General features: G+C 46.4%; 1 protein-coding gene across 1 annotated transcript; it reads left to right on the top strand.

Moving 5' to 3' along the window:
* The first annotated feature begins 5,973 nt into the window (after positions 1–5,973).
* Positions 5,974–10,471, top strand: BAMBI (BMP and activin membrane bound inhibitor). Its single transcript, XM_086741578.1, has 3 exons — positions 5,974–6,218; positions 8,992–9,282; positions 9,725–10,471. The coding sequence occupies exons 1-3, from the start codon at positions 6,143–6,145 to the stop codon at positions 10,141–10,143; spliced, it is 786 nt and encodes a 261-aa protein (XP_086597704.1). The 5' UTR covers positions 5,974–6,142; the 3' UTR covers positions 10,144–10,471.
* The last annotated feature ends 50,477 nt before the right edge of the window (positions 10,472–60,948 follow it).

The raw sequence follows: 60,948 nt of genomic DNA, 5'->3' as shown, positions 1-60,948 counted from the left end.
CTGCCTGGCACCTCCGGGCCCCGCCTTTGCCGCGGGCCCGTCGCGGGGCCGCCTGCACGAGCGGGCCCGGCGCCTCCCTGCCGCGTCCGGCTCTGCCGGCAGAGGGCACGCGCGCCCGCCGCGAGCCCGCGGGGCGGGGCTGCCGCCGCCCGCCCGGCCCGTGGGGGTGCAGCCGCGGCGGGGGGGTCAGAGGGGTTCGGGTGCGAGGGGACCTTTAAGGCCCATCCGGTCCAACCCCCCTGCAAGGAGCAGGACCATCTCCAGCCAGATCAGGTTGCTCAGAGCCCCATCCAACCTGGCCTTGAACGTTTCCAGGGATGGGGCATCAACCGCCTCTCTGGGCAACCTGTGCCACTGTTCCACCGCCCTCACTGTGAAAAATTCCTTCAACAAACCCGTCACGGTGCTGGCGGCCTGCTGACCTCCTGCTTCTTTAAAGACCTTTAAGGGGTTGGGGCTGGAAGTGCTGTCCCGCCACGGAACCGGACAACGTTTGTCCCCTGATTCGGGCTCGGCCCGTGACCTGCAGCGCAGAGCGAGGAGGAACACGGCGGGGATGCCCCTGACGCGGGAGGCTCCCGCGGAAAGGAAAAGGAGGACCCCGCCGCCCCAAAGCCAGTCCGATGCGGAGTGACCCCCCCCCGCCCCCCCAACAAACGCATCCGCGCAGGAGACAGCCCCGTCCCGCGGGCACCCGCGCGGGGGGGAGGGCGGGCAGGGCTGGGTGCGGGCCGGCTCCTTCCTCTGTCTCACTTGGTATTGAATGATGTTAAGCAGGGCTGGAGCTGGCGCCTCGGCCTCATTACCTTCAATTACAATAATTGTTGCCTCTCTCCAGTGTTTTGCATTTCTCCCTGGGGGGGAATCTCGCTGCTGCTTCTTTGCCAGCCTTGCTCCAGCTTCCCCCCATCGATTGGGTCGCTCTGGCCCCGGTCCTAGGAGCGGTGCCTCCGGGAGGATAAATGCAAATCGTCCTATTGATTGGGAGGAGTGGGAGTGCGGCTCCTTTGGGAGAGCGGGGGGAGGATTAGTTTTAAATGGAAAAAAGTAAACTGGTGAGCAACGGCAGGAAATGCTTCACTTTCTGGGCTCCTTTACAAGTGTCTCTTTATCGTGTCCCGTGTCTGGAGGGGATGCAGATTGGTGCTACCTGGATGACAGACCACATGCGCATGGAGGGGTGGATGCTGCTAAGCAGCCGCTGGCCTTGTTTCCTATTTATTTTATGCCAGCAGGTATCACTGAGCATCTCCGCAACGCAGCTCTCCTTCTCCAGTTTGCAGGTAACCGAGTTTCACTGGGGACGTGCTAATTGCTGCCGAAAGTGAACAGGGGTGTAGAGTGCAGGCCTCCATTCACCCCTCTGAACTGCCCCAGCCATGGGGGACAAAGCTCCCTGGGAGTTCTTCACCTGCGGGAACCAGCCCGGTGGCCTGGCTGTCACTGGAGTCACTGGGAGAGGCTGGGGAAGGAGCCAGGCTTTGGTTCTGTGTAGTCTTCGCTCCCGAAATGGCTACTTGGTTCAATAAATCCATGGCCAGCCCCAGAAGTGGGAAGCCAAAAAAATTGCAGAGTCAAATTATGTTCCCTGCCCCCTGGGCTTTACGTTAAGCATAGCTTAAGCCTCAATTATTTTTTTAAAGGCAATAATCAGCATAAATAAAGGCAATTCAGTAGAATTAGCTTGTGTGTATCATATCTAAAATGCTGGCAAAATAGCTGGGAAAAGAGAGTTGTATGTTGGCTGGTGTTGAGCAGGTAACAAAACCCATACTACTGTGATTAATACTGCTCCAAAGACGCTTTAAACAGTCTCAATGCTTTTAACTTCGTATCATTTCACATGAGAAATTCCCAGCTGAACCATAATTGCAAGGTGCAAAAGAGAATGGGTATGGTGCATGAACGTTGCTTTTGACACCAGTTTGAAATGGCCGCAGTGTCGCAGTACTGACCTTTCCTTGCTGGTGAAATCAGCACCTTGCGTGGCAGTACCCACAAACACCGGCGTGCACATCCAGCAGCACGCAAATCCTCAGCTCCCCAAGGAATGCGGGCTTCCCCAGGACTGGGCTGCTGTGGTGCCTTGACTATAGAGGTGAACTTGGATGGATTTCCGAACGGCAGTCGTTATCCATTTCTTTGGCCTAATTTTTTTTTTTTTTGATGGGGAAGGAGGTTGGTGGAAGGGTTCAAACAGGCAGAGAATACTGCGTTAACATGGTGGTTGTTAGAGGTAGACTGAAGGGTTACATCCAAACATAGTTGCCAGCATGCCAGGGAAATTTATAGAAGGGTGAGGAATTTGTGATAATGTTCAAAGCTGCCAGATGAAGGACTCACTTCTCATTGCAAACCATTTTTTCTAGGGCTAGTTGCTTACATCAGGGGCACCTGTGAGGATTCGACTCCGTTTAGACAGTTCCGCAGGCACGCTGCTGCTGGTGGCACATACGCAGTAGGCAGGAGCAGCAGCGACAGGTGCTGACGCCAATTCATGTGAAAAAGAGAAAGGGAATATATGAAAGAAGCCATACAAAGGGAGGACGTTGATTTTTTTTTCTTTTCCACCCTCCCAGAGCCAGAGAGGGTCTTTTCTCTTATTCAAAGAAATGTACTCAGAAAGTGCTGCCAGGTCAGCCTCTGTCTCAGCTTGTCTTATTTTCCTCCTTAATCTAGGAAAGACCTAAACCCCTCATGCCAGTCATCCTGTCGTGCCTGTGCTGGGGCTCTCAAGCACATGGAGCTTCTGGAGAACGTGGAGGATGCAGTTTGGGATTTCATCAGAAGGATTTCACCAGCTGACACTGGGAGGGAGGCTCTTGTAGGGCTGCACTGCTCATGTGCTGCTGGTGGAAAACAGTGAGCCTTTTCTTGAATGTGATTGTAGGGGAAAGCAGGCCCTATGCTGAGCAGCTGCTTGCCTGATAGGAGAAGTCCTGGTCTGGACTTGGATGCTTGTCTGAATTAGTCTTTAAGAAGGACTCATCAGTTCTTAAGTCCTCCAGGCAGAAACTGGGCACTTCAGCTAGCGGCTTGCGAAATAAAGTAAAAGAACCAAACCAGCATCTGAGTTGCCTGCAAAGCCCCCTTGGAGGGATCTCTTCTTTTGGTTGGGAATTTCACCTTCTTAAAGATAAAATTTTGCATCTGTGACACAGTTTTGAGCTGACGCAGAGGGGAACGTGCTCCTGTGAGAAGGTTCCCAAAGCAATCCCTTTCCCTGAGGTGCCCAGAGGCTGATTTTGCAAACAGGTCCTTGATTCTTGTTGGTTTCAAAGGGCTTCCCTGTATCTGGTGGGAGGGAGCAGCCCTGTGCTCGCTGGGGCTGCGTAAATCCCTTCAAGTGGAGGCTCCAGGCTGCTCTCCCATGGCTGCTGGAGACGCGTCATGCGGCCTCGGGCTCCTGACGCTTTCCTTGATGGTTCCTTGTAGTCATTATCCCACATTCCTTCTGGTTGCAGAACACGTTGTTATTATTGCTTTGTGCTGGGTCTGTCTCCTGTCCCTTTTATACAGGCCAATCTGGCCCTGTTTGCTCTTGCCTCTAAAACAAAAGCAAATTAGCGCTGCAGAAGCTGAATTACTTTGTTTACGTTATGGTCTGTCAGAGGACCTCACGCAATCCTTGCACAGCTCCCTGAGCAAAGGACCAGGGAGTGAGGAGGCACGGCAAGTCAGTCAAGCCCTCCTGACACCCTGGTTTCATCCATAGGTTCCCAAAATGGTCTTCAAATTAGTTGTTTTGGGGGGAACCAAGGCTGGGGAGCGATCCCTGCTGCCCCTCCGTTACTTGTGGCAGTTCAAGCACACCCGTAGAATACAGAATTAGCAATTTTTTACAGTAAATTGTAGCTCACAATTCAAACTTGACAGCTGTCAATGAAATTTGCTGCTCAAAACTGATCTCAAGCACATTGCCGTCTGGTTAGTCTGTCCGTGCTCCCTCGGCCAGGATGTTTATAATACTCAGGGAGTCTCTCATGTTACTTAGTGCAGTAATGCGGCTCCGCGAATAAAAGCCATTTCCAGTCTGTCGGTATCGCATGCAACAAATGAGATCTGGTAAATGCGCCTGTCACCAGTGGTAGGAACAGAAGAAACAGAATTGCACATGTTGCTGTAATGGTTCTGAGTTATAACGAATGGTATTTTCGTATGTTTGCAAATGAGTGTCTGATAGCTGGTGCCAGAGTGGGAGATATGGCTTGGCTGATCTCGCTGTTTTGGTAATTTCTAAACAGAAACAAGAATTAGAAAATTACTTTGTGGTGGAGTTCAAACGTGTATAACATAAGCGCAAAGGCTGCCGTGCTGTATCTATCTTATACATATGCAAATCGCAAGACTCTAAGTAAAACCATTATAACGTGTGATGGCATCAGCACTAATTAGCTCGAGCTCCAGTCTGTTCCTCGCTGCCAAAGTAAACTGGGGTTATCTCAATCTCAGATTTCATATTTCCTCCTTTCCCTTTCAGGGGAGGAATGTCTCTGTCCCAAGGTATTATGTCCTGAACTGAAAACGACTTTAAAGACTCACAAAACATTTCAAATTAAAATTCTGAAGTATTTTTTTTGCTGTTCACTTATTATCTACACTTCATCCAACAGCTGTTTACCCAAATATTTGAAGCATTTTGCCCATAAATGGGAAACAGTCGGTGTGAAAATGCTGTAGAAATCAAGGCTTATAAAATGTAATGAGAAAAGAAAGGAGAAAACTAAGTTAGCAAAGAAATTTTAACTAGGGGGCACATTGTTTTCAGGGACGACACATGACAGAAAACGGCCCAAGCCAAACACGACTCACAGGAGCTGTGTCAGAGGCCAGTGGTGGAACATCACCTTCGGCTTCCACTCCCAACACCCCTTTTTCGGAAGGAAACCTCGGAAGGTTACAGTTACGGTGGGGTGTCTTTGCCAACGGCTCTGCCCACAGGCCTGCTGCTGCTGCATGGATGTGACAGCAGCGTGGAAGACCCCTGGGAGCCAAGTGGGAGGCACAGAAGCCCCCTGCGCTGCAGGAGCATCCCAGGCCATGAGGCCGGCATGGGCCCGGTGGCTTGGAGCCCACAGCCGCTCCCTGGTTTCCGCCCAGCTGCTGTTAGCCCTGCACTGCCATCAAGCCCAAACCCGGGTTTTTCATAACCTTGGGAAAAAAAAAAAAAAAAAGGAACAACAAATGCGGGGTGCAGTGAAGCTTCTGGCACCCTGGGTGCTGCAACACCTTTGCACCCTCGTACGGCCCCGAGCGCCAGGAGCAGAGAAGCAGGGGAAGGGCTGGCGGCAGCGCCCGGAGCCGGGGCGGCTCTGAGCCCCCCTCCATTTTGGCTCTGCCTTTCATCACGGAGCCAGGGCTTTGCAGCACCGTTCATTCATTAAACGCGGCCCCGCCGAGCTTGCCGCCGGAGCCGTCCCGTTTCCTCGCGAAACTCGGCGCTGCCGCCTCCGTACGCGGATTATTTGGAGGGATCTCCGCCGAGCTCGCCCTCCTGCCCTCGGCGAGCCCCGAAACGAACGCTCCGTGCCGCCCGCGCTCGCTCTCTCTCTCGGCGGAGCCCCGGGACCTGCACTTAGTGCCCACCATTGAATTACGCCGGGATACCGCCCGCCCGGCCGGCCCCGCCGCCGCCGCAGCCGGAGCCGCCGCCGCCCGGGGGCGCCGCGGGCGGGAGCTCCCGTGGCGCCGCGGGGCCAAGCGCGCCGCCGCTGCCGCCGCCGGGGAGGGGGGAGGCGAGGCGGGGGCGGAGGGGGCGGGGCGGACCAGACCTGCCCGCGGCGCGCCCCGCCCGCCTCCGAGCAGAGCAGCCAATGGGACGTGGCAGGGCGTGGCGGGGGGCGTGGCGTACCCGCCCGCGGCTGGCGGTATTTACCGGGCGGGCGGCAGCGCTGCCGTGTCAGTGAGGCAGCTTGTGGCGGGCTGCGGGGTTGTTGTCGCCGCGGCTGCTGCTGCTGCTGCTTCAGGGGGCGCAGCAGAGGGGAAGGCGGAGACCCGCGCCCGTTCCCCCCCTGCCCGTCGCAGCGGTGGCCGCGCAACGGCTCTTGCCCGCGGGCGAGCGGCTCCTCGGCGCATCGGAGGGGCGGGGGGCGGCGTCTGGGCCGTGCCTGCGCTGCGGGCTGTGGCGAGCGGCGGCGGGTAAATGGATCGCCATTCCAGCTACATCTTCATCTGGCTGCAACTGGAGCTCTGCGCCATGGCCGTCCTGCTCACCAGAGGTGAGGCCACGGCGGGGCGACCGGAGGGGTCTGTGGGAAGCCGGTCCCTGGGGAGCCGTTCAGGCGGCGGCGGTGTTAGCGCGGCGCGTCCGGTGCTGCTGCTCCCCTACCCCGGCCAGGCCGGCGGAAGCGGGTCTCGGGAGCCCCTCGCCGAGCCCTTGTTGCGGGCTGCGCCCGTCCCGTCCCACTCGGCCGCCGGTGTCGGTGGGTGCCCGGGCGAGCTTTGCTCTGTCCCCTCTCGCCCGGGGAGCGGCCCTCCCGGGGCAGAGGCGAGCCCCCGGCTGCCGGTAATCGCCGTGCCGCGGAGGGGGAGGCTGGAGGGCGAGTCGTGGCGGTGCGCGGCGGTATTTATTTATTTGGGGAGGCAGGCTGTAATTAACCCCAAATAACAGCCCTTGCAGCGTGAAGGGGGGAGCCCGCTGGCCCCATCAAAGCGGGCAGAACAGGGAGTGACTGAGTGATGTGAAGTCGCAGATACTGAAACTATGTGCCTGATAATGATATAATTAGGGGATCACAGACTGCTGGCTGCCGTGGACTTCAAAAGCTTTAAGAGGAGCCTGCAGTCTCTCCTGTAGCCATCTTGACTAAAAGCAGACATTTTTCTTTAATAGCTACATACAGTAACAAGAAAGAGAAGGGAACAGAAGGGCATTGTTCACTGTTTCAAAACACTAAATACCCTTTCTGGCCTTTTGCGTGGCGCAGGGAGAAACTATGAATTGACAGAAATACTGTTTTAATACAGTAATACAAAGTTCATTCTGTTTCACCGAAAACGTGGCTTTAATTAAAAAGCAGTTGAATTAACCTGATGGCTGGCCTGTCAGATTTTGTTTATAAAATTGTCTTAGGGCAATAAAATGTAGCATTTTGAGCGGGGTTGTATAAACAGTTAAAATGGAAGTGTGTGCATTGTTTCATTTTCCTCCCGTGCTGTGCTGAGCCTCACGAAAGCACTGTCAGCTCTGGTGCTGTTCCTGCTTTGCATCTTATTTTTAACTCTCGCACAGTGAGAAAATTATGAAATTTTTTTTTTCAGAGAGTCTAGAGGGAGGACCTCACAGAGAATGCTTAGAAAATGATTGAGTCTTTTTTCCATAGCGTGCTGGGTGACAATGTGTGTGAATTCACCAGAAATTAGGTTACTTGGCCTGAAAGGCCAAGGGAATTGGACTGGAGACAGTGAGACACTCCATCATTTGGCTTCTATTAAGCTGAGTTATTAAAGAGCAGCGGGAACTTCAAGGCCTGGAGCCCGCAGTAGCATTTTGGGAAAAGTATTAAGGTAGGCTGAAGAAGGGAAGCTAACTTGGTTGCTATTATTATTTTTTTTTTTTTAACATCTGTCAGAATACTTTTTTAGGCACGGGATGGGAGGAAGCAGCGTAAGAAGGGGTGGCAGCAGGGCAGCCTGTATGTTGCCTGGAGTGCAGGCTGTAGAAGGAAGACAGCTGACAGCTCAGTTGACTTTGGAAGCCTCGGTGCTGCTATGATGACAAGCACACCAGGCATATTAGAAGTAGTTTTAAGTTCAGTCTTCTAAGGATGGCTCCAAAATCTGGCTTCCTCCTTGTATTGATGGTGCGTTGAGTTATGTTTGAGTTGCAACTTGCCTAGAAAGAGTAACTCTTCCCTACAGCACAGGACGTGTATAATTCATACCAGAGCAGTTTGGAGAGCACAAAATGAAGAGTTTTATGAAGGGAACTCTTTTTTTTATCGCTTCCTTCAAGAATTTTTGAGGTTTCCTGAGAGATTTTTCATAGAGCCGGTAGAGGATTTTCAGTCTAAGTGTTTCCCCTTTTGACCACATGTTGGACTGCATGCAAAACTGGGGAGGGGCAAGGGGGAGCTTCTAGCCTCGTAATTTCACCCCGTTTAATAGCTTTACATTTGAGTTGAGAGACATTGAGTCTGGCTAACAGATTAATTATAAACTGCACTATTTCAGTTTTAGAATACTGACAAAAAAAGCGCCTTTTTTCATGAATGGCTACTTAAAGAATTTCTCTCTTTCTGGAGAAATTACAAATATTTGCCCAGTTTCACACAGTAAAAAGCTTCCTAACTGGGAGACTTAGATGGTAATGGTTCTAGCTAATAGCTTTATAAGGTGTTAGTTAAACCTTTTAAATTTTGGCACAGTATTGAGAGGTAATAAACAATTCAGCAGTTATGATTTTTATTTGTTTGTCAAACAAATACTTAAACCCAGTATTTTGTTGCCTGCTTATGCCCAATTAGAAGAAGCATTACCTTTATAAAAAGAAAATGCTGTTCCTGTAGTAATGGTTTAAGACATAGATGTGATTTCCTTATAGGACAAAGGTGTGTATTGCTTTTAAAGCTGAGATTTCATTTTAAATGTGGTTTAATGCAATTGCTGACAGCGAGTGGAAGTTGCTATAAAATGGTCTTGTTAGTTATTTACCTTGGGGGGCTGGGGGGGGAGCCACTGTGACCTTCCTCGTGCACCCTCCCCCAGCCTCTGTTTTAGTGAAATGTTCTTGCTTTAATTCAAAGGACTGTAGTACTAGTAATTAAAACAAGTGCCCCAAGGCATTTGCAGGGGTTGAGGTTACAACGAGGTAGGCACTGCATAGTGATGGGAAGGAGATAACCCCTGCCTTCATGGATTTAGAGTCTAGAGGAGTATCCCGAAACTGGCACGGAATTTGGTTGTGCAATTCTTGTGGCTAATAGGAGTACCTAGTGAGGTGTCCTTAAAGGACCAAATTCTTACTGTTCTTGCACAATTTTTATTTTCTAGGTGAAATCAGATGCTACTGTGATGCTGCACACTGTGTTGCAACCGGCTATATGTGCAAATCTGAGCTTAGCGCCTGCTTCTCCAGACTGCTTGATCCTCAGAACACACATTCCCCTCTTACTCATGGCTGCTTGGACTCTATTGCAAGCACAGCTGATATCTGCCAAGCCAAACAAGCACAGAACCACTCTGGCACCACCGCTGTGTCTACATTAGAATGCTGTCATGAAGATATGTGCAATTACAGAGGACTACATGATGTTTTGTCTCCTTCCAGGGGCGATACTTCAGGTAGGGCAAGGAAGCTTCAGTGAAATCTCTTTTCTGGCCATCAGGCTGGTGACAGTCAAAATCTTGTATGTCTGCTATTGATTTTAGTTGTTAATGTAAGTAGAGACACCAGAGGGAGAAGAGGATGGCTGGGTGCAGGGGAGCATCTCAGCTGAGTAGCTTTTTTGTTTATGTTAATACTGGAGGTCTGCCTTGCCAACTTGACATTGCTTCTAAGAAACAATGGCAGTAGCATTCCTAGTTAAATCAGCTGTCAGGGTAAGAAATCCTGTGTTATAAATGGCCTTAAACTCATCTCTTTCTTTGTAGAAGTATTTTCTGTAGATACTGCAGAGTGCGTAGCTGGGGCTTCTTAAACTCATCAGTGTGGCATTTAAGAGAGTTGCTTATATGTAAACCAGTTGTTATACTGAAATAAGCTTCACGTCTTTCCCCTTTGCAGGACAAGGGAGCAGATATCAACATGACAGCAGCAGGAATCTCATCACCAAGGTGCAGGAATTGACCTCTTCAAAAGAGTTATGGTTCAGGGCAGCTGTAATAGCTGTTCCTATAGCTGGTGGGCTAATCTTGGTGCTCCTTATCATGCTGGCCTTGCGGATGCTCAGGAGTGAAAATAAGAGACTGCAGGATCAACGACAGCAAATGCTCTCCCGTTTGCACTATAGTTTTCATGGACATCATTCGAAAAAAGGGCAGGTGGCAAAATTGGACTTGGAATGCATGGTGCCTGTGACTGGTCACGAGAACTGCTGCATGACCTGTGATAAAATGAGACATTCAGACCTCAGCAATGATAAAATTCTTTCGCTAGTCCACTGGGGAATGTACAGCGGACATGGGAAGCTGGAATTTGTATGACCAATTATTTTTTAATCTGAGCTAAACTTACTCTCTGAACTCTTGAAGGCCTTTGGGTTCTGCTGGACAGGAGCACTTTATCTTAAAACAAGAACTCTCATAAATCATCTTTGAGAAACAAAGGACCTCTGCAAACAGAATCTTGGATATTTCTTCTGAAGGATTCCAAAAGTTGTCTTATTTGCACAGAGTAAAATACACTCAAATGTATTGTTTGCTTTAAAGTTGTGAAAGCAAAAAGTAGAAGTTGTAAACACTGTCACCAGGATTATCTGAACTGTAGGGAGCTGAGAACTGGTTATTATAATAAACTGTATGCAAGCTCCTATGTTTCCTGACTTATTGTAAAGATTTTTAAAAATATATATATTTTGTCCGAAACTTGCTTGTGACTTTTTGTTCTAGAAAATAATTTTTGCAGGGGGAGTGGTGGGAAACAAATCAGGGTGGTATGCCTGGTAATGCTGTGCGTAACAATTAGATACTGAAAACAAGAGTCTGTTTTCCTACTTTGTGAGGGAAACGAGGTGGTTCTTCCAGAATGAAGGTGGCAGCTTTATTGTTTAATACTTCAAGTAGCACTGAACCCACATCCTCAGTTCTTGGCTATTGCATTTTGCTCATAACCTAAGTGAATTCTTCTGCAGCTTTGTGTGACAGCTATTTTTCCCTCTCTGTTAATGAAGTGCTTCCTTTTTCTGTACAAAAACACGTCAGAAAGTGGCTTCTAATTCTTTATAGCTGGTTTTCCTCCGTCATCTCAAAAATCTTGTTTTCTGTGATCTCTTTTTTTTTTTTGTACCTTTTTACTCTCAATTTTTTTTGGGGGAGGAAAACCCCAAAACCACACTGCCTATTCTGCTGTGTAATTTTTTTTTTTTTCTGATAAGCCCTGTGGGCACAGTGGAAAACATCTGCCTTGCTCTTCTATAGTGTAACTCAGTATCGCATGCTGCCGCTCTTGTGTGGGACTGAAGAATCAACAGTGCACTTGCTTTAATCTCTGGCTTCTCCTTTCTACTCTTCTTGCATAGGTGGCTTTTTCTTCCCAGCTGGTACTTGTGCACTTAGTTGTTTCTTACTCCTTCAGCTAGCTGGCTTCATTTGATCGTTCCATTTATTCAATGCCTTAGTTGCTTAAAAACAAACAAACCCCTTGGATTATCCAAGGAGCTTATTTTATTTATTTTTCTTGCTTTATAAGGCTTTGCAGTAATTAAAGTAGACTTGCTTAAAAAGCAGATGCCACATCATAGTGAAAGATGGGTCTGAAATGCTGTTGCAGGAGATAAAACAAGAACCTAGTATTCATCTGTGTTTCACACAGCATTAGAAATGCTTCTGCCTCCTTTTTTGTTCTGGCTGTAAAGTTGAGCCCCTAATGTTGCTGCTAGCAAAAATGGGATGGCACAAACAGGGTTACAACAACCTTGCAGCAACACTGATCTTTTGTACTGCTTACTGTGGTAGATGGCTTTGGGATGCGAAGGGCTGTAAGCAAGGGGAAACCTGCCCCTCTAGGTCACAGGCTGGTGTTCTGGAAGTACATGTGAACTATGTGGTGGGCTTGTTGGGGGTAAGTTGGTCACTTTGCTGTGCAAAAGTGATACTTGATACTGCAAACTTACCCATGCAATTAAACACTTGTATCAGCTGAGTGCAGCGAGAGTCTTGGGAATGCCAAGGTCCCACTGTGCCCATGTCTACGATATTGAAGTGTGGTTCAGAGGGATTAGTTTCATCTATGTACAGCAAGTTGTTGATGCTTCTTGCTTCCTCAAAGTGCATGGAGAGGTGCTTGTAATGCAGAGAACAGCATCCTCTGATTTCTACCTTATTCTGCTGCTAAACTTTAAGAACTTAAGTGGCTGCAACTGCTATTGGAATCTGGCCTGTGGTCTTCTGGCTGACCTTTCGAAGTGCTGCTTTCCTATATAAGAGCTCTGCCCTTCCTTTGCACTGATCTGAGTCTAGGGCAGTTCTCTGCTCTGCCAAGTGTTGTTATTTTTGGGAAAGACTGGCTGGGAACTTGGTGCTGAAAGAGACAAACCTGAAATACTGTCTGTCAGGCATAGCCGCACCACTAGTTGCAATGACTAGACAAGTCAGAAGATCTGATTGCTAAACCTTTCAAGTGCTTTCTCCAGAAATCTGAGGGAGCATGTTGTATAGTAATTTAAGCATCCTGTGTCCTTCAGCACTCATTTGCTGCTGATTTGAATACATAAAGGTCTATTTATGCTTGCCATTAAAAGGCTGGTAAGGCCAGGATGCTCTAATTGGCCCCTTGCTGTGGAGATGCTGTAAAGAAGAAAAGAGATTGTTTGCCTTTCCGTGCAGTCCTGGGAGGACAGGGCCACGGAGCTGCTGGGCATGCTCTGGGGACGATGGCGCTTGGGTCAGCAGCTGCTGCTCTGGGCTGTTGGGTGCGTATAGTTTAGGTGTGGTAGTTTCTAGACTGGAAGCCTGGAGGTTTCTAGGCTGTGAGTCTTCTAAGGATGAAACCTGGATTTCCAATTTATTGTAAAGCCGATGTATTCAGGAAATGATGTTATGAGCTCTGGTGTCGTGTCTGGCAGCAGCTATGCAAGTTATGGAACGAGCCCCGAACCCTTTCACTGAAACTACTGACTGCAGAGTCAGAAGGGTGTTGGAGCAAGCGGTAGCCACCTGCATCCCTAGTAAGTGTTTCTGTGGAGGCTGCTTGTATTACCCACAGACCTCAGCAACACCAGCTGTACATTACACTTTTTAGAAAACCTATATTCTTGTGACAGGGAGGGACCTTAGTGATGTTCCATGGGCTTGCTGGGTGCCATACTGGTGTGCAGCAAGGCAGTCCCAGACACCCACTGCGTGTGACCTGGTGAGGTGGGGACCGAACAGTAACAGCTGAAGAGGCTGGAGGCTGAGGAGGTGAGACGGCAAGCGGTGGCTGTCCTTTTAAAATGCATTTGACTCAGAAGCCTGGGTTTGTCACTGTGCTGCGCACTCTCAGATTTCCCCTACAGACAACAAGAAGCACTCCTTTCTTTGAAACCGCCGCAAGCCCTGCAGCCCAAGACAGGCAACCCTCTCTATTTCTAACTGAACAAGTCTCTCGGACCGGAAAAAATTAAATCAAACGACCAAGATGTAATTTAGCTATCCCCCCATGCCTCTCTTTCCCTGATTCTTTCCTCGAAACAATAATGGTTGTGGCTTTTCTTATGTCTCTGCTTCTCCTGGCTTTGAGAGCCGCGGGGTTGGTATGTCTCCTCTTAACTCCTGCTGAACTGATTCTATTAAAACCCCCTTACACCGCAGGGGGCTTGACCTTTTTCTGAAATACCAAATGCGTCTGCTTTGGAAATCACAAACTTCTCCTCCTCTAAAGAGCTTGTAAATCTGGTTTCAATATTGGGTGATTACAGGCTGCGTGGAGAGCTTGAAAGTAAGCAGCCGCTTCTGGTAGCGGAGCGCTGGAGCTGGGCTGCCTGAGCTGAGCTGCCGCTCTCATTTTTCACCCCGGTGTGTGTTCAGCGTAAAGCCCCTGACGCCAGCAGATTCACCCGGGATTAGTGGTGGGGTGACTGGCCAGGCTCCGGTCGCGGGACGCCTTACCTTCTCTTATCAGGAGCCTGGAATCCAGTTTTTGTTGTTGTACAACCACTTGCTCGGTTGTAAATCCAGCAATCTCCTTTGCAAGCGGATGCTGCGCCGGAGGGCAAACACCCAGAAAAGCCTGGGGAAGGCGCAAGCTTTTTCCTTTGGTGGAACGGATGCATCTGCACCTTCCCTTGCTGCGGTCGTGATCGTTAAAACAAGATATAAACAGGAAAATGTATCACCAGGCTGCCCATGTGGGGTGGGATGTGGCTGTTAGCTCCCGATCAGTGGGGTTCCACAGTGAATAAATGAAGGCAAAATTTGGCCTTCTCACTGAAAAGGAGAGCGATAAGAAGATTATCTGCCAAAGGAAAAAGACCTGTGGTCAAAAAAAGACCTCCATAATAAGGCACAAGTTGAGTGAATAAAAGAAGGTGGTCTCCGAAGGAAGCAAAGTTGTCTTTACTTCTCTTTTTCAGATGCTTTCCCACGTGGAGATCAATGGAAGCATGTTTGTTTTGTTCCAGTGGCTGGTCACTTCGCAGGAAAAAACTCTGTTTTGTTTTGGTTCTAGGAGTTACTCGGGGAACTGGTATTTTGGATCTGTCACTGTATTTTATTTCTGGAAAAAAAAAAAGTTGCGGAGAGGTGCTGTAAAATTACGGTTATCTCTTGGGAGGAGCCCCGTGTCTCCGACATTATGAATTCTGGCTCCCTCTAAGTAAACAACCAACCTCGTTTTCTTTGTTTCACCTCTAACCCTCGTCTGCAGCCTTTACAATCCCAGGGGGTGAATCCTGAAGTAAAACAAACTGCAAGGGAAGGAAGCCAGGAGGGAGCCGCGCTGCCTGCAGATTAGCAGAGCCTCCTGCTCTCCGGCCAACCTTGACAAAAGGATTCAATCCTGAGCTGACCTTCAGGGGGAAAAGCAAAACAAAAACCACCTTGACTTGAACTTTTGAGACTGTAGGAGTTTAATGCTCGGTTTGATGTCTCCTAGAGGGAGCAGGGAGTTAGAAATGCCAAACACCTGTCTCAGAAACACAAATTCTAACCAGCTATCGGGAAATCTGATCCCTGAATCAAACGGCTTTGAAAAATTTAGAATTTGCTCATCACTGTTTCCAAATCATCCATTGGTGCTAAAAGGGCCTAGAAAGTGCCTTTTTTTTTTTTTTTTTTTCTTCGCCTCAGTGTGATTCTCTGGGCAAGTTTATAACATCCAGTTAAGCAAATAGTGAGTTCTGTTGAAACATCAATACTTAGGCACAACTTTTCACTGGCTGTTTCTACCTGGAAGCAGGTCCTGCCCCCCAGCCCGGCCCTGTGCCCTTTCCTGTAGGCAGGAGGAGGGTGAACAAGTCAGCCCTGACTTCACAAAAAAAGGCGCGGGTGTGAATTTAGGGTAGGACTTTCTTTTTTTTTAAGAAAGCTTTATTCAAACTGGAATGTTGAAGTATTTTTCTCCTTGCAGTTACCACACTCTATTGTAACACATCAGTGGCTGTGCAACTGGGAACAGCCAGTAAAATGGATGATTTCCCTCACCTTGGCTGTCAGGTGCATTTAAAAAATACCCACTTGAGACAGCTTTTTAAAAACGGAGCAGCCTCTTTAATAGCTTTTCCACATATGAGATTAAACAGCCTTTCAGGATAGTGTCGATGAGTGTTTGCCTTTCTTTTAGTTACATTTCTATTTTTAAAAGAAGGGCAACCAAAAAAAGGTAAAATCCACATCACATTCCGTCACCCGGCAGTGCTGGTGGGGGCAGCCAGCGTGGCTGCCGTGCGCCAGGCTGGTCTCTGCTTTTGGGACGGTTTAACCCTCAGGGTCTGCGGGTTGCAGAGGTGAATCCCGCTCCTGTCACTGGGGAGGGAAATATTGGTGCAGTAAATCTCCTCCTGGCCCTTGGCTGTGACAGCGGGGAGGGAGGAAGGGTGCGGGCTCGGGGTCCTGCCCAGGCTGGGCGGTGGGGATGCTTGTATTTGTGTGCAAATCAGGGCTTGTGTCAAGCAGGTTGCTTTGAAATGCTCAATTTGTTTAGTTCTGGCTGTGAAGTAGCTATTTCATCAGTGGAAGAAGATTTATTAACCAATTTTTTATGGCTATCAACAATGGCTTAGCTCCAGCGGGGTCCCCGGCGTTTTTATGAAGTGCAGTGAGTTCCAGAAGCAGAGGTGTTTTATATTGTTCTGGTATTTTAACCCAGTGAACTAAGGCCTCTATCCTGCAAACACTTGAGGATGTGCATAACTCACTCGGGTCCCGGGGCGGGGGGGGGCGCGGGTGGGCGTTTTGTCACTTGGTTTTGCTGAGCTCCGCACCTGGCACCCGCAGCTGCAGTAGTCCCGTTGCTGGGGAGGAGTCCCAGCTGCAGTTTTCTGTGATGGATTTCAAACCGGGGGGGTGATGCATTGCCACCCTCCCACCCCTCCAGCCCTGCACTGTCTCCCGAGGGTGCTCGTGGTGCAAGCGAGAGCAGTGTAAAGCAGCAAGGGCAGAAGCAGGGATGCTTCTGCAGCAATCTTGCTGCTGGTGGGATTGCTCTTTTCCGCTTCTCTCTGCAAAAAGTTTCCATCACCTGCATCTTTTTATTATTTTGCACATAAGAAATCACAACATAATTGCTAAGCCTGCAAAAGAGCAGCTCTGAAAAGCTACTGAGGTCCCAAAGCTACGCGTTCAGCCATAGTATGCCACCTTCGCGCGCATGCATGATGACGAAGATTTTAATTGCACGGACGCATGCAGCGGTTTTCCCACAAAAGCCCCCTCCTCAAATCTCTCTCCCTGGGCCCCCAGCCTGGCTGGTTGCAATCTCTCCTCAGCTCCTCATCTAGCAGCGGAGCTCCTCTCTAGATCCCTCCCTCCCCGGTTGCCTTTCCCCGACCTCTCCCTCGAGGCCAGAGGCGCAGGGGCCCTGCCCGCGCTGGAGCAAACTCTCCCTGGCAACAGGTACCATTCCCAGCCTCTCGAGCTGTTATCAGTCTACAATAACCTTTCCCTTATTTGATTTTTGGTTTTTTTTTTCCCCTAGGGGGACTATGAGGGACAGCCATGACTGTATTTCTTCCAACCCAATTCCACTCACCTGCTCGCCAACGGGAAGGCAGACAGGAACGTGGTTCCCCCCGTGACGGGCTCACGGGTGGGCGAGCAGAGTCGACTTCTGCCACCTTCACTGATGAGCAGCCCTACCTCGGGATGGGACAGGTCCAAACACTGGGGACGTCCTCTTCGTAACTAAAGTGTGTGAAACTGACTCCCTTGGAACAGATTTTTCATGTAGCTTTTTTATCAGAAGCTGACAACACATTTTTCTGCATTAACGTATGACAGAAATAATCTTTTTTTTTTTTTTTTTAAGAAATGCACCAAATTCGGGACTTGCTCAGACTTTTTTTTTTATTTATTGTAATGCCAATTAAACTTGCCATAAGTTTTTGCTCTTAAAAGCACCCTGTACCAAAGCATTACTTTTCTAATTGTGTTTATAGGAGAGCGTTAAAACTGCTTTACAGCACCTTTTTGCTGCAGGATGGATTGGTTGTGGGGCTCTGGAATCTCTGTCTCCATTATACGCGCTGTTATCTGCGTCTCAGTGACTGCTGTGCTTTACTGACTGCGAGACAGTTTTGTCTGTAGAAAGGTTGTCACCCTTTGCCTCTTTGAAACGAACTTCGTCCCCTTCTATCTACTGGTGGTAATCAACGCTCCTGTCTTTCTCCTGCAAGAGAGAGGGACCCCCCTCGGCCCCGGGGACTTCAGCGGTCCCGAGTGGCTCCGACCCGTTCCTCAGTCCCTCCCTTGCTGTCCCCACCGAGTGAGGAGAAATGCTGCTGGTTCTGCTGGCATCTCGCAGCTTCCAGGAGGGCTGCCTCCAGGAGGCATTTTATGGCAAGCGCCTTATCGTAGATTATGGCTGAACATACACAAACACTCCCGGTGACCAGTGTAATCCACTCTTTACTGGCATAATTTGACTTTATTTTCTATTTACACAGGGAGGCTTGGGTGGAGTGTTATGTACACGGTATCAGAAAAACAGCCTGCTCCACCTTGGGGCTGCATGCGCGCTGGAGCCAGCGTGCCCGCCACCCCGAGGGCTTCGGGAGCTCTTTGTACTGGCAGAGCGTCTCCTCACATGCGGCAGGATTTCAACTTTCTCCTATCAGCGTCTTAGCAAGCAGATTATAATCACCCAGTAATCTTCAATACATGGCCAAACACTCCGTGACATTTCCTGGTTTTAAATGGCGATCGATGAGCCTGATGTAACAGCGCCAAGCAGGTGCCCGGTGAACGCGGCTAATCTCTTCTGGAAACAGAGGAGCTCTTCTGATACTGCGCCGCATCTACACATTAATATTTGATTGTTCATGAGCAATTTGCAAATTTGTAACGAGTAACGAAATACCCCGGGAACTGTTTGCTTGCAAATAGTTTCCAGACTATTTCATGACATATGACAAATCTGTAAGTAGTTGCCAGTATTGGGATTCTTGAGTTGTCTGCTCTTGAGGAAAGTGCTGCTGCAGGACGGATGGCCTGGTGTCTGTCTGCTTAAGCACAGCTGGGGATGCTTTCAGTGGCTTTTTGTCCCAGCACCATTTGATAGAAATATTCAACAGCAAGATTACAGGGATCTGCTACCTACATGATTCAGTGAATATGTATCAGAAATACAACATACAGCTATAGTTTCCAGTTTTTATTTAAGTATCTTATCCCACTGATTTCCTCCAGAACCAGCCATTTTCCTCCTTTGACTAAAAGTTGAACACCTGGACTTACAGATACTAAACCCATTTTTTCTTCTTCTTCTTTTTTTTTTTTTTTTTTTTTTTTCCCCAACAGCTTTCTAAAAAGCTGATATGGTTTAATAGCAGTAAATGAAGAGTAGTTGCCATGAAACACTAAGTTTCAGAACAGGACAGTGAAGTCACAGAATCACAGAATCATAGAATGGTTTGGGTTGGAAGGGACCCTTAAAGGCCATCTAGTCCAACCCCCCTGCAAGAAGCAGGGACATCTCCAACTGGATCAGGTTGCTCAGAGCCTCATCCAGCCTGGCCTTGAATGTTTCCAGGGATGGGGCATCCACCACCTCTCTGGGCAACCTGTTCCAGTGCTTCACCACCCTCATTGCAAAAAAAAATTTTTCCCAATATCTAATCTGAATCTACCTCCCTCTGTTTTAAAACTATTACCCCTCATTACTTCACAACAGGCCCTGCTGAAGAGTTTCTCCCCATCTTTCCTGTAGGCCCCCTTGAGGTACTGGAAGGCCACTATAAGGTCTCCCCAGAGCCTTCTCTTCTCCAGGCTGAACAGCCCCAATTCTCTCAGCCTGTCCTCATAGGAGAGGTGCTCCAGCCCACATGATCTTCGTGGCCCTCCTCTGGGCTCGCTCCAACAGGTCCATGTCCTTCTTATGTTGGGGGCTCCAGAGCTGGATGCAGTACTCCAGGTGGGATCTCACCAGAGCAGAGTCCTACCAGAGAAAGTCTCTGGGAGTTTTTGTCTGGGCCAAAGTGGAAGAATTCAGCACAAACCAGCGCGGGCTGGTTTCTCACAGCAAGATTTCAGTCAGCTCCCTGAAATGGCCAGCTTGCAGGCAGAGCACAGAGGTGAGCTTAAACTTGGAATTAAATGTCTAACGGCAGGCTGCAGAGCCTGGCAGCCTGTGCTCAGAGCCAGGCTGGGTCCGGTTGCCTTGCCAGGGCACCGTCACTGCCGTTACTGCCACTAAACAATCCCCTGGTTCTTGTGTAAGCGAAAGCTTGACCAAAGATCTCAGGAAGGTGTCCTACCTGCTGAACTTTGGTTTATATATATTCTAAAGTTCATAAAAATATAAGTTTATAAAACTTATAAATAAATAAACTGAGTCTTCTGGCTGAGGCCGGAATTACATAATTAATTTATGTATTGGTGCTATATAATTTATTTTATAATTGTGTAATGGTTTTATAAAACTAATAACACATTCAATAGAACTTGCGTTATCTGGATGCCCTGTCCAGTGGGCTGTACACTCCTTTGCTCTTCTCCTTGGTTCCTCTGGCCAATCTACATGTTCTCCAGATAGGGAGAAGATTTCATGTCTTGAAGACTTCATGTCATGAGGACTTTTCAGGCCCATTCTAGACACAAGCTGCAGGTTCCCACTAAATATACCTATGCGTGGTGATACCTGCATATGTACAAGTGTGTGCAAGGGACTATAGATATGTGTGCACGTAAAAGTGCTTCCCAGGGAAGGCTGTGTGACAGCAGCTGGTTCTCCTAACCAGCCTTTGAGATGCTTGATGTTCCTTCCAGAAGAACTGTTTCCAAGGACACTGTCTTTCTGGGTCACATCCTTAAAGATGCTATCCTTACAGCTGATCTTTCCAAAGCCGATGGGTCTTCCTCAGGGCATTAGGAAGAAATCTGCTTTCTGTTGTGGCAATGCTTGCTGCCCAGAGCGGACCAACCCTCTTCTGTAGGCAGGTTACAGAAACTTTTCCCCAGCATCTGCACCAAATCAGAAATGAGTCCTTGGAGTTTCCTTCTTTCTTTTCCCACTAGTCAAGAAATGTTCACACTATTTCTTAAAAATAAGAGCAAAAACCTTATAATGCTGCTCTAAAACTATGTGTGTGGGGGAAAATCCCTGCTTGGCCGAAGGAGGAAACAGTAGAGACATAGCAACAATTACTGCTAAGCCTGTTTATGTTTGTTCTCCCCAAAACATGAAGAATGGGAGTAAATACAATTAGTCACTAGCCACTGGTAGAGGAGTGGAGTGAATGCTGATGAGTCATGGCTGCACTCAGCTCTGTCCCTGGAAAGGTCAATGCCAGTGCCCGGTGCAGGGCCCAGACCGCAGTGGCTCCTGCACCCCCTCTCCTTGGGGACAGTGGCCCCAGGATTGGGGTGCTGCAGAGGACCAGGCAGTGGTGGCGGTGGTCCTACCACCCTTCCTGCCCTGGCTGTGCTATGGGATGCTCACCTGTATGAAGAGATGGGATTGCTCCTCCATGGGATCTCTCTGCTCCCTCTGGGTGATGCTGTGCTGGTGTTTCTGTTCGTGCTTCAGCTGTGTGGAGGATCGGGCTGCTTCCTCACTCCTGTCTGAAAAACTAGCTGTAGATGGCACGGGGTCTACAGAGGCAATCATGCACTCAGGAGGAAGGGATCTGAAGGAATCTTTCCAGTCTGCTGTGTATAAAGTGAGTTTTTAAGAACCTGACCCAGTTGGTGACTGGGATGACTCCCAAGAAGATCTGTCTCACCTGAGACTTCCCTGCCCAGTGAGTGCGCAAAGTTATCCCGCGAGCACCTTTTGAAACCTCTCTCTGATTTCTCTTCTTTGCCCCCTCAAGGCAAACAGATGGAAGTTTAATCCTCTCCCCTTAGTGTCTCTGGATTGCAAAGCCTTTGTCAAAACGGAGCCTGAGATCTTAAAACCTAATGCTTTTTTCCTTGATATTGAGATAATTGCTATGGGCCGGATGCAAGGGGAATAAAGAAGCCAGCCTAGGCAAATGGGAAATGGCAGCAAGTGAGAACTAGATAATGGAAAAAATAATTCAAAATTATTTTCTTCACGTCTCCATATACCAATTTGTTGCTAGGACAAATGGAAACAAGCTTAATGGGCTCCTCTCTAATCTGAAGGTTTGAGACTAGGTGAATTGAATTTCTGCCAAATTAGGGAAGAGTCTGGGTATTTCCTATACAACAAGGTGAGAGAAAAATGAAACAAAAGAAATAAAGAGCCTTTCCCTAGTCCAAGTTTCTAATAGGTTAGGAAGTAATCCAGGTGGAGGTGACAAAAACTGGGGTGGCTCTTACAGCTTACTTCTTACTGAAAAGCAGTCCAGGTGTGAGGCACACAGAGCCAGGTACAGAGGGGAAGCAAAGCTTGATTGCGTTGGGTTGGATTGTCCTTGGCTAGGAGATGCTGTAGCTGACCTGGCTGGATGCTAGTGAAGGCCCTTTCTGCAGGGCATGCTGAAGGACCTGATGTCCCTTCCAGAAACACGCCGAGGGTGCTGAGGTCAGTAACAGGAAGACTCTTGTGACATTTTTAATTGGCAGCAAGAGATCACACACTTGCAGAAAATGTCATGTGTGAAACCACTTCTTGAGAGCAGTGCCTGTGCAGAGGGAGAGCAACGGGAAGGCCCTTTTGTCTCTGGTCCCCAGACAGGAACTGCATGTCACCTGCCCTTTGGTTGGTGATAGAAACCTGCCCCTGCAAGAACCTCAGGACTTGGCTGACTGTCTCCATCAAGAAACTGTGAGAGAATTGGGAGCTGCTAGTTCAAGTGTTTGGTGATATTAGCTGGGAGGGTATTTTTCTTGTGCGGAAAATGTATCATTGTCCCTTTTAAATTTGAGGTACAGTGTAGAGTACTGTGGTGTGTCACAGGAACAGCTTATGCACAGCTCCCAGGTACATCAGTCCAAACAGCATAAAGGCAGAGATCAAACATAACTTTTCCTGTATTGACAAAATGCACATTGCAGTTTCAGTCAACCATAGCACAAAAAAAAATTAGAAGGCAAACTACAAAACCGATCAATCATGCTAATTACAGTTCTCAATGAGGGAGACAATAGCAAAGCAAGAGAAAGTAAATACTTATTAGCTCTAAGGAGCATCCTGTTATCTGTATGAAAAATAAACACATTTATCTAGTCATCACCTTAATGGCTGAGGCTATGAGGAGGCGGTGTGCTCCCTTCACCCAAATGTTGGCATAGTTTATCACATCTAGTGGAAAACAGAAGTAGCTCCACTGATGCTAATGAACACAAAACTGGTCTGAATGGCCAACTGGACCTTAATATTCGCCTCAGCTGGTGCCAGGACACCAGCCTGTTACCTTACAGCTATGGCAGGTGTTAAGTATTAGCAATATGCTATGCATTATATATGTAATACGATACATTATGCAACCCCCCTCCCTCCCGGCCATCTAGAACCCTTTTGAAGATCTCATTAGCCCTAATGCAAAGTCAATGGGCACTTAGTTTAAAGGCAGGTGGGATGTGCTGAGGGCCTCTGGAGCCAAGATGGCACAGGATTTAAGTCTCTTCTTCGAGATCCACATGACAGTTTTGCTGAAAGCTGTTGTGGTTTCGTGTCTGGAGGTGCTAAAATTCCCAGTGGTTACAGGGTGGGTGGCAAGTGCTCAACATCTCTGGACGTCAGGCCAGGCCTGCCCTCACTGGCCACCTCTCTTCAACCATCTCCGAACAATTCCCCAATTTATTGCCACTGAAGGCTTCAGCCCTGTCTCAGAGGCTCTCCGTTAATGATGTAATGAACTGATACAACGCTAAGTCAAAGGATTCAGAGCTAGTGTGCAGTAAACATAAACATATGTTTAGTGTTGGGTTATAAACTACTGTAGCCAAAGTGGGCAAGTGTTATAAACTTCAAACACGAAACAGATGCAAGTTAATTAGAGGCATGAAAGTGATGACAATAGAAGTGAGCTGTAGCAAGGAAATGAAATGTTAGTTTAGGCAGAAGCTGCTGCAGCTCTGCCTTACGCTGAAAATGCCTTTGGTCTCTGCTGAAGATGGGAAGGCATAGACATATTTTATCGGGACAGCCAGGCGCGTTGCCCATGTGCCAAAATGTAAGTCACTGCTACAAGTGAATGCTCGAAGGAAGCGCAATCTGGCAGGCTTTTGAAAGCTGGGAATTAGCTTGTCACGAGGTCAGCTGTGGCTGAAGCTAGACTACAGCACTTGTGAAGGTCCCGTGCCCTGTGTCAGTGCATACAGTGCCCAGCATGGCCATGGGAGAGCTGATGTCCCACCAATGTGGGCATCCCATGGGAGAGGGAGACTGGGCTGCTCGGGCAGCGCGGTGGGGTTGCAGCCCTCCTGCCCCTCAAGAGCTCAAGTCTGCCCTTTCCCTCCAACTTCCCAGCCCTTGTTTCCAGCCAGGAGAGATATTGAGACCCTGGTCAGGGACTGTTAGGTGCCCAGCTGGTGGCATGAGCCCCGGTAAGGAGGCAGAGGTGCTTTACCAAGACCAGGCAATCCCTGTGACTACAGGGCTGTCCCTGATCCCAGGGGATGCAGTCTGTCCCTGCCTTGCTCTTGGCTTTTCTCCTCCCTGTCGCTGTAGACAACAGATTTAGTGACTCTCTTCTTGCCAATAACTCTTCTCCCTAGATGCTTATACTCTGCCCATCTGTCTAACATCTGAGTAGTCCTAAAAGCAGTGATTTGGAGCGGTCAGTGCTGTTGTGTTAGGGTCCTGTGAGCTGGCATCCTTCAAGGCCATGCAGATTTCCACAGTTTGCATGGAGATTGTGCAAGAAGAGGAGTGTCTGGTGTTGGAGGGAAAAAAATATCCTGAATAAATGCCTTAATACCAGGAGCTCTGAGGTAGCTACAGAAGCTGTGGGTATGTTTGTTCCCTTAGTCTCAGATGAGCAAGCGTGAGTGTGCCTCTTAGCCCTGTGAAAGGCTGTGCTCCGGCACAGACAGACTGTCTTTGTCCTCCCGGAGTGCTGCTCGGATGTTCTGCCCTCCAACATTTTCTACACCTCTGCCTCAGACAGACTTGGGAGCCAAAAGGGCTACCCACAAATGAGATGGTTTAAAATAGCTCCCCTGACAAAAAGGGCATTGCTGTGCAGCCTTTCCTCCTTTCCTGCAGCCCTTACCTTTACGTTGGCACTGGCGCTGCTGGACGGCAGAGCCTCCGCACCCACAGCTCCTGGGGCCTGCTTGGACCTCAGCTGCTGGGGCACTGCACCCCCTGGCCCCGCCTGCTTAGCCCACCAGCATCGCCATGGACCTCCTGTGCCTTGTCCTGCCATCACGCAGCCCACAGAGCAGAGAAACCCACCCTGGCATTTGCCAACCCTGCCCAGTCCAGCCCCATGCCCCAGGGAACCCTTCTGCAAGCCAAGGCCTCGGAGAGGTGCTTGAGGGATTTGCAGCAGTAAAAGTTCTTCTCAAAATGAGGATTTCAGGTTGGGGCCTGAAACTGTAGCAGTTTGGAAAGCACCCAGTGGCTGTGCTGTCAGGGAGTGCTCGCAAGCAGTAAAATAAAACTAATTATCGTTTCACCAAGGGGCACTGCGATGCTGTGGTATTAGCTCCCTGCACGCAGACAGCGATGGGCAGGGGCTTGCCAGCAGTACTTGTACCGCCAGGAGACAAACAGGTCACGGCATCACCGCGCGGCCATCCCGACGGTAGGCAGCTGCATGGCAATGGAGGTGAAATTACAGGCACGTTTACTTGTTCCGTACCAAATTACACGTAACTGGGGCAGGAATTACACCCAAGTGTTGTCCAGCCCTCCCTTCACTGGGGAAAAAAATCTGTGATTGAGAACAAACAGATCACAGCAGAGCAAGGCAGGAACAAGAAAGGGGCTTCCCACCATTTCTGGAAACTGAAATTAAAACAGAAAAAAAAGGAGTAGCCCAGGGAAGGTTGTAATTACTCTACGATCAGCTATTCTTCTAACGAAATCACACTTCGGCACAGTGCTCATAGGAGAGTCTTGGCTGGTGGGTGCAGATTAAAGTGGAGAAGCTCAGATGTTGTTGAGATTTTTATTTGGGGAATGCTTTTCCCCTTTAATTATTTAAAAAAAAAAAAAAGATAACCAGATTGCTGAAAATGACTGCATCTGGGGGGAAGGATGGGGAGGTGTGCTGGCAGGGTTCCTGCCCATGTCGGGGCTGGGTACCAGGGTTCTCGTGCTGCCCTTGCAAGAGGCGAGCAGGGATGTGCCGCAGTGCCAGGGTTAGCTCCACAGCACAGACATGGGCTGGCCGGGGTGACAACCTTCTCCCTCGCTGTGGGAGGACACGCCATGGGTGAGTGGGGACAGAGAGCAGAAGCTCATCTCAAAACTCAGACTTGCAAGAGTTTCTGACACCCTAGGTGTAGAAGGATGTAACCAACCACGCTGTAGGTTGGTTACATCCTTCAAGTCTTAGGGAAAAAATAAGTTTTGTTAGAACTTCCAGGTCTGTGTGAGTTAAGTAAAAGACCACAGTGATGTCACCTGTGATGAAGCACTGCCATGCAGGTAACTGTTCAATGGGGCTCCTTCCGCAAGGAAAGGTTTCTCACACGGGCAAGGGAAAGGACTGGAAATACTCTGCCACAACAGTGCAAGGTCATATTTCATTTCCATAGTGTTTTCTCTCCCCAGGAGGCAGCTGGCAACCAAAGCAAAGCTCCAGTCTCTGAAGAATTCCCTTATTAAAGATTACCCAGCTCCCTTGCTGCTCCAAGATGTCTCTTAGGAGCTGCTCAATTCACTCAGAAGGTATTTTCCTTTTTGTATATGAGTTTGGTTTTATTTTGAGTTGCTGATTTTTTTTTTTTAATTTAAAAATATCTTTCCCCTTCCTATCATTCCTCCAGGTCGGAATAGTTGTTCTTTGACATAAAAAGGGATTTTTGGGATATTGAATTAAACCTTCCTGACTTTGACAAAAAGCGACCGCAGAGCCGAGATAATTAACGGAGGTGATCTGGTGACTTAGCTCCCTAGTTCAGTCTCAGCAGCAGTGCCTGTGACAGAGCTTTGATGACTGTGACTGGACACCCCGCAAAGTAAGAAAGTTTAGTCACCTTTTAGGACCTTTTTATATCAACCATACATTATTATTTGTTCTTAATTTTTTTCTTGAGTGCGGTTCCACCTGAGGAGAACTATTAGGCCATTTTCTATTAAAATGGTGAAATTTCTTCTTGGTCATAACTGAAGCATGCAGCCCTTCAAACGTCCCTGAGAACAGGAGCTGGTGGCCCTGACTCTTCAGTAAACATTCCTGTGCTGCCCTGTCCCTTGGGGGTGGTTTATGGTACCTGCATTATTTTCCCTACACTCTGAGAGAGAAAGATGTGTGAACAACAGCTTTGTATCTTCCCTTGTTCAGTACAGGGGAACAGCACTGGAACCTGGACTGACAGTCTGAGAAGGCCAACATGAACAGAAACCCAGGTACTGCTTGTATTCTCCTGGGCATTCTTCATCTGATACTCAGGCGCTTCAATATACACGGGTTCTGGCTTTCCTGGATTTCTCTTTTATTTTCACGGGAGAAGCATGAGAGGCCAGGTGCTGCCCATCTCTCCCAGTACTGGTATTGGCTCAAGGCAGGCCACGGAGGTGGTTCTCCATAAGTTATGTAGACAAGCTGTGGAGCTCCGTGCTGCAGGGGCAGTAATGATTACATGTGCTCATTAGATACACCGGTGGAAGAGAAATCCCTTGGAATAAAGGGATACTGCCTCCAGCTCAGGAAATGCATGAGTGGCAGATTTCTGGGGACTGGGAGACTGTCCTGGAGCAGAAGCTCTGCGTTTTCTAGTCCTTCCTGCATCTCGTCCTGGTGGTGGCCATGTTAGCTGGACGTCTACTCTAACCCTACAGAGTCCATCTCTCCTCCACAGCCCTTGCTGAGGGTCTCTGCTGCTCGTTTAACCCTTAGGAGAGGACAGGTTTGATCATACACTGCTTTTGTACGTAACCAAACCAAGAGCAGGTTGAGCAGAGCTCTGCTCCTGCTCCAGTTCAGCTTGCCTGTTTTCTGCCTTTTCTGCCTGAGAATGTGGGCCTGAGGCCAGAGCTCACCCAGCTAAACAGGCTGGGCTTAAACTTGACATGACACAACAAAAAAAGCCCAAAGGACTTCAAAACCAGATTAAAAATCAAATTGCCAGGTGGGGCGGAAGGGTGCTCTAGCACAAGCTGCACTGCCCCAGCTTGGTCCTTGCCCAGAGGTGTCTGGCAGTGGCTGAAGCTCTTCCACTGAGCAAAGAGCCAGTCTGTCCCTGCAGAGAGCCATGGACAGGATGAGCGAGCAACACCTGTGAGGCAGCCAAGGGGTGAGACACCTCAGGGCTACCTTGGCTTCATCCTCCAGTGTGGATAAAACTGTCCTGGTTTCACAGCACTCAGTGCAGGGTCAAAATCTGGTGCCTTCCTGGGGTGGCAGGATGGACTCTGACTTGGCTAGCCCAGCTGCTCTTGGACAAATGCAACGGAAGAAGCCGTTTTATCTCCAGCTCATCCTGGAGTGTCTGTGCCAGTGAAACCCTCTGCTGTGCAGCCTTTCCCTCCACGGGCATCCCTGGAGCCCTTACCACCTCTTGCCAGTTACTCGGAGGCAGCCCAGAGCACTCAGGGGTCTTACCCACTCCAGTCAGGTTTATATGTGCAGGGACCAGACTCAGCAATGGGATTAGGTGACGTAATGGTTAGTTTTTAGTCACCTGATCAGAGTAAAAAGGGCTTAGAAAAAGTCCCTATTGTATGAATTGCCGCTGAAGGAAGTCCTGCATTTTATGTCCTGCACCTTCCCAGCAGGCTGGCCTTTGGTACACATCCCTGCATAATGTTTGCCGCCAAGAGCTCTCTGTTTCTGCAGAGAAAGAGCAAAATGGATTTGGGTGGCATCATCTCTTGCTTGCCAGTGGGGTTTCAATGCTTGCCTGGAGGGAGTTGCCTCCAGGACTCAGATTATCATACAGATTTGTGTTCCCCTCCCATCCTTTCTCCCCTTCGAGTGACAACAAGAGTTTCAGCTGTATCCTGGCTTTTGTCACTTGGCTCTTTGCCCTTCAGGCATCACACCTTTCCACAGCTACTTCCAGCTTGTCGTCAAATGGATGACAGTCACTTCTGAGCCAGACGGGACTCACTCAGCGAACACAGAGAGGCCCCGCAGCCCAGTACCACTTCTACTCAGGGGCAGACCTGCCCCAGCTATGGCCTAACATGAATGCCAAGAGCTGAATTTGGGTCTGCTGGCCAAGGCTTTGATGTAATGTTACCGTGCAATAAAGCTTCTTTGATATAAACCAAGTGAAAGTACCCTGGCTGGCTGGGTAGAACAGGACATAGTCTCTGCATAAGCTGTGTTAAGCTTCGACTTAGTCTAACAACTGTTAATGTCTCTCCTAAGCCTTCCTGCTGAACGTTTGCATCATTTCAGGAGAACATTAGAGATTATTTAACTGAAATAGCTTTGAGAAATTTGAAAGCTTCAAAGATCAGCTGACTTTTACAGGGAAAAGAGAGTATTTAAAACCAAAGCAAGGGTTACTCTGAAGGTTCATTCTTTATTTGAAGACAGCTTAGGAGTGATTTAACAGGGGTAACTTCAGAAAGAAATATCCTGAAGTCCTCTAGGAGACATATTCTTGCAAGATTGCCAGCTAGTTTGTAACTGAGATTCCTCCTGCTCCTTGGAGGTAGTTACTGCAGCTGGGTTGGAAAGGCTTCGGTATTAAAACAGCAGTCAAGGAGCTACCGAATGCAGGCTCAAATCCTCAAGGAGATTCTCAAAGCCTGGGCTGATGAGAGCAGAATAAATCTTGGACTGGATTGCCTGTCCCTGCCTTCATGTCTCGCACTAAGGGGGACATGATGCAAAACAGGGTAGGCTGGCGTGAGTAGGTCATGCGTTTCTTCTGAGAAATGAGCTTCACTTTTTCTGGGAGGATGCCTGGAAGAGCCACTGACAGCGAAAGCCAGAGGTAAGGAATTCAGCACCAAGTTGTGTAATATCCAGTAGCAACATAAAAAAAAAAAAAAGGAAAAAAGAAAATTCTTTCTTTCCCCAACAGCCATGAATTCATTTGAGCAAATATAACAGCCATGAGCGAAGAGGACCCCGCGCCTTGCGTGCACCAGGTACCTGGCTATGCACTGTGGGCAGCCCTGTGGTGAGTGGATAAATAAAGCACTGTTTCATCAGCTGTCACCTCCTAGGTGGTTCTACAATTCTCAACATATTTTGTCTTGCACATGAAAGAAAGAATGATCTCTTGGGGATGTGTACAGTCCCATCACTGGGCGACCGAACGGTTCACCAGGATCTTGAACTTCTTTTTCCATGTAGACCTGTCGCAAGGAGAGAATTGCTATTATCCCTCCTTGGAGGAGGGGAATTTGGGGATGACGCAGTGATGCCGGGAGCTGAGCTGCAGGGTTTGGGGATCCTGGGTGTAGCTGGATAGGCGCAGTGACACTGTTTTGGTAAATGTGTTTCCACATTAGAGCTGGCACCCATGAGTTGTTGCATTTCATGTTGGGATTTGAATTCAGAACAGTCCAAACACAAAGAGATATGAGTCATAACACTTTTTTTCCCCCAACCTTGCTGCAGTACTGGTACATGTGTAATTCAATAATACCTGCTTAGAGAAATCAGAAAGGAATTAGCACTCGTGGCCTTTATCCCCACTTCGATATTGCTTGGGTGCATTAATTAGACAGAGTGTGTTTGGTTTCTCTGGCATAGAAAGCACGAGAGGGTATTTTTACAGGTAACTAGCAGATATATTTTACCAACCATATTCTGAAGGAAACAGTTAAAAGTATCAATTTCCTTTTTTTTTTTTTTTTTTTTAAGTTTAGAGAGACAGCTGGGAAATAATCGTTAGGGAGGAAAGATTAAATACCATCAATCTGGAGATATATGAACCTACAGTTTGTCTGGATATGGGCACGGTCTTTTTGAAGCCCATTTGAAGTTTTGTTCTTGGGAGCATTGGTGAGTTCTGACATTTCCAGCTCTCCCTGGGCCAAAAATGGCATCAAGCTGTGGCAGCAGGGCATGCGCTCTGCCAAGGAGTCCTTTTGCTAGGGATCTTTGCGTTTTATAAACATTGTCCCTCAAACAACAAGAAACAGGAGCAGAAGGTGAAGCATTAAATGTTTTTGACAGAAGCAGTGTGGTGACCATTCAGGAGTTTGGAAGATGCCTGTCTGTGCTCATCCCACTGTGGACAAGGGGAAGCAGGAAGGATTTACGGCTTCGTGTGTCCTTAGAGCCTGTTTCAGGGTCCTCACTCTTACTTACCATCTCTGGCCCAAAGAAAAGGCACTTTCCAGGTTTGAAAGTGTTTGCTTCTTTTTTGGCAAAGCCCTGCAGACCCTGGCCGCCTGAAGCCGGACCAGCAGGGAACACCAGCAGCAGGGCTCTGGTGGTGTTAAGAGACTTCCTTGAATTTTTAGCTGTTAAATAGCTCATTCCCTAACTTTTACTGTGGGATTGGGAAGCAAGATGTAAAAAAATACGTGTGCTTGAACAACCACTCATTTTCAAAAGCTAGAGTGGTCATGATGACTTGAACTTGTCTCGTTGGCCAGTGGATCCAAGGGCAATCCTTGTAGATTAGGAGGGTTTTTTGTCTCTCCTAGGCTTCTCGAAAATGTGGTAGTGCAGTGCCTGTCAGGATAGCTGCCATTTTTATTCTTCTGTTATAAGGTTTGGTGACATCTTGCAGTGTTAGGTCTGGTTTGGGACCTTCCAGCTGGAGTGAGAGTCTGGTCCTTCCCTTGAACTGCAATCAGAGCTGGTGGGGAGCATTTGGACAGAAAAGCTTTTTTATTCCTTGTATCAGAAGCTTTTGGATGACAGCGTGCCAATTTTGACTAAAAATTCTACTCAGGGAAGCATCTCAGATACAGCCTGGCTGGATTCTCCATTCTGCAGAAAAGTCGCTGATGGGGTGGGTCTGACTCCTGCCTGGTGGGATGGGGCTGTGGCCCTGGTCCTTCGTGCTGGGGTCGCTGAAGGTGCCTCTCTACAGCTCTGCTGTGGAAGCTGTTCCTTCCTTAATAAGCAATAAACGTCTCACAGAGAAGGAAACTTACCCATATCACGTCTCAGGGTTTACCATGACTCTGGTGAAACGTCTCAGTTACAGGAGCCTTCATTTTGCTGTGCTGACTTCTATGAACACTTTTTTACAGGCGCATGTAGAGGTGGATTTTTTTTTTCATTTAAAAAAAATTTCCCAAGGTCTCAACTATGCTCTGATGCTGCATGAGAACATTTTTGAGCTCTTAAAATTGTTTACTGAACAGGAAAGCCATTTCTTACCCCATTCCAACTCCGCCTGGAGCTCTGTGGAGGCATTGCCCATGCCTCCTGGAACGGCTTCACCTTCTGGAAACAGCGCCTGCGAAACCCTCTTTGTCTTTTTTTCTTTTTTTTTCTTTTTTTTTAACCTTTAGCCTTGTCATCCTGCTTTGCGAGCTGCAAGAATGATGTTTCCTATAATTTTAAAAGAGACTGTTCATTGAAAGATATAAAAGCGTAAACAAAAAGTTCATGTTTGTTGGCACAGTTTTTAAATGCAGACATCTGGGTTAGAGATGTGAGAAAATTGTAAAGAATTTGGGAAGGTTCAAAGGCTCATGTTATTAAAGTTTTAATAATCTCCTTTTCTGCCTAGCCCCAGCCCCCTGCTAGTCTTTGAATCTTGAAGGAAAATGCCGTCTGAACAAGATTATAGTTAATTAGGGTAGGATCTTCTCTTTGAAAGCCTGTAGGAAGCTGTCCTGCCTTTTTATTTTTCAGACTAGAATGAGTGGTGTGTAGGAGGAGATACATGGCAAAAAGCACTTGAGTGCAATGTTTTAATTTAAAGACTCCAGGGGCTCTGTTAAGTTTCTATAACACAGACGATGGTATTTTCACAATCACTTTGTTATGTAATCCCTGGAGAAATAATTCACCTGAGGTGAAATTCACACCTCGTAGAGGGGCCAGGGAGGGCTGCAAATAAACACGTGTGCCTACAGACGTGCAAACCTATAGATACATGCGCCTATAGACACACGTGTACAAAGCCCATGGTGCAGCTCCTCTGGGAAGGCTGGGGCGAGCTGATGGGACCAGATGAGTCCTGATCACCATGGACCAGGTGACAAGGAGGAGAGGGAGAGGACAAAATCTTTGCTTTGGTGGCCGTGCATGGATTGCCCCAGGTCTGGCTCCCTCAGGGTGAAGAACCTCAGCTCGGGTGGTGCAGTGGGCAGGGGGGTTTGGTGGCTCTGGCCTCGCAGTGCTGGGGTGCTGTGCGCTTCTTGTGGCATGAAGCAATCTGTTGCTCCATCTTACTCCTGAAGTTTTACACGTCCTGACTGGTGTCTCACCAGTGATGCCAGCAGAGAGCCCACGGCACCTGCTTGTGGCTGATGTGCTTTCATAGCAACTGCAGGGCAGCATGCAAATGTGGCAGATCTGCACCCGTCACCTCATGGTGCTGGATCTGCACCCATCTTCTCATGGTGATGGATGGCCCATCCCTGCAAACATTCAAGGCCAGGTTGGACGGGGCTCTTAGCAACCTGATCTGGTTGAAGATGTCCCTGCTTCTTGCAGGGGGGTTGGACTAGATGACCTTTAAAGGTCCCTTCCAACCAAACCATCCTACGATTCTATGATTCTATCATCTTTGCTATTCCCTGCACCGCCAGCTTTTGCTGCTTCACTGGCTCCTTCATCTGCAACAAGTTGTTGAGTCCTAGGAGCACAAAAATAGCAGGCTGGACCCTTCGTGGTTTCACTCAGCTGGGAAGAGCTATAGGCAAGAGCATACAGACAACCTGATACTGGCCCTGCATCTGTGAGGGCTCTGCTGGTCGACGTTCCTGGTTAACCCAAACCAAGCCCAACGCCGAACGTGGTTCTTCACGGCCTCAGCCTCTGCCAGCGCCAAGTGGCAGGAGGGCTGGGGCTGACGATCTGTTTTATAAAAGGAAATATATCTTTTTTTTTTCTGAGCCTGTTATTAAAAAAATAAAGCCAGTTATATATTCTGGTCTATTTTGTTTTTAGTGCCTGCAAGATATCCTGAGGGAGCTGGTTTTTTTAGAAAAATAGGGCGTTAAGAACCGTAATTTCCTAACATAACAGTTCTATATTTATTTCACTTTCTTTTTCTTTACACTCCTTGGCTTATAATAGCACTGCTTTTCCCGTCTCCTCCTGTCTCTCTAGTCTGCTAACAACCCAATTAGTGAGTGCCCAGAGCATGAAGCATTCCTGGCTATGCTGCCGTTCCAGCCAGTCATTAACTAGGTGGAGAAGGTCTAACAAACACTGGGAAAAAAAGTGAATTTGTTTTTTAGAAGTTCGTTGAGTTTTACAGCATTGAAATAGAAAAGGTAGTAAAAGAGGGGAAGGGGGGAGTAAACACATTGCCAAAATACTAAGTCAATTAGCTTAGCTGAAGGGCCAGGATTTTCTGATGAAGCTCAGAGTCTGGAATTGCTCTCACCAGTAAAACACTTCCAGAAGGTCCAAAGAGCAGCTACTCTGCTTTTCATTTATTTATTTATTTATTTTTCACAAAGGATTTCGGTATTCAGGCCTAAAACCCTGATCTTAGCAAAGATATTATTTTATCTTTCTTGGTATCGCTGTATCTTGGATGCTTTATATTCCATGATTAGGAATCTGCTCCATGCCTGATTTGCTCCAAAATGCTTTAGTGACTCTGAAAACAAAGTTAGTCAGCCTAAAGAGCCTGAAATCAAAGGCTTAGGAGTCTCACAACCAGCATCCCTGGTCAGTCTTTTGAGCCTTTATTTGGGAGCCCAAATACAGTTCTTGGATGTGAGGCCACCAGCAGCACTCAAACTCTGCAGCCCAGACACACCATTTAGCAGGAAACAGTGTCAGATGACTGGCAACAAAGTGACAGGAGATACCAGTCCGTGGCTCTGAACACCAGTGGGCAACACTGTCCCTGGAGACACAGGAGCATGGAGTACCACTGACGGCATGGTGACTAATCCATGCAGCACCTAGCTCACTGGACACGGGGACAAGGGAGGCTGTTTTTAGGATTCTGTATTGTGGAAACACCAGTCAAGCAGGTCAGGACCCCATTGCACTGGACCTTTACAGGCTCAGCAGCAGAAGTGGACTATCATCCAGTTTTCACCTCATTATCACACAGGCAAGCTCTTACTGAGAGATGCTAAGGGGAAACTTCCTAAGAAATTCAGGGTTGGAGCCAGTCATTACTTAACACACAGTACCACAAAGAGTCCAGATTTGCTAAATTCATGCTTTTCAAATGAGAAGTTGGATCACCCTCCCTAAGCATAAACCCTCCCACCCCTGAGGTATATTCCCACCTGAACCTCCCAAAGCAGCAAAACCCTCGAGTGTGCTGCCTTCAGCTATCCAGCCTCTGAATGAGCGGATGGCATGGAGCCCAGAAGTAGAAAGACCTGTTTGCACTGATTATCCTGGGTGTCATTAGCCGGATTCTTTACAAACAACTCCCTCCTTTGAAGGGCAGACATCCCCTTGCCTATGGAGATTGGCTGCAAGCACTGGCTGCCAGATTTATCCTTCCTTTACAATGACCTCTCCGGTAGTGCCACCTCTTTGAGCTGACTGCTCCCAGAAAAGAAAGCTGAATTTTCTGCTGGTGTGTTGCCCTATCCCATTGTCCTTTGCGCACTACATCTTTCTTTTTCCCACGGGTTTTGATGAGATGATCTGTGAAATGAAACTGGAAAAAATCCATTGTTGGAAGGATTCTGTGACCCAAAGGTGCTAAGAGCCTTCTAAGTGAACGCCTGGAGCCAGGAGAAGTAGCTATTGGGAGAGTCTTTAGCTGAAATTTGTATTTTGAAATTCTGATATGAAGAAGCTGAAGAAATGCAATGGTGTGAAGTGCATTTGTCAGGCAGCCCCCTTTTGAAAAGTGCTAGTACACACTACTGTTCAGAGATATAGAGATGGGTGTTGTATTCTGCAGCCTTCAGCTTTGCCCTTGGCATGGGATTATCCCCTGGAAGGATATAGCATACTATTAAATTCCTCTTTGTAAAGGTAATGAGGAATACTGTCTCTTGAAGTCTTGCTAAAGAGGCTATAGATTATATGGATATCTTTTTTTTTTCCCTCCCTTATTACCCCTTGGTTTATGTGATAAATGAAACTCTTACAGAAGAAAATCCAAAGTTAGCAGACAAGATGAAGAGCGGCAAGTACACATACGCACATCATCCTTGCTAATTTAGAGCAGAATCTAGAGTTATTTCCAAATGCTGGGTAACTCACCTGAGTTTTTGCTTCTCTGCCTAACTTCTGCACTATAAGGAGCTGACAAGTGTACCTTTTTTCTCCCACAGCAGACTCTACATTGGCCAGTGGGTAAAAGATTACCCTGTTATCCCTGTGACATAGAGCAACACTGGTGTCAAAATTTGTGCAGTAGCACTCACTTGGGTCACAGCTGCACAAGTTTCTGCATTAGTTCAAGTGTGCTGTGTGTGTCTCTGGGACTAATACGATTGCAGTTATAAAAAATGTGCTCTGCACTACTGAAGTTTCTTCCCTACAGCTTGGAAATGTAAACAGGCTCTGTTGGTTTAAGCACATTAGTGAGTAGCACATTTTATCTAACTAAAATGGAACAAAGCCTTAGGCATAACTTTGCAAAATAGGTACACCATCTCAGTGCTTATCAATATTATTCTATTAAATTAAGGAATGTGCTGTTGCCCTGTATCCCACAGAGATAACTTAAGACAGGATTAGGTTCTTTCTTTGTAATATTTGGAACAGAAGTAGAGAAAAACTGTATATGGTAAAGAATTTTTGAAAGAGTAATCTTTTTTTTTTTGGGGAGGGAGGGTAAATACATGTTACTTTTTAATGGTACCTTATACGTAAAAATAATGAAATACGGGCCAAAGAACACATGCAAATTTTGTGCGTTTCATAGCAGTTATTTCATTAATATGATTCTCCTACCTGCTTTGGTTGTATGACAGGGACCTTAGACCAGTAACTTGCTAACTTGTAAGTGAGAAACATAATAAAACAAAGGAAATTTACCTTCATCAAATGCAAGAAAGGCAGATCGAAAAGACAGAAAATGTTATTACAGCAATCATAAAAAATTGCTAGATGATGAAACTTTGCAGAAGAAATGTATGCAACAGAGTTCCTTAATTCAATAATAAAGACTTTTCAACATTATTTGTCATAGGAAATGAAAATGGGGATGCTGAGGTGTGTTTGAGACCTAGCCTACAGTTTGAAGGCAGACTATGTTGAAGAAAGGAAATAATTAACCATGAAAGGCACCAAGTGGTTTAATAATTGTTATTCCAAGAAGGAAAGTACCGGTACAAATGGAACCGGAAGGGAAAGTTGGATAAATGTAACTGGGGTATATGATGTGTGATGAGCTGAGGGGACTACACACAGGAAGGATTAATTGATTTCCTAGGTAAAAGAGAGGTAATGTCAGCAAAAGATTGAAGTAAACCATCACTAAACAGGAATCTGGGACGAAATGTTCCCCTTACTGCATGTTTTGAATGTATAGTGTTTGTTCATCTCAGCCAGCTTTGCCCAGCTGACAAGTTGGTGAGGATGGGCCCATCCTGCCCTGGCCCCAGGCAGCTGCCCAAGCTGTCTGGAGTGGAGGTCTTGGTCCACGACACCTCTGCAGTAGGCTAAAGCTCGGTGGCTGGAGTGTGCCCCTTTACAACTTAAGTTTACAACTGCTGTAACACACAGTCAGGAAAAAGGTAATTGAATTCCCTGAATATATAACGTACCTCTGAGAAAGCAATTGTGGGTGAAAAAAAAGAACATGGGAACAGTCACTTCACAAAGCGTTACGAGGAGTGCGGTTTCTAAACCTGAGTAGAGGATGAAAGAATAACAGGTAGGCTTTCACCTTTTCTGCCCTTAAATGAGATGAAAAAAAGAGGACAAGAGAAAAAGGTGACTACAGTGAATTTGTAGAGAAGGTCATCTGAGAGTCCTCCTTAGTTCAGTCCCACTCTGCTTCTTTACATTAGACCACTGGCACTCAGTCAAACTAAAGGGCAAGAACCATAAAACAAATGAGGGAAACACTTCAGTACTAAACTCACACTCAGCCTTACGGAGCTCTTTGCTCTAAGGAACAGTTGAGGAGCTGAGCTAGCAGGGCACATAGGAGGACTAGGTTTTCCAGGGGATACTCAGACTATCCAGGATGGAAATGTTTGGATCTGTTGGTCTTTCTAAGCTTTATTTGTTTCTACCTACAACATCTGGACAGTCAAGGTGGAAATGAATAAGGAATATGATCAGTGATGCATGAGAGGTGAAGGGATTGACTTCGTATTGCCCGGTCTCCTGCCACTTCCCTCCGGTTACCCCTACCCATGTTCACCTGGAGGGCACGTACTCCAGATCCTACTGGAACAGGATTTGGCACTACCTGGGCTTTCTCCAGCAACAAAATTAATCTTCTCCTCTGAGTAAAACGAAGACAAAAAATGAACTAGAAGTACTAAGGTCTGTAAGTGAAGAGCTACTTTATTTAAACCATCTCCTTCCAAGGCTGTGTCTGTTTCTTCAAACCAGATTGTATAACCAGTAGGGATGAAACACTGGAACAGGTTGCCCAGGGAGGCGGTAGACACACCGTCCCTGGAAACATCCAAGGTCAGGTTGGATCGGTCTCTGAGCAACCTGATGTGGTTGAAGATGTCCCTGCTCCTTGCAGAGGTGTTGGACTAGATGACCTTTAAAAGTCCCTTCCAACTCAAACCATTCTATGATTCTGTGATGGAGGAACTTCAGAGTCTTTGGATGCAATGTGGAGCTGCTTCCTTGCAAAGAGCATTAGTTCTTTAATTCTTTTAGTCTCTGCTTATCTGCATTTTTGCTATTTCACATCAGCTTTGAATCAATTCCAAGACTCAGCTGAAACTGTCATATCTGCCTAGTCCTCAGTACAAGCAACTGCTATTTTAAGGAAGGAAAGGATTTTGTTCAAAAGGGAAGCAAAATCAGGCATAGACTGCAATAGATTTACATAAATTTCTAACCAAATTTAAAAATTCAATTTTATTACCTGTAAACTGGCTGGGAAAACCAGAATTCTTTCTGAGATTGCTGGTAATTAGCTAGCCTTTTTAGGGAGATTTTTCTGCTTCTGAATCTGGTTAACAGGGCAGTGCAAAGCCACATGAAAACTTAGAAAAGACCACGAAGCAGATGGAACTTTTCCAAACCTCTGGAAAATTTCCTATTCTATTGAATTTTCAGTTCAATTTTTCTAAATGTCTTATTTTATCTGAAGAATGTCTTATCATGGTCCTGCGCCTTCCAATAGGTCCTGAGACTGTGTGACAGATGGGCTAAATGCCAGGTCTTCAGAAAAGACTCCAGGATCCTGGCTTTGTGTAACTGAAGGGTGCATGAAGTCCTCCATTGTCTTGAGCCAGTATAGCTGAGCAATTGCCCTTCATCCCGTGTCTCACCTCATGCGAACCCAGGCAGCCTCAAGAGCCTAAGCTCACCAGCTGAGACAGGTCAGGGGTAAAGATTTACCAAAAAAGCAAAGGGACTTAGTGATAGAGCTGCGTGTCAGGGGATTTTCTTTAGCATCATTTGTGGATTGTTTTCGGAAAGTGGTTCCTATTTCAACAGGCTTCTCCTTTCCTCTGCTTTGGCTCCCTCCACTTTCCCTGTTTTACTTTTTGCTGCTCCTTTTTGTTGTTGTTAGTAAGGAACGGGTCTCTTGGCTTCAAGTTTAGGATTGGTTTAATGGTACGTTGATCAGGGCTTAGCTGCACAAACGAGTCTGCATTCTGTTGACTTCAGCAGCGTTACTCTGATTTGAACAGCTGAGGACCTCCCTCTAATTCCATTGAACAAAATCTAACACATGCAAAGTTTTTTTTTTTTTTATTTAAAAAAAACCAAAATCCCTTGTTGGCAAAGTGCATCTGTTCTAACCAGCACTGGAAAAATGCAGTTATTGTGGACTTGGTCTCATAGTAACAGCAACAATAAGGCTGTGGTAAGAGCTTTGGATTCACTCGTGAAGTTGGGAACACAAGAAGCACATCCTGTGCTCAAAGGAATGTTCTGCCTCCATCAGCACCCAGGTCCAGTAGCATCACTGGTGAGGACTTGTTGCCTTCAGTAAAGGTGGCCGGCAGAGCTATGGGGTATGAATGTGTATGGCCAGCCTGGGCGAGGGTGAGGAGATAGACGTAGCACTGAACAATGGGACTGGCAGCGGTGGCTGCTCCTCGCAGAAGCTCTCACAATGCAGCCCCACCGCCCCAGCGCTGCGCATTGTTCTCCTTTGGTTGGGACCTCTATTCAATTAATGAGCAAGAATCTTTTCCCCCCGCTCAGTTGCCAGCTTGGCACTATCACATTGGTCCTCGGGTAACCACAGTGGTTTGACACAATGCAGCTCTGGTTGCGAGCTGTGCTGCACATTTATGTGGGCTTGCTTGGAAAGGGCTCGGGGACATCTGGTCTGAATCTCCCTTGCATTCACAGCCACATCCCCTGTCACTTCCCAAGGGACTATAAATAGCTCCTCGGGTTGATACTGCATGCAAGGATGGACCTTGGGGACTGGCTCATCCCCTCCCTCGTGTGGCTGGTGGGGAGGGCAGTGAGCGTGCTCCTCCAACAAGGTGTGGGTGATGGAGGGCAGCCAGGTGAACGCCTTGTTCCTCACTGTGGAGCTTTGCTAGATGTCTCTTCTTCCTCTCCATCCTGGTGGCAGGAAAAACCAGCCTGTGATGTCTTGTGCAGACACGCAATGTCGGACTTGGGGACCACTGCTGCTGCATCAGGACCCTCATTGGTGTCTGTGGAAGCTAATGCTTCTCCACGCAGGTTTTAGCATGGGAGACACTCTGGGGGACTTAGATAGGACCAATACAGGGCTTGCCTTTCTTGAAGCAATCCATCACACTTTTAATTGTCTCTCAGTCTGTGACACATTGTCACATTTGTTAAAGAAAACCTAGAAGAGGATGTGTTAACTCTTCTCCCCCTAGTCTTTGTGGTTTTGTTGGAAGGCTGAGGGAAAGTTATGTCATAGAAACATGTTGTCTAACATTTGTATAAGGATGCGTGGCTTCTGTTGCGATGTTGTCAGCCCTGTGGCTGGAGGATCTTAGATTTCCTGGATGTGAAACGGCATCTGAACATTATGAAACTTGGCTTGTCTTCCCTTCCCTTTTCCTCCTGCTGTGTCTCCCACAGATCACAGTAAAAGCTGATGAGAAAGAGTCAGCATGAACCGGGAGCCTTTCTAACAAAAGAGAGAGAGACCACTTGAGCCAGATGGAGGTGGAGCTCTGGTGCCAACAAAACCTGTGCCAGCGAGGAGAAACACGTTGGATGCTGGGGAGAGGGAGGACAGGAGCCAGCAAGAAGGCAGGAGAGAGAGCAGAGCACTGCCTCTGATTTTGTGGTTCCCACCCCAGAGCGGGGAGCTGGCATACCTGACAATAGGACTGAACAAGAACAAGAAGGGGTACTGAAAATCATCAGATTTGTTGTCCTTTCTCCCTTCCAAAGGTGGTTTCAGCCCCCTTGAGACTTTATCCTGAGTGCCAACTGCTCAAAACCATTGCTTTGCTCTGTCACGTAGACTACTCATGAGGTCTCATATGGATATTGTTCTTTTGATGTTAGGGCACTTCTATCTGCTTTGCTTGTTTCTGCTTTCCTCTTCCACAGTTTACATTGTGAGGTGCAGGTCCAAAATCCACTGGTTCTGAGGGAGACTTCCCAGCCTAGCAAGGTTTTTGGTCAGGGTCACGGAGCATGAGAAGTCATCCCTACAGAGCGCTGGAGGCTGCAGCTGCAGGGATTCCCTCGTCCCCCTTTTCCCCAACACTTTCTCTGCGGCTTGGGAACAAGGAAACATTTGGTAAACTTAGACGAAATATTCAGAAATTTCTGTGCAGAGAGATGGAGGCTCAGGGTTTTATAGTGAATAAAGTGCAATTCATCTGAGCTCCAGTTCTGGCTAAGCAGAAACTGTGCTGTTGTGAAGAGTGTGGTCAGGCGAGGTCAGATTAATGTCATTCAAAAGCAGCATGGGGATGCTATACCCTCAGTGTCTGGCATGTGGATAAATGGTGTCACCACTTTAATCTTCATAATAAGTACACGTTTGTTCTCAAAAAAGATCAGTGGCTGGCTGGTGGCATGGCAACAGCCCATGACACTGCCATACAGGAGACTTGGTTTTGGGGGAGGTGAAGGGGAATGTGGCCTCTAGGAAATTAAAAATTATAACTACAGCCTACTTAGCAAATGTCTGACTACGCCCTTGTAACTGCACCACACTGCATCACAGGGGAAGAGTTCTTATTTAAATGTCAAATAGCAATTTCTTTTTTCCCTGATGGGTTTTATAGGTGAATGAAAAAAGTCTGGCAGCTAGAGAATTTTTTGTTGTTGTTGAGTCCTTTTTGTTGTTGTTGTTGAAACCATTTTGTTTTAATGGGAATATACTGCTTTCAGTGAAGCTTCTGAAAAAGCAGAAGATGTTTCAGCTCCAGACTGGATTTATGTACATAGTGTCTTGCCATAGAAGAAGTCTGAAAAGAGAGGACGCTTCCAGGATGTGGTGGAAGAAGGGCAAGGAGCTGCACCTGGGTTTTCCTCAGGCTCTGTGGCTGCTCTGAGACGTTGGTGTTCCTCTGTGCATGTATGCCTGGTTGACCAGGCAGTGTACTTCAGTCTCCTCCTCTGCCACTGACCAAAATGACAAAAGTTTTGTTTTTCCGAGGAACTGCAACACTGCTGAGACTTAAAACATGGCACCAGGCAGGAGAAGAGCTTCCTGTCCAGCTCGCCACGTGGTCTGTGGCTGTGGCTTTCCAGGCAGCGTGATTATACAGTCCTTACTGTTTTCCATGTATCTTCATATATGGAACAGTTGAGCATTACTTGGAAGCCCAGAGTCAGTTTGCAAGCTTTGCAGGGGACAATCTACAAATTTCAGCCTAGAAGAGGCTTACAGCTACTTTAAATTATGATATGGGAATAACTAATGGTTATGACCTCTAGAAATGTAAGGAGAGGCTCAGTTTAGCTGATGAGTAGATTATGCAGCTGTATCTACATATAAATGACACAAGACAAAGCTGGAATTAATGTGTGAGCCATTAGGTACAGCTTCCCCCACTCCTGTTTATCTTTGTCTGGTTTTAGACTTACCATTGAGAGATTCATAAAAAATGTGTGCTATGCTTCCTGAAGAAGATAAGCTTCCCTAGGCCCCCTCTCTGTTTAATTGCTCTTTGAAATTGGACTAGCTGAAGAAAGCCTTGTTAGGCACAACTAAAGCTTTTGCAGACCTCCTGGTTAAGACCTGTTTTCCAGTATCTCTACTTGCAATGATCTGTGTTCTTGGGTAAAAAAGTGGCACTGTCTGGGGACAAGGGTGCAAACTCAGAAGTGGGCAGAATGGATATGGATCTGTTTACCTTCCCTTGTCTCAGCAATCTCTGAGGGACCTACGAGGGTTTGTAAACGCTGACTTGTTTTGTGCACATATGAAAATGAGAGGGAGGCAATGAGAGTTTAAATGGTGGAGAAGGGCAAGGCTGTAATATATCATGACACAGCGTGTATCATCTTTATAGTCCTGTGGATATCTGCCACAAAAAAAAACCTTTACAAGTTCCTTCTTAAAATCTTTCTTTTTTTTCTCCTCTGGAAGGCTGCTCCAGCACTCTGCTCTGTTGGATGAATGGATAAGCTTATTATGCCTCTCTTAATTTACTCATGGAGAATGTTGTCCTTTGGTTTAAATATTTCTCCCCTAGTTCTTGTCTATGCCAATTATCTACTTTTCAGTCTCTGTATTGCTAGATGGTACAAGCGCTTCTCATTTCCTCTTGTAAGATGCTCTCCAGTTTTCCCCTCAGCCTAGTAACCTTCCTCTTCAGCATACATTAATCCAGCACAAAACCTGGGCATACAGGGGCAGGTCCATCCCAGAAGACTAAACAGAGCCAGGGATCAGACAAAAGGTGCCTGCACACCATTTACTGTCCGCATGGTTTTTGCCTGTATTCATTAGCACTCTTCCAGGCAATACTTGGGCTTGGTTTTGGAGCTAGGAAAGGTGAGGGACCATTCCTAAAAGGCAATTTGGGCTGATTCTTTTAAGAAGGTGTGAGGATTTAGAGGTTTACACATGCTCTGTGCCATGCTGCTTGGCCTCCGAGCCAGAGAGCAGTTCCTAGCGTATTTTTTTTTAGCCTTGGTGACCAAAACTGGGCAAGGACTTCTTGATGAGATCTTTCTGGTGCCTGACATTTATTGATTTCAGTAATACTTTCCTTCCTGTAGGGGAAATACTTTACTTCATTCTAGGCGACATTTACCTTTTCCAGTGGTCAGACCACATTGCTGGCTTGTTGTCACGTACATGGCTGGCACAAGCTCCTACTCATGATTTCTTAAGTGCACACAATTTAATCTTAAACAGTAAAATTTCCCTCCATGTCTATTGTTTTTGAAGACTATTTGACTCTTCTTAGGTAAAATTCTGCTGCTTCTCAGTATGGACAAACACCCCCAACCTCAGTCATCAGAAAGTTTCATTAGACACTCCTTTGTGCCAAAATTGTTAAAGAAATAAATAGGATTAATACTGACTCTTGCAAAACTCTGCTAGTGATTTTCTTCCTTTCACTCAACCCATTGTCACCTCCCCTTTAGCCAATTCCTTAACTACTTTGCAATTCTTATCTTAATCCCCACTTTCTCTACTTGAACTAATAGTTTCCATCTGGCAGGATATCAAATGCTTTATTCTAGTCCAGATAAATGACATCTTCCCATACTTCCTTTGTCTGTAAAATCAGATAAGAGTATTCTGGGAGACAGGCAGAAGCTGCCTTTGTTAGGGTTATGTTGCATTTTATTCCAGTTTTAGTTTGTTTTTACGTTTTTAATTGTTCCTTCCCTCTAAATTCTTCTAAATCAGGGATTTACTCCATGGAGCCTGGAAGACATTTATAGCACATATAACTTTTTTTTTTGTAGCCTGCAAAGGGACAGCTTTTCAATCCAGGTTGTCTTGAAGAAGAGGCAATGAAAATCAGCTGCCCAAGTCCCACCCCAGCACTGCTAAGGCCATGGTACTGGTTACCATAGACCTGAAACAGTGTGTTGCTTCTTTTGAGCCTCCAAACTCATTGCAGAATGAATTTTGTTATGTGTTTCCAGCTTGACAGCTCTTCCCAGGGGCACGAGGGGCCTGTTGTCATGTGGGTGAAAATCAAGAACTGGTGATATGAAGCCCAGAATACCATCCGCTAATCACTTCTGCACCTCATTGTGCTTTCTAAGTCAGGTAGCGCAAATCAGACTGTTATACTTGTATTTTCCCTCGGAAGTAGACCTTTGCTAATGCAAGGAGTAGGAGATGTGGAGGCACACATATGGGCCAACAAACTACCAACACAGCCTGACGCTGGTGTGTTTGTAGAGCCTGTGCTGACTTTTCTGCTGTCACATCTTTCAGTTGGCCAGTATAAATAAACATGAATTGGCTTCTAAATTACTCCCTCGCATCAAGTTCAGTGCAATGATAAAGCACAGTAAGTACACGGGTTTGGTGCTGGCTGGGATATATCTGTGTGCACTACCATCCTACCTTCAGGTGCGATGCACTTATCTCCTTTTGGCACACGGGACGTAAAAATCATTGTGGTCCTAAATACGTGATCTAACAAATGTCACTGCAAATTAAAGCAACCACAGTGGAAAAGATACAAACCTATTCCATGATTATTACATGCCTCTAACAGCTATCTCCAGCAGCGAAGAGAAGATTCCCTGTGGGTAGATAAAGTTTACACTCAGGAGTTAAGCGCAGTCATTAAAACTCTGTAAGTACACTTATTAATTTTCAGCTTCTGAGCTGAGGTGATATGCACTGCCAGTAACAACTAAACTAATGCTACTTCAGTTACCGCTCCGTGTTCTCTCCTCCAAACAGATTGGGGTACAAAACACGTGCTAAGCCAGCATCACTTGTACTATTTATTTTCCTTTTTGCTGTTGGGCTTCTTTGCGTTTTTAATTATGGAAGTAGGACTCCTTCCAGCCAAGGGTCTGCACATGTGAGGAGAGAGTGGGGATGCCTGCAGGCCCCTTCTGCTCGATCTCCAAATACAACAAAGGAAAACGAGTTTGCTGGTGTTACAAAGCGATGTTCCTATGTGACATTTCTAAACAGGTCTCCTCCTCCTCTGAGACCTTCTAGGGGCTCTCAGACTGAAAAGGGACTGCAGACCTGAGCTCAAGAGTAAGGCTTTGTTCACAGTGCTCTCAGCTTCTTTTCTGAGCGCTTATTTATTTATACAATCTCCCTTATCTTTTCTTGTGTGCCTTGCCATTTCCTTAAGCTCACATCTCTGCTTCTTGACCTATTCAACTTCTTTCTTTCATGACGTCAGTGCATTTTCATATTCTCCTTCATCCTCTCCCAGAGTAAAGCCCAACTTTTCTCCCGCACACTTCCTGGGTGATTTCTGTGCGTGTGTCGTCTTTTGGTTTCAAGAAGAAAAGAAGATCTGTGACGTGGGTGGGTGGTTTCGACAGTTCATGCTGCTGCTCCGGGGAGTGGGGCTGGGACACCCCACTGAAGGATGTGTGCCCCAAAAGAGTGGCCTGCTCTGGCCAGCCCCAGGCCACCCCTCTACTGCTGCCGCGAGGGTTATGTTGCACTGCGTGGCTGTGTGTGGTGTTGTGTGTGTGTATGACTGTGTTTGTCACGCCTAAGTCTCACATACGGGGCAGGAGATGCTCTGAGCCAGCCCCTCACCTTGCAGCACCTGCATCTCCTGTGTCCGTGGAGCATCAGTGCTCTGCTCCAGGCTGGGACAGCAGACCCGGAGGGATGCTGTTGCCCCGCCCTGCGTCTGCAGTGTCTGAAAGCGCTGCGGCCCGTGTCTGTTGGGCAACCACAGGTGCACGAGTACCTCTTACACGAACGACCGTGAGAGTCTGGTTGCCCACTCCCAGGCACTCAGGCTGATGCATGGAAGCTGCTGATGCTTTCAAGCGAGGGTTTGTTCTATGAGTTCACAAGGCATTCAGGGGAGCAAGGACAATCGCTGGGCATTTTATATACCTGGTTTATTGTTACTGAAATCTGAAAGACCTATACACATCCTGATTTTTGTCATTTAAATCCACCTAGACAGGCAGCGGGATTTTGACTTCTTGCCTCATACCATGCTTTGTAGTTTGAGGCAAATTCTTGACTGTCCTTCCAGATGGCATGCAACTCCCATCCCCCAAATGAAGTACAGCACAATTAATATTTTAGTACTTAATTTTTCTCTTAGCAATTTAGATCTGCCATACAAACTGCTTGCTTTGATCACTTGGAAAAAATACTGATAAAATAAATTAAAGGAAAAGTCTTGACTTAAGTTTAAAAACAACTTCCTTCTCATTAGGCTTTCCACAGGAACCATGTATCATATTTATTTAAGCGTCGAAGAAAATATTTAGCCTATCCACAAAGGTTAAGTAATCAGCTGATAAGATTTGTAGCTGAAGTATGTTTAAATGTACTCATTAAACATAGTATGTGTTAGGTAATTTTTCAAAAGCTCTGCCTCTACATGTAAACCATTAGGAAGTGGAAAGGAAAAAGTAAAAAAGAACCAAAGTATTCCTTGTGAACAAATACAGTTGTGCATTGTATAGACTGCAGCTAGTGAGAGTCAAAAAGTCAGAATAACAAGACCCAGAAGAAGGCTATAATGATACAATTTATTCTTCAGCAGTAACCAAGAGAACTAACCCCAGCATTTTGCTCTAAAAAAAGGACTACATATTTTAGCTCACCTTGTAATTTATGTCTGTAATAATTGGAGAGGGAAGGTTGAATGTAACTTATAAAAGGCTCAAAGCCTATGGAAACAAACTTTTCTTGGTGAACTGAATTTACTTTCCAGCTCTTGCAGAGAGTATTTTTTTTTATGATTGGTTTTACTGGTACAGAGAATGACTCCATACCAGGTCTGGGTAAAAGTAAAAAGTTAGTTTTGTTCAATAAATAAAAAGATGAATTTTAAAAAAGCAGTCTATTTGTAGTTTGTTTTCTATAATCTTTTTTTTTTCTCCTGATTTGAAGTTCCATTTTAAGCAGAAACCAAAAAAATGTCAATCACTTTAGCTGAAAGAATCAGATAAAAAAAGATGTCTTTCTGCTTAGACAAACCTTTTCCTTTGAAGACTCCCAGCCTGGTCTTTGCGATGACGTGAATGACATCTCTGGGCAAACAAGTGAGAGAGTGAAAAGACGCCTTTTTTAGACAGACTGCAAACTTGAGACTTGAGCTCATGAGAGGCCCCAGATGTCATCTGGGGGAATCTGTAGCAAAGATTAGGTTCTGCTGCTTTTATTCACAAATTGTCTTGTTCTTTGGATAATCCCACTCATTCCTTTGGTGCTATGCCTGATAGTGGGCAGCAACTTGCAGTGGGACCGGTCAAGGATTAGGCTGCTGCTCAGTTGATGTGTGAAAGGATTTGGTGATAGAGAACTGCAGTAAGAATTAAGGGATCAGCACTGTATAAGAGAAACAAGTCCTTGATCTGCTATTTGTGCTCCAGTTCAGGAGTTATTATAGAGTTGCCCGTTTCTCTATTTTGGGGTAGATTTGAGAGAGGAACAGCCAAGCAGGGCTTTCTCTTTTGGAAGTACTTATGCCAGAGCCTTTTTTCCTTTTTCCTCCTTTTCTTGGTCATGCAAACAGCTGTATTTAGTGTGTCACCAAAACCCAGATGCCCTTGATCACACTGCGGTGCACTTCTGGTCTTACGGTGAGAATATGCATGTGCAACAGGTCATGTGTGTGAGGTCTTCTGCCAGATACGCTATGTCTAGCCACATGATGGGACATGGAAGAAAATTCCTCTCTCTCACCTGTATAGAGTGCTGGGAGTTTTTGCTGTTGTTTTATGGATGCGTGTCTGTTACAGGCTCAGAGGTTTTTGGAAGAAAGGATGATACAGAGTGGGCTGTGGGCTTGGTGCAGTGTAAATGGACAATCCCAGGCTACAGGTAGCACATGGGCACCACTGGGGCAAGGCTCTACCTATAATATCAATAAGGAATCAGTTCATCTGTCCTGACACATTTATAACTCCATTCAGAGTGGGATGCGACATGTAGCCAGCGTGGGGTGATCATTGCTGGACATCTGCAATGCCCCCTGTCTGTTTTGCTCACTGCAGAAGGGAGGAGGTGGTCAGGGATCACCTTTGTCCATGAGCCCAGCAAGATATCATCATCTAGCGAAGCACAGTTCAATGACCTCTTTTATTGCATGGCTGTAGAGGTGCATTTTTTTTTAACAGCAAGAACGTTTCTTCAACTCCTGGGTTTTGCTTGCTTTTGAAAATCATTATCTGTCGGCCTTGGTGACCTTTTTTCAACATTGCAGCCGTGTTGTGACGTGACTCAGAAAACCATTTAGAAAAACTGGAGGGACAAGTGCTGCCTGTGCCCGTGCTCCGGCACAGCTGGTCCTCATGGCTTTCATCACGGCTTGTAGGCACTGTGAGGAGAAAAAGAGTTAATAGGGAGGTTTCATAATATTTTACAGCACAACAATCAATCACGATAAACCGATGGTCGCGTGAACCGCTTCCTCACCCAGCCTTTAATGACCTTCAGCCCCAGCCTGAATCACAGGTCATAAATGCTTAAGTACCCTGGAAGCTCTTGGACATGTGGAGGGCTCTCTAGATACTCAAGGCAGAATAACGGGGAAATATATACGCACAATATGCACACATACATGTAAATAAATAACATTTTAAATACCAAGCATAGATCACAGGTTTGCAAAACTGTGGTTAAAACAGGGTTGGTTGCTGTGAAAGGGGCTATGCTTTTCCAATACGAATCTGATTGCCATGTGTTGCCTGAGGAAATGTGTTCAGCTCAATAGCTGAATGACTGGGACTTGGCTCTGCACAAAATTTTGTTTTTTCCTCAGAAGATTACATTTTTTTTTAAACCATAATCTGTACACTTTTCAGTGCAGCCAAGTTATTAGGTTTTCAGGGGTTCAGATTTTTGTCAAAAGCTCAAATATCTCAGTAGAAAGCAGAAACATGGCAAAAAAGTCTAGTTTTGTTAAAGACAATTTTTCACCCATAAAAAGGCTAGGCAAAAATCTCCACATAACCTCAAATTGCATATAAACTGTGATATGGTGTAAGACATTTAAATGTTAATTCACTGACACCATTCCACTGATTGCTGTGTTCCATGGACGCCTACCACAGAGAAGGAAAACTATTTAGGATTATTTTCTGTCCAAGCTCTTTGGACAGACCCAGTGAGACACTTGAACACGTGCTTAACATCTTGGCACAGGAGCTGTGCCGTTGACTTTAGTGGTGTAGCTCATGTGCTTAGGCTTAAGTGTGTGCTGGAAAACAGAGATTAGAGTGACTGGGTTCAGAACTGCAGCCATGAAAAAGCCCTGTATTTACAGTCAAATCTTAAGTGGAGCACACGGGATAAAACAATACTACTAGGAAGAGGTTTTTTTTAAATTTATTTTATTTTATTTTATTTTTCACCTGGCTTGTGAGGTGACACTGCTGCCATCACTGACCTGCATGACAAAGGCAATCTCCTAAATTTACAAATTCCACTGTGCATTTCAGAGAAAGCAAAGTGTTAAACCAGAAATTAGAGTGAAGATCCCTCCTCCCTTTCCCCCACTTTCTCCTCTGTTCCTTTTGACATCTGAGAGGAGCAACCGCAACTGCATACCATTTATAGATTTGCCAGATTAAAACCAGTTTTCTCTATAGGTCACATCATGTAGAAGACACAAGGTTTTTGTCAAGAGACCCACTACTGGCAGAAACTGTTTTGCTGCTATTGCTAGTAAGAAATTAGTAACTAGATCCATGTCCTGTTTTATGCCAGCTTTATAATTATACTATTTCAGTGGTAAGCCAGACATTTGGTCCAAGGGTAATTTAGAAATTCTAGATCTCTATTCAGTATGCTTTTTATGTTCATCTTTACTGCAGCTATGTCTTCCTGCAACATATAATCTTCCTGCATTTTCCTCCCTTACTATGGTTTCTGTGACCCACTGTCATAATACAACAAATGCATTTTATTCAGCACAGCTCTGAGAAACCATAGGAAACAATTACTGGCTTTAAACAGCATTATTTTCTTGTTCGTTATGTTTCTGTCCTCAGATAATTATGCATCGCTGTCACCGTGTTGTGCGGCTGGCGGGGCAGGATTTGGCCCTTCAGTTCAGAAATGCTTTCGCTTTCCTGTCATTTCTATCATTTCAAGAGCTCTGTGGAGCCTAATTGACTTTCTTGAGTGCAGTTTTTTATAACCTCCTAGACTGTGGTTGGCTGGGTTACCCTTTTGGTGTGGTAATGGTCTCTGCAGTCTTTACTCGAGCCGTGATTACACAAAGTATATGTTTGTCTTTTTGAGCTCATATATGCTGTGAATGTCCTGAGCTAACGGTATCTCCGAGATGTGGTTTTTGGAGCACTGGTGTGTCCATTATGCAGTGTTGGCTTTCTACAATAAAACATACAGCCAAAAATAAAACTTGCCTATTTCCTTCTGTGCAAGCTTTCCCCTCTCTGCTCTTTATCATCTTCTTCTTGTTCCTTTGCCTATTCTGCATGATTTTTTGTTTGGTTTTAATGTTCTTTAAGCCTCTGGAAAATAAAATCTGAAAAATCTTAATTTCATCTAAGGGCCTCCCAGAACTTCTCGGTTTCAGCTGAAGCATTTCTCCCATTGCCTCTAATAAACTGAAGATCCATTCACGCGGACTGGATTTCTTTGCAGCCTATCTGGAAGCCCCAACTCCCTCCAGGTCCGATGCATCACCACAGCCAAACACCAAAACCACTTTCCCATGCTGAATAATGATTTTGTTGATGGGACTCCCAAATAACTACCTTGCGCTTTCTCATTTTTGGCCATCTTTCTGTTCCTGTTGGGCATGTATAGTCCTGGTGGACTCTGTACAGCACTGTACATTCAGTCATGCATGTACAGATTCCAAGGCAATAAGGAAGAGAAAATATGAAGTCAAGTGAGGTGAATTGTGCCCCCTACCCCTTGCAGAGAGCCAGAGCTTGGGCGCGCAGCTCCCCGCACCGCTGCTCACCGCTGGGCAGGCAGTGTCTCCTCTGCAGACAGATGTTTCCTATTTCAGGAGTCTCAACATTGCGGCTTTGTCAATCGTCTTTTCACCTCCAGATTTAGTTTTAGTTCCAGATAAAACATAATAAACCATTTTCATAAGTTACTTTGCGCCACTGATGGGATGTCTCCCTGTGTGGGGCTGTGTGTGCCCACGCGTGTGCATCGGTGTGTAACTGTGGGGTTTGTATCAGCGATGTGCTTGGCACATGGGCATGGAATAAATCTTGAAGTAATTTTCACCACAGAAATTGGTGAATGAAATACTTCCTTCTGTCTGCGGCTAACCGTATATGCCAAGCATATTTGACAAACCGTTCTTGAAATTCACCTCTGAGTAAACATGGCAGCTTTTCTCTCTGCCTCTTCTTCCTCTGCCATGGAAACAGTCCAGGATTTCCATGCCTCACAACATGGGGACACACAAAGCAGAGCCACCTGGGAATAAAATCTTTAGCAATTTTCTGCTGCACTCCTTCCATCACAGCCCCCAGCCACTCCAGCTTACCGCTTTCTTTCTTCTTTCAAGAAAAGGAGTTAATAGGTACTTGTCCCTTCTGCAAATTAATCTGTTTGCTGAGACACAGCAGCTTTTCCCTGTCTTTCATATTCATCTGAGCTACCTGAAAAGTCACAAGGCGAATCATCTCCCCACAAGGTGGGCTCTATGGAGAGCTGAGCATCAGCCCGTGGACTGCACTCGGCTTGGAAGGAGATGCACTGAGACAGTCAGGAGAGGTCTCCTTTGCAGATCTCCTGCGGAGCCCGGCGCAGGAAGCCCTGTGTTTACTAGAAATGTTTGCTCGGAAGAGATTACGACCCTAGCTCCAGGGAAGCTTTTTCAAATAACCTGGGATGCTGTTTCAGGCTGAACATTTGGGGTGTTGCCCATCACCAGGTTATTGCTTCTGTTTATACATTTTATTCTTCTGGCTCCTAGCCAATAGACAATAAAGCCTACCGTGCACTATCTGCTGCCTACAGGTTTCCATTTGCAGCATTCTCCTTTTGTTCCTCAGGACCTGGGGTCAGCGTTTTGGCATGTATCCCTTCCCGAGAGGTGGGCTGATGGAGGGGAACCAAACCACCACTTTTTCAGCTCTACCTTTCTCAGTTTACATGCTCTGCCTTCATATCAACCTCAAATTATTTATTCAGGCCTCATCTTAGATTCTCAACAACTGATTTATTTTTCCAGAATAACTCCAATGCTTTAGATAATAGCAAGACCTGGTGCACAGAAAAGTTCTTTGTCTTTCAGTCAGGATGGTTTGAGAATGGACAGTTGGTTTTACTTTTGCTTATAGATGTCTACACAGAGCTGTTAACGTGAGGGGTGTTCTGGCAGAGAAAAGTGGTGCAAGTAGGAGGGGAATCCATCTCTCTGATTCCATGGCATTTTAGGATAAGTTTGGTTTCCCACTGGAAAAAAAACATTATATGAGTGCTCCATATGCATTGAGTCAATGGGAAGGCAGGAATGAGTAAAGATCTCACTCCTCCGTTACAGCCTGAAATTCTTTCCTCACAGAGGAATTTCTGTCAGAGACATAAGTAAAGAATATTTATCTGAATATTTGTTTATTTTTAGTGCCATTTAAGCTGTTATCATTTGGACTAGTTTTATCCCCTCCAGGGTTGGAGCTCTGTTCTAGCATCAGCAAAAAATAATAGATTGTAAAATACAAAAGCTGTGTTGTGTGTGTTGGCTGGAAAGTTGGGGATACAGTGTGTTCCAATGAAACATTTAACTTAGAAATTTTTTTGCCACTTCTAGGGAATTCGATGAGGCTGAGCCATTAACTGATATCCATACTCAGATGAGGTATAACAAGGAGGTTGATGCTTTCAATACGCAATTTCTTGTTAGTCTTTTTTTTTGGTGTATGTTATTTCTTATAATTCTATTTTTTACTGAACTTCTCCACCCATCGTGAAAGGCAAGGAGAGTTAAGATTCTGATTTGACCTGAGCAGCTCTTCTCTGCCTTCTCAACTCATGACTGTTCAAACTAAATCTGCGATCTCTGGCACAGGACCTCAAAGGCTGGCCGGGGTCTGAGGAGCTGCAGGAACTACTGTCAAGTGTTTGCCCGACCTCTGTGATTTTACTCCTCCCCTTCTCATAAGGAAGTGTACCCTGAGATCAAAGACCCTGCAGCATTTTTATGGGAAGTCAGCTGGAGGCATAGAGGCTGATTGGGAATACCGAGAAAACTCCAGATGCTTTGTGGAGAACCAGTCAGCTGCCTCCACAAAAAAGTGTCTGTCTGTGCTGATGAATCCTTCTCCCCCTCTTTGACTTTTTCCAGGATCTCTGCTTAATATAGGGCTGTGTTTCAACAAGACCATGATAAGGCTTCTCCAGTAGTCTCACAAGGCTGTGATATGGAAAGAGCCAAATGAGGAGGGATAAGAAAGCACATCACCGTCATGAGACACAGCTGTGTCGCTGTGTCCTCCTTGTTTACCGCCTCTGTGATGCTTGCAGAAGGGACTGGTGGTGCCTCATCTTTCCTTGGCAAGGGCAGCCCACTGCCCTGGTAGGAGGATGCCTTGCTACTGCCACCTCCACCGCCGACTGTGGTCAAGCTGATAGCAGCGTCCTATGGAAGTGACAGTGTGGCTTGGAGGCTGGCATCTCCTTGGGGCTGCACCCAGCCCCACTCCTTCCTTATCTGCTTCCCTCTGCATCGGGGAGGTGTGGAAACAGCTGTCTCCATCCAACGCATATTTTAACTGAGATAGTGAGAAAAATAAAAAGGGTTGGGAAATGCTAAGGTGGGCTCAGTCAAGGGGAGGGAAAGATAAAGCAGACCATGGGCTGTCCTGGTATGGTTTGGTTACTGAGCTGTGATAGGCCTCACTTCAGGGACTGTTTCAGCATCTGCTTCGGGAGAAGTGCAGCAGTCACAGACGGAGCCGTAAATCGGGGCTGCTCCTAGCACAGCTACTGCACACGGTATTCCTCCCGTAATCCTCCCAGGTGTCCTTCAGACCCCAGGAAACTCAATGAAAGATTTTATGACTATGACTCCCTGTTATTTCAGTATACAGGAAAAAAAATTCCCAGCTCCAAACCAAACTTACATCTAAGATGGCTGGCTTTATAAGTACCACCATATGGCTGAACTGCATTTTGCTTCACCATTTTTGTAGTTGGGAATGAGCAGGGGTTTTTTTTTGCTTTTTTTTTTTTTCTTTTTTTTCTTTATGAAGGTTGCAGGAATGAACTGCAGTGTAAATTGCCTTCTTGACCACTCAGGGGACCAGCAGAAAGTTGATTGCTTCACAGAGGTTGTTTTCCTGCAGAGGTAGAGCGGAGCTGCAGCTAGTAAATTCGAGGATACCCTAAGGATGGTCCTTTAAGACAGGTAGGGATGTACCATGGTGGACTCTCACACAAGTTTCACTGTATTCTTGCAGCTGGATAAAAACTGTAATGAAAATGCATACACAACCTGAACGGTGAGAAATTTTCAGTGGGAACAAGCAAATACAGCCTTTTGAGGTGCCACCACAGGGACCTGCTGCCCTCGGACTGCGGCTAGGCTGGGGCTGCAGAGCGGCAAGTGATGGCCTTGTGGTGAAATGTGTGGTTTGGGCCCTGAAGTCTGAAGTATGATAAGTAGAGACACCGCTGGGAAACAGGCCAGAGAAGATGTCTGCACTAGGACACTTCTGCTCAGATGGACTTCAGGGGCTCATTGCAGAGAGTATTGAGGGGGGCTGCCGGTCCTTATGGTCGGTGCTGCTGATCAGTGTGTGCGGCCATGGTGTTGCCTGTGGCCTTAAACTCTTGCTGCTCTGGCACATCTTCTGTTCGTCACCTCCCTGAGCCTCTCTCCTGTCCCCTCGCTACCCTGATGACCCTTTGTTTAGATCAGCTATCAGCTGCCATTTTGGAAAGAAAAGCAGCTCCCAGAGCTTTCGTACTGATAATGCAGTGTGGGCTGCGATGAAGTAATTTCCTCCTGTATTTTTTTTTTTTATTTTTTGGCTGAATTATTTTTAATGCTTTGTACACTCAATAACTTCTACATGGCTTTTCGAGTCCATCCTTTTAACCCGTCCTTCCCATCCTAGCTCTCCATCTTCATTTACTACAATGCATTTAAATGCATTGACTTAACCCACACACTCCTGGCAAGAGGATTCTGCATAGCCTTCCCTTTCTGCTCTAAAGCATGGCGAGAAATACTGTTGGTCCTGCTCTTTGTGGAAATCATGTCCTGCTACCCAGCACTCAGCGTCAGAAATTAAACCAAATATTTCACCCCAGTCATAACGGGTTATTTATTGACCACTGAGAAAGGGTTATTTTCTGGGACTCCAGATAAGGCTGGGGCCAGGAAACAGCTTGCAGTTGTCTCTTCAAATTCATCTCCTCTTTACCATACTGTTTCGTTATTTCCTGCCTCGTTATCTTCAGAGCAGAGGCTGTCAGGAAGCGGCAGGCTGGCGAGGGCAGCTCACCCTCCCTGAAATGGTCTTTTCCCACATCCTCACGATCTTGCCGAGGACAGCAAGCCGGGCTCCGGCTGCCCCCGTGTCCCCTCTCTGGCAGCACACGAAGAAAGTTGTCCTTGTCTCCCTACTCAGCTGAGAGGGCTCCAAGAGCTTTCTAATCGGCTCACTGTCAGCCTGTTTCCTCTCATCATTTAAAATGAGCCAGTCCTAGGTTGCGGCTGCCAAAGCTTTTGCTTGGATTCAAAACACGGAAGGGTTTGAGAAGCAGGTTGTAACTGTCAGGGCAGATTACTAAGGAGGCAGCAGCCCGGGGAAGATGGGTCTTTTCCTCTCATCAAAAATACTCTGAATGGATAAGAAATCATCATCCCAGCCAACAAGCTTTACTTGAAATTGTTCTCTTTGCAAACTGGCTCCTTATTTTGTTGCCCACTGTCAGATGTGTACCTTTGTAAGTGAGATGACCCAAATGTCTGTGTAAACAGGAGAAATTCCTGCCGGAGGTGTGCGGCATTTGGCTTTTGGTTTTCTTCATGCATTTGCAGGAGACTGCAGGTTTCTCCTGATTATGCTTTTAGAAACCTCAGTGATGTACCAGTGCTGAATACACACACTTCATTAACCTGCGTCTGCTGCTCCAAACACAAGTGTTGGCAGGGCTGAATGATGCTAACATACATCCTGGCTATGAAGAGGTTGTTCCAGCCTTTTTTCACAGGTCCCCAGCATGCCTTTGAGGATTATGAAAGCCAGGCAAAAATTTTTGAAAAAGGCTGTTGGGAGGCACTTCTTTTGGTGTCAGCCTGATTTCTCAGAGAGGTTGTACCTCTCTTCTCCAAAGCAGGTCTCCAAAGCTGTGTTTTGTGCACAGCAAATAATAATGGCGACAGGCGAACTGACCAACTGCATTTGAAAACCCTATCATAAGTTATTAACCATTAATGCAAGCACGTACCCATTACATTCAGCAAATTTGTCATCTGTGACAGACTTCTTTCTAACTTAGGCATGTTCCTGAGTGGATACCAAGTTGTGGTATTCAACAGTGAGCTTTATTCTACCTCCTCTTGTCTCTTCATCTACACACGCAGTGAAGGTGGCCTGCATTAGCACAGAGCAAGGGCAGGCAACATGGTGCAGCCCTTTGAAAAACCTCTGTAGAAAGTTAGTGCCAAGAGTGGATGTGCAGCGGTTGGCATACATCAGCCTTTCTCAGACATTTGAGAAGTTGTAGCTGTGCCTGGATACCAGGATGAGTCTGAAGGACAAGCTGGAGTCAAATGTGGTCTAAACCTCTAAAAAGTTAAAAAAGCTGCATCCATCCAATGCTGGACGTACAAAGACATGGTGCCTAACTTGCCCTGCAGTTCCTTACACACCCTTGGTGTAGGAAGGAGAAAATGTGAAGGAGGATGGAGTGCACCAGAGGGACCTCTGGGGGAAGTGGAATACAAGGGTGGTGGAGGTCATTGTGGCACAGGGTTGGGATTTGAGGTGGGGTGATGTGGGATAAGGTCTCCTGGATGTGGGCTGCATGGACTGGTAGGGGAAGGAGGGCAAGACCTGGGTTCATGGGTAGATGGGAATGGCATGTTTATATATTTTGGAGCTACTTAGGATCTCCCTCCAAGTCTTGCTTGGAACTCTACACCCTCTAAATCAAACCCTACCGCTTAGTGCATGCTTTTAGGGAAATGTTGTGGTGTTAGAGCCCTAAAATAAAACCCAAAGGCCCCAAAGCTCATACCTGTACAGAGTGCACAGCAAAGCACGGAAACGAGGAGAGGGGCCCCTTGTATCATTCGCTTTCAGTATTTGTTAGAAAAGATGCGTTCTTGAGAAAAGGGCTTGTTGTTGTGGGCAATGACATTATTCCCAACACATTCCGTTCATACCATAATCGTGTGGAACAAAATTCCTTTCTGCTGGTGTGTCATTGACATTTAGCATCAGTTACTGAGTGTATTTGATCTTTTATATTCTGAATTTCATTAATATCAAAGTGGATATGCCAGTCTTCTTGAAAGTGTTGGACAGCTTCAAACACAGCCGTTGAGCTATATGCTGCAACCTGGGGTTTACACAAGAAAATTCTGCATCTGAAAATACACCCTGACATAAACCTGTCTGGTTTTTATGGCACTCTCCTTTTGCCCTACTTTGATTGTCTGAAAAATATAGTATCTATAGTAACCTGAATTTTAAAGTGATGATATGAACATTAATAGGACAAATTATGATGCAATATTTATGCTTCATTAGTTTCTTTAAAGTCCTTCTTTCACATTACAAAATTTCATTTAGGAAAACCGGTTCTGCTTTTTGATGTGGGTTAACTCCCCTCCACCTATGATTACTGAGTTTACCATGTAAAAAGAAGCAACTGTTCTTTCTAACTCCAGACTACCTACAGGATCAGCAAATTGGTTTAATTTTTTTTTCTGGTGCTAGAAATATATAAGCTTTAATCATGAATCAGATACACACCCTCTGAAATATGTTAACTCATCAAAGCAAAGGGCCCACTAGCCTTTAAAGAGAAGCCTTTATTATACATGCTACATAATACCTGATATTTATATTATATATTTTGGTTTTAGTTATATAGTTTGATGTGTATATACATGTGTTTGATGTGTGTATATGTATATACATTGGTTTTGATCCAGGTGTAATGCTGACCTACAGGAGGTCGGGCTGGGCCACCTGACGTTCCCTTTTAGCCTTCTCTAGAAGCAAGGAGAAGTAATGTGTGTGCTTTGCTTATAACAATTCTTCATGGATTTTGTATTTTCTTGATCTCAGTAATGGCTTCAGGTTTAGCTTTGGGATCATTTTTGACAGTCACTATTCCACAGAGTGAAGAAAATATTCTTTGCTGTACTTACCCTTTCCTACATTACAAAGGAAACATACAGAGAGTGGAAGCAAGGACAGGTAACCTGGGAGGACTACAGAGACGTCTGAGCATCCAGGGATGAAGCTAGTAAAGCCACAGCAAAAATGAATCTGGCCAAAATTAATCTGACTGAATTGAATCTGGCCAGGGTCATCAAAAACAACAAGAAGGGCTTCTGTAAAGGACATAGGTGACAAAAGGAAGCCTAGGGAAAATGCGGGCCCATTGCTGAATAAGACTGGGGACTTGGTTGCACAGGTGTCCTGGTTTCAGCAGGGATGGAGTTAATTTTCTTCTCAGTAGCTGGTGTGTTTTGGATTTTGTGTGTGAAGAATGTTGATAAAAACATTCTGATGATACGAGTTGTTGTTAATGAGACCAAGGACACTGTCTGGCTTTCCAAGTCTCGTTAACGTGCAGATGCGGGAAGCTGGGCAAAAGACAGACAGAATAATTGATCCAAACTGGCCAAAGAGAGTATTCCATGCCATAAACGTCATGCTCAGTATATAAGTGGGGGTTGCCCATGGGAGGGGGCATCATTTTCAGTTATTCCTTTTCTTGTCGGGTATCCGTTTGGGCACCCTTGGCATTCTTTTCTTCTCTCTTGCTTGCTGGCATCGTTCCCTCTACCTTGCTAGCTTGCTCTTCCCCCTTTTTTGCTTGCTGCTCGGTGTTGTTCCTGTGATCGCTGCTCAGGACGGGCTGCGTCGGTCATTCGGACATCGGGTGGTGAGAAATTGTACATTGTTCATTTTGTATATTTTGTAGATATTAATATCCTTATATCCTGTTAGCTTTGTAGTTTTTAGTATTTTTAGTAAACTGTTTTTATCTCAACCCACGAGTTTTCCTTTCTTCCCAATTTCTCTCCCCTGTCCCACTAGGTAGGGGGAGGGTGAATAAGAAACTGTGTGGTGATCCGGGCTAAACCACCACAACAGGACATGGAAAAGGCTGAAGTACTGAATGCCTTCTTTGCCTCTGTCCTCACTAGCAAGACTGGTCTTCAAGAATTCTAGGTCACAGAGACCGGGGGAAAGGCTGGAATAAGAAAGATCTATGGAAGATCTTGGCGGAAGAGGATCAGGTCAGAGAATACTTAAGCAAACTGGACATACATAAGTCCATGGGCCCTGATGAGATGCTATGAGTTGGACTGAAAATTGGCTGAATGGCCGGACCTAACGGTGGTGATCAGTGGCATGAGGTCTAGTTGGAGGCCAGTAACTAGCGGTGTACCTCAGGAGTCAATAGTGGATCTGGTCCTGTTTAACGGGTTCATTAATGATGATGGAGCAGAGTGCACCCTCAGCAAGTTTGCTGATGACACAAAACTGGGAGGAGTGGCTGATATGCCAGAGAGTTGTGCTGCCATCCAGAGGGACCTCAATAGGCTGGAGAAATGTGCTGACAGGACCCTCATGAAATTCAGCAAGGGGAAGTGTCAAGTCCTTCACCTGAGGAGAAACAAGCCCAGGCGCCAGTACATACTGGAAGCCATCCAGCTGGAAACCAGCTTGGCAAAAAAGAGCCTGGGGATCCTGGTGCTCACCAAGTTGAAAATGAGCCAGCAATGTGCCCTTGCAGCAAAGAAGGCCAGTGGTGTCCTGGACTGCTTTAGACAAAGCATTGCCAGCAGGTTATGGAAGGTGATCCTTCCTCTCTACCCATCACTGGTGAAGTGACACCTGGAGTGCTGTCTAGTTCTGGGCTCCTCAGTACAAGAGAGACATGGACGTACTGGAGAGAGTCCAAAAAAGGGCCACAGAGATGATTAAGGGACTGCAGCATCTCTCCTATGAGGAAAGAATAACGGAGTTGAGACTGTTTAACTTGGAGAAGAGAAATCTGAGGGAGGAATATTATTAATGTATACAAATATTTGAAAAGAGGATGCAGAGAAGATGGAGCCAGGCTCTTTTCAGTGGTTCCAAGTGACAGGACCAGAGGCAATGGGACATTCCTTCTGAACATCAGGAAACACTTTTTCACTGTGAGAGTGAG

This window comes from Chlamydotis macqueenii, chromosome 2, assembly GCF_036417535.1.
Source record: "Chlamydotis macqueenii isolate bChlMac1 chromosome 2, bChlMac1.mat, whole genome shotgun sequence".
NCBI classification, from domain to species: domain Eukaryota; kingdom Metazoa; phylum Chordata; class Aves; order Otidiformes; family Otididae; genus Chlamydotis; species Chlamydotis macqueenii.
The sequence above is the reverse complement of the archived record's forward strand: the minus strand, read 5'-3'. Positions and strand labels throughout refer to the sequence as shown.

Bases quoted from the DNA above. Each gene is read 5' to 3' on its own strand.
- BAMBI (XM_086741578.1), top strand. From the start codon at position 6,143: ATGGATCGCCATTCCAGCTACATCTTCATCTGGCTGCAACTGGAGCTC. The intron at 6,219-8,991 runs GTGAGGCCACGG...TTTATTTTCTAG, and splicing joins GGCCGTCCTGCTCACCAGAG to GTGAAATCAGATGCTACTGT. The intron at 9,283-9,724 runs GTAGGGCAAGGA...TCCCCTTTGCAG, and splicing joins TTCCAGGGGCGATACTTCAG to GACAAGGGAGCAGATATCAA.